At 45.9% G+C, this 70,851-nt stretch overlaps 2 protein-coding genes and 1 long non-coding RNA gene across 3 annotated transcripts; 1 reads left to right on the top strand and 2 right to left on the bottom strand.

The window, feature by feature from the left end:
* Positions 1 to 18,674: 18,674 nt before the first annotated feature.
* GPRC5A (G protein-coupled receptor class C group 5 member A) lies at positions 18,675 to 40,696 on the top strand. The gene is made up of 4 exons (XM_059186018.1): positions 18,675 to 19,132; positions 33,482 to 34,410; positions 36,662 to 36,720; positions 37,040 to 40,696. Exons 2-4 carry the CDS (start codon positions 33,489 to 33,491, stop codon positions 37,130 to 37,132), a joined length of 1,074 nt encoding a protein of 357 aa, XP_059042001.1. The 5' UTR covers positions 18,675 to 19,132; positions 33,482 to 33,488; the 3' UTR covers positions 37,133 to 40,696.
* Positions 40,697 to 45,535: 4,839 nt separating this feature from the next.
* Positions 45,536 to 47,713, bottom strand: LOC131839020 (uncharacterized). The gene is made up of 3 exons (XR_009356776.1): positions 47,625 to 47,713; positions 45,719 to 45,839; positions 45,536 to 45,625 (listed from the first exon to the last, which is right to left on the bottom strand). It is a non-coding gene; the product is annotated as an uncharacterized LOC131839020 (long non-coding RNA).
* An 8,362-nt stretch (positions 47,714 to 56,075) lies between these two features.
* Positions 56,076 to 64,208, bottom strand: GPRC5D (G protein-coupled receptor class C group 5 member D). The gene is made up of 3 exons (XM_059187515.1): positions 63,314 to 64,208; positions 57,317 to 57,384; positions 56,076 to 56,147 (listed from the first exon to the last, which is right to left on the bottom strand). The coding sequence occupies exons 1-3, from the start codon at positions 64,206 to 64,208 to the stop codon at positions 56,076 to 56,078; spliced, it is 1,035 nt and encodes a 344-aa protein (XP_059043498.1).
* Positions 64,209 to 70,851: the final 6,643 nt, after the last annotated feature.

Below are 70,851 nucleotides of genomic sequence, written 5' to 3'. Positions count from 1 at the left end.
AGGAAAAGATACGTCTGTGGGAACGCTCAGACGAAGATTTCCAGTTAGCCAACTGAAGAAAGGATGGGGAAGAAAAAGAAGGAGAGTGTGAATGGTCTTCCAGGCAGAGGGAACCCATGTATAAAGACATGGAGTTAAGAAGAGAGGTTGATAAGCATGGGACATTCAGATTCTTCCATTTACTTGACAAGTGACTTTGGATAATTATTTAACTTTTCTACATCTCGGTTTCCTCCTTTGTGAAATGGAGATAATCATAATTGTTATCTATTAGCTCTGAAATGGTTAAATCAGTAGTGCATGAGGGGTTCTTTAGAATAGTATCTGGCACATGGAAAGCATTCAGTAAGTGTTGGTTATTGTTAGTATTATACAGGGAAATACGGAAGTTAAATATGGCTGGAACAAAGGACTCCAGAGGATGGGGGCGGGGGGAGGTTTGAGTCTAGAATAATAAGCAGGGGCCTGAGCATGACTTTAAGTTGTACAGAGGTGTTTTCATTGTATCCAAAAGTAAATGAAGAGACATTGCAGATTTGGGGGAGGGGAGATTTGACCAGATTTAGTGTAGATATCTACACTAAAGGTCTCCAGGGTGGGAAATACTTGGAGGGTAACAGAGATGAGTTGGAAGCTGCTGTGGGGGACATAGTGGCCTGGCCTAAGGTTATGGCAATGGGGATGGAGAGAGGAGAACCTACTAAAGGTCACAGTGCTGGCTTGTGACAGAGCAGGGACTGGAGGTGCCGACTAATCACACAGGAATTTCCTACCAGGAAATTAGCCTTTTCCACTTGTTTACATAGGCACAAGTGTAATATGTGCTATTTGATGGAGCCAGATACGTAGCTACAAAAAACTGGGCAGGGATGGTCCAGGTGGGACAAATGGTTTCCAGTTTCATTGCTTATGCTTACAACTGCTAATAATAAATAAATGTGCTGCCCCACCGCCCAAATCACTGCATCCAAGGGAAACTGAGCAAAGAGAGAGATTTTCTTTGAAAGAAAGCTTTTTTCCCAATTCTGTTTGAAGGGTCACACCCCATTTTCCCATAACTGCCTCATTTGTCCTCCTTTGAGTCAGAATTGGAGTTTTGATTTGCTTTTTGTAGTTTATTTGGCACATGGAACACCAGTAAGTTCTGATTGGCTACTCTGTGGGGGCACTCTTGCCCTTTCAAGCTGTGTTTCTCAAACACCCTCTGTGGACACAGGTTGCTCATGGAGTCCATAGTTCTTAGAGGGACTGGGAACAGCTGAGAATAAGTAACCCTAGTGGCTGCTACTTGGAGGAGTGGGCTCCTGAGAAGAGACATCTGAGGCAAGGGTGGCTGCTGGGATCATGGGCAATGAATGAGCCTGGTGTGTTCATCCACTGACTTAGGGGACCCTGAAGGTCTAGATGATATTCTAAATGACCCCTGATGGGATTCACTCTAATCTCTTCTCTTGTCCACCAACGCTCCATTCTTGTTCGTGGGTCCATGTGGGACCTTCCTTGGTCGAGTCCTACATGGTCTTCAAGGCATAGCTCTGGTCCCACATCTGTGGGAGCCTCCTGTCACTCTTCCAGCCCTCCTGTCACTCCCAGACCCACCCCTGTCCCTGTTGGAAGAATAGGCACCCTACAACTCAGTGCTGACTCTCATATGCTGGGTATATTGTTCTCCCAGCTTTACAGGAAGCCGGCTGAGGGTTGATGGTTTTCTCCTTCTTGTCCCCAGAACCCCTGTCAGAGTTTTCAGGCAACCTCTATTGACTGACAGATCCAGAGGTTTGGAAGATGTGTTAGCCGTGACTTACAGATTGGGAAGCTGAAGAGGAAGGTGTTAAGTCACCTGCCAATGTTGTGAAGGTTGGCATTCACTCAGAAGCTAACCAGGAACACATTTTGCATGTATTTGTTGTTTAATCTTTTTAGCAACCCTAAGAGATAAGCCTTTTATCCACATTAGGCTGCTGAGGAGACTGAAGCTTATGGTTTTTAAATAACTTGAGAGCACTTCTGGCCTCTGGCCAAACCCACCCAGAACTAAAACCCAGATGGTCGCACTCCTCACTGTTTCGCATTTTCAGCACTCCCCACACTGCAGCCCCAGTTTACCTACCTGTCTCTGCAAATTAGACCATTACGTTTTCTAAGGGTAGGGGGTAGGCTGTTGTTTTTATTTTAATCTTGGTAACCCCAGGCCTAGCACAGAACCTGATGCCTAGCTCAGGATCTAGAAGTCACTGTTAAGGAAATGCTAAGTGAATAAAGAGCCAGTGATAAAGCTTATTTGCAGTTCAAGTCAGTGCAGTCTCCCTGAGAAGACTAGGGTTGCTGTGCTGCCTTTGAGAGTAGGATCTCATAGGAACCTCTGCTCGCCTCAAGGTGATATCAGAAACATGTGTGAGGAGAAATGTGGCTTTCTGATTTCTTTTGGAAGCCTGTGGGAGGAGGTTGGTGCTGTGCTGGACAAGCAGCTCCTCTGGGGAGTACAGGGAGCCTGAGGCCTGCTGGGCTGGGCCTCCCTTCAGATGCAGGGATTAGTCTCAATCCAGGCAAACCCTTGGAGATAGTTTTTATGGATGTGCATCAGCTTCAACGATGACGTGGTGATGAGAAGCTCGGTCTCCGGCCAGAGAGATTTGGGGTTCGTCCTGGCTCTTCCCCTAGCCAGGTTTGTGGCCTTGGGTCAGTTATTAACCTTATGAAGCTTCAATTTTCTTCCTGCAGAGTGGAACACAAGAACTGCCTCCCTCATGGGGTTGTTGTGAGGATTCAATAAGAAAATGTGTGTGTGGCCCTTGTCAAAGGGCACAGTGGATGGCGGCCATGGCTGTCTGCCAGTCACAGGCCTGGGGAGGAACGTGGCGGAGTGGCAGTACTAACAGCACCAGGCACTGTGAAAACCCTCAAAGGGTCGTCCCAAGGCAACACTGTCAAACACTGGGAATTTATTTTCCAGGCCTTTCCATCTCCCATCTGTGGCTTCCTGGTGCAGCACGTCCTCTGTTGGTATCTGTCGGTCAGGCTCTGTGAGGAGGTGCTCCCCGGGGGGAGACCAGTGGGACAGCCGGACAGGGTAGAGGAAGAAGCCATGTAGGGTGAAGCCTTGCAGGGGGCAGTCTCGGCCTGGCCTGCCGGAAGGTGGGGAGTTCGGTAAGGAGACCTGACCACACTGGAGCCAAGGGACTTGGAACTTTCACACCCTGCCTCCACACCTGCACCCATCAGGGCTCAGCCAGACCTTGGTTCAGTGCCACAGACAGGCATCAGTTCCTGGATGCCGCTGGCTTCTCACGGATACAGGCAAAGTGGACTCCGAAGCAAGAAGATGTCTAGCAACTGTTCAGAGAGGAGAACTGGATTATATTTACATACAAGGTATGAACCGTAATAGATTAATATACTAGCATTTCATGCCATATTTACATTTTGAAATAAGACTTATTAGTGCTCATGGCCCACCTTGGTGTGGAGGACAGAGTTCCGGCAAGAGATTTGGAGGGTTAGATGGGCTTTCCCCATAGAGCTCATGTCAAAGGTTGGCTTTCCCTTAGCCAGGTGGGGGAGTAGACTTGAACTTGTCTTATAAACCACTCACTCACAAACCTCTGCTCATAAAGCACCCTCCACCCCACCCAGGGTGTTTGCAATGCAAATTATCTTTTTCAGTCTGGAGAAAGGGGCAGGGGGCTTTGACTCTGGGTGCTTTGACTATGCATTAGTGCCATCATGGAAGGGAAGGCTGGGAAGTCAGAGCATAGCTGGTAGCTCACATTGGTGCTGGATTGGTGTTTGTTGAGTGAATGCTTGCAGGAATGAAAAGCAACCCCGTAGTGAGACACATGTTTTAAGCGTCTTCTTTGTTACGTCTCATCTTAACTTACTCTGATCAGCTCATTGCATCTTTCCTGCTTTCTTTATCCCTCCAATACAAATTGCTCTCTCTATTAAATTCCTGGTTTATTCACTTCTTTGTATTGCGCTCTCTGTATTGCGATCCTGTGCTTTTAGGTCTGTTTCTCTTATTAGATTATGAGGCCTTAAAGACAGGACTTACTTATGTCCTTCATCCCAGAGCCTGGTTCCAGGTGGGATAGTAAGTACTGATTGAATGCACACATGAATGAAGCCAATGGCTAACCCTGTTGTCTTAAGTTATAATATGAATGTGTATCTGTGTGTCCTTAAAATTCATTTAAGGCAAATCTAGCCAAGGAAACGAAAGAGTTGACTTATAAGCAGTAATAGCAAAGGAACACCAAGTGGACAAGGCTAACTAAGAGATGGGTTAGACCCCGAGCCTTCCAGTTCAACCAAGTGCCTTAAGTAAAGTCACCTAATCAATCCTTCTGTTCTAGTCCAGATTGATGCAGACTGAGCAGAGGATGGAGTGAAGGTGGGGACTGGGTCCTTCTGTTCCTTGGGGCCACGACACGCCTCCATGACAGATGGTAACAGAGAGAGGGGGCTTCACTTAGCTATGTGTGTCTGTATTAGTTCTGTTTTTATGTTCTTACTTTCTACAAAATATCTCAACGTCTGGGGGCTTACCTTATAACTTACCTCTGTATAGCAGTCGTCCTTACCTGCTAGGGTGTTGTAAACCCTTGAAACTCTCAAAAGGATACGAAAGTTCTCTCCTAAAAATTGTACAGAGACATTTATGAACTTTCGGTGGTGTTGGGAGTCCAGGAGCCTCCTTCGGGTAGAGAACTTTGGTGTTGCAGGATGAGCACAATACCCTCACATAGTAGGTACTTAGTATGTACATTGGGCGGAATCAAACTGAGTAATGATATTTGCCAAGTCTTGCAAAAGAGGAACAGGTGAAGGAACACCTGATAATATGATTCAAGGTCTTACAGGAAAGCGTTCCCAGCCTCCCAAACTAAACCAAACCGTTTCCTTCCTCACCTGGCTTACTAATACTTTCATATTTATAAAGACAGCCTCACGCTTTGGTGTAGATCCAGTTTCCACTAACGCGCCCCAGGGGTAACTTATTAAACCTTATCTGTTCTATATCCCTTGCCATGAATGTGTTTAACAGCTTCTTGGCATGGAAAATGATTGTGATAATGGATACAGAGCAAGTAATGCAGTGCCCGGAAGAAGAAGGTGCTCAGCCGACGTTAGCTGAAAACAGAAAAAGACAAAAGAGCAGATTAGAAGTGGGAAGGTGTTCAGAAAACAGAGGAGATATGGGGAAGGATATGGAATTAGCAGGAGTGGGGCAGTGGGGTGGGCAGGAGACCCCGGTCTTAGACCATGCCCTTCCCAGCCTGGTGTAGACTAGACTGGTCTTGTCCGCCAGGAACTCCTAACATGACAGGTGAGCTGGAGACCAAGGAATGAGGTGAAGTCCCTCACTGATACTAAATAAAGATACAGCCACCTCACGGGTCTGTGGTGCATCTTAGAATGCACGGAGATAAAATAATAGCAGCAAATATGAATCATGGAAAACAGGCTGCGAATGGAGACATTTGCTAAGAGGTGCCAGCCTGGCCCCAGTGAGGTCAATTTCCCCAGCTATTTTCACTGGGGAAGGAGAAACTAAGGGAGGAGCTGCAGTCCCTGCCAAACCTAACTGTCTACATGTCTAAAAAGCCAAGTGTTTAAGGCGGCTGGGGAACACCAGCTGCAAATGAGCTCAGCAGGGCGAGGCGGGCAGGGAGGCCAGGGCAGAGCTGGCTGGGGAGCACAGGGCAGAAAGCACACAGCCTCAGCGTCCCTGCAGTCAGTCATGTTCTGGGCCAAGGGGCCAAGGGCAGAGGGACTGGGAGGACAGCCTGCCTGCAGGGTGAGGGGCTGGGCTGTGTGGGCCTTGCTAGTTCTCTGAAGGCTGACCCACGTCAAGGCCGCTTACCTCTCCTGGCCTCAGTTTCTCATCTGTAAAATGAAGAAAATAGCATTTGCTTTGAACGGTTTCTGTAAACGTCCAGGATGAGACAAAGAAAGCCCAAGTGTGTGGACACTGAAAATTCTGGATGCCAGTTGTACTAACATGAAGAAGAAACGGAACGGCTTGTATTGGTCAGCCCAGGCTGCTGCAACAAAATATAGACTTGGGGGCGGGGTGTGTGTGGCTGGGGCAACAGAGTATATTTTCTCACAGATCTGGGGCCTCCAAGTCTGAGATCAAGGGGCTGGCAGGGTCGTTTCATTGGAGGCTTCTTCTCTTGGCTGGCAGGAGACTGCCATCTTGCTGTGTGCTCACATGACCTGTGTGTGTGGGGGGGATGTGTGTGTGTGTGTGTGTGTGTGTGTGTGTGTGTGTGTGCATTCGCTCATGCATGGGGGCGGGGGAGGTGGGTAGACATACATACAGCAAGCAAATTCTCTGGTCTCTCTCTTTTTTAAGATTTTATTTATTTGACACAGAGACACCGCGAGAGGGAACACAAGCAGGGGGAGTGGGAGAGGGAGAAGCAGGTTCCTGCTGAGCAGAGAGCTCCATGCGGGGCTGGATCCCAGGACCCTGGGACCATGACCTGAGCCGAAGGCAGACACTTAACGGCTGAGCCACCCAGGCGTCCCTCTGGTGTCTCTTCTTGTAAGAGCACTAATCCCATCATGAGCCCTGCGACTCTACCCTGCTCTTATGACCTCATCTAATCCTAATTACTTCCCAAAGGCCCCATCTCTAAATATTATCACATGTGAGAATTTGGATTTTCACATGTCAACTCTGTGGAAGACACAAACATCCAATCCATAATACCAGTTAAAAAGAAATTATTCCTTCGTATGAATATCCCCCCCAATGTATTTTATGTTTTTATTTTTTTAAGATTTTATTTATTCCTTTATTTATTTATTTAGAGAGCACAGGCCTGAGTCGGGGGAGGGGTAAAAGAAGGGGGAGGGAGACTCTACAGCAAACTGTGCTGAGCTTAGAGCCTGGCATGGGGCTCAATACTACCACCCTGAGATCACAACTTGAGCTGAAATTTAAGTCAGATTCTTAACTGACTGGTGCCCCTCCCTGATGTATTTTATTTTATTTATTTTTTAAAGATTTTATTTATTTATTTGAGAGCAAGTGAGCGAGCACAAGCATGAGGAAGGGTACAGGAAGAGGAACAAGCAGACTCCTCACTAAACAGAGAGCCTGAAGTGGGGCTTGATCCCAGTACCCTCAGATTATGACCTGAGCCGAAGGCAGATGCCCAGCTGACTTAGCCCCCCAGATGTCCCTTAGAGAGAGAGAGAGAGAAACCCTTGGTTTTTATAAAATACATTTCCAGTAAAATGTCAAAATAGGGAAATATTAATCCCCTGATCGTGGGTTTCTCAGCCAAACATTTGTTGGTATATCACTGCTGTACCTTTTAAGCCACTTGTAGGGATGTCCCTTTACAACTGAGAGCCAGGAAAAACCTGATCTGTGCTGGTAGGTACAGTGCCGGGGACATAGGTTAATAGTGGTTCTGCCTTTGATTGCTCCATGGATACCTTTGAGAGGGGTTCTCAGCTTGGAATCCCCCTTTGGATCCCTGGTGTGGCCCATGGATCCAGCTCAGTTTCTGAGTCTCTGCTCTGGAGAAAGCAGGGAGCGCTGGTAGTCCTTGAGAATATCAAGGAAGTTTCTTTCATGATTTGTGGGTAGGAGTAAGAATGCAGATTTTTTTTTTTTTAAAGATTTATTTATTTATTTATTTGACAGACAGAGATCACAAGTAGGCAGAGAAGCAGGCAGAGAGAGAGAGAGAGAGAGAGAGAGAGAGGAGGAAGCAGGCTCCCCGCTGAGCAGAGAGCCCGATGCGGGGCTCCATCCCAGGACACTGGAATCATGACCTGAGCTGAAAGCAGAGGCTTCAACCCACTGAGCCACCCAGGTGCCCCAAGAACGCAGATTTTTAAATTGCAGAATGTAAAAGAGTGTGCTGTCTGAGTTGTTATCCTTAAATAAAACTTGATGTGGGATTAGGGTGATAAACAGCTGGCTGCCTGGGAGTTCTAGCCCTGACTAGAACTGCCCGAGTTCTAGCCCTGACTAGAACTCCCCAGGCAACTAGAGGGGACGTGCTCCACATCCCTTTGTCTCTGAACTTCAATCTTGTCGTTGGTCAAGCTTGTTCTCACTACACCTGCTTTTATGGATGTGCATCGTGGACAAGACCTAGATGCCAAGTGCTACCCACACCCCCAAATATTATTAACTAATAGTTCAACATTGCAAAGCATGGATGTATAACACACACACACACTCACACACTCACATGCTGTTCTTTTGTGGGAAGAGAGCCATATTTCTTTACAATGGGAAAATAAGCTTTCCCTAGGTCTCCTTTCGGAAGTTCTTTCTCAGGTGATCTAGGACAAGCCTTGGTTCGGGGAACCTGAAAAGTCTTACCCAGAAATATCTGGGGCCTTCACCTTGAACAAGATGAAGGTGGCTACGTCTTCTCCCGCTTTCCATTAAAAATCATCTCCTTTTCTCAATACTCGCCTTTGTCCGTGCCTGTTTACACTGTTCCCTCCCCAGGTCACACCCATCCGTTTCTTGAGAAGGTGTTTCGAGCAGTCGTGGTTTGGAGTAGGACAAGAGAAATAAGGAAATGGCTGGCGGGCAAGCGGCAGCCCCAATGGCACCCTTGTTCTGGCTCCGCACCTTCCACCGCTGAGGGTGGGTTGGGAGCTGCCATGGCCACCTGTCCCTGCTGGCGGGCCCCAGGGTATTCCCTGAGTGCCAGGCCAGAATCTTTCCACAGAAGTTTCACTCTGGTTTGGGTCTGTGTTGTCTTTGGAATTCGTTAGTTCATTAGTCTCCTGGGTTCCTTGGAGCCATTGGCCCATCTCTGGGATGAGACCAGAATCAGACCCAGATGTGGCCTGGGGCTGGAAAGCAGACCGGGGGCCCCTCTCATCCCACCCCCAGGGGACACTAGTCCTTTTGGCCATGTTCCTTGGGGTCCCCCCATCAATGCACTGAATAAACTAATAGCAACGAAAGAACAAGCAACTCAAGGTAATAATCTGCTGATTTTCCAGCCCAAGAGAGGAGACTAAGGACATTTTGATGCCAAGGTGATTTATTGATTTGGATAAGGCTCTTTTACTCATTGATTCAGTTTCATCTGAAAAACTATACGTACCCGACACACAGTAGGCATATTGGACAAGTTTGCTGAGAGAATGTACGGAACCTTCTCTTTAGTGCTTTTGTGCTAGAAAGGGGGAACTGACACAAAGTGGGCCTTCAATCAGTATGTGGTTCTTAGCTTTTCTTCCCTCAGGTTTTCATTCTTCCCATGACTCAGGATATCATGATTGAGGCTGTATTAAAAAAAATATATATATATGTATGTATTTTATATATATATATATTTATATATATATATAAATATATATTTTTTTTTCAAAACTTCAGACTGGTCTGTATTGGAAAGCCAAATATTTCCCCCGCACTCAGAGGAGAATGGACTTTATTTACTGACTTTCTTATCTTGGTACGAATATTTTTCTCAGTGCCAGTGTCTCATTAACTAAGTTTTGAGCAAGTCCTTTTTCTTCTGTGGGTCTTAGCCAGGCCTACCAAATCAGGGACAGAGGGAGACTGGGGTCATTTGACAAGTTCGTTAGAAAACAGTTTTGGAAATAAAGGTCTTCTGCGTCTTCCTAAGTTGAAAGTCTGGAGCGCTCCAACCTCTGTGAGTAGAAATGTTTACATCCCTTTCGTCTTACTTTATTTGCTGAGCGATAAATGCTGTGATAAGGCAGAGGAAAGAATGTGTGGTTCTATGCTGGGACTAATGAATCATTGCTTGTAAACCCTTGAGAAGAAAACCCTTTGACTTTAAACTCGTGGAAGATGGCACCAGAGAGGATAAAAACAATACAGAAAAAGTTGTCATTTTGGCTCCTGTCATATTTTCCCCCTTTGACTAAATGATGACCGACTTATTCTAAATCGCTCTGGGGACTGACAAACTTCATGTGAGTTTCTAAATCTTAATATCTGATTGTGTCACCAAATCACTTCTCTACAAAATTATTCTAATTCACCCAGCTCAGCCACGACGGCACAAGGGCCTTGACCAAGAAATAATTCATAATACCATGATGCTTTTGAGAATCAATGAAAAAATCGCTTCTATAAATCTGTTGGGGAAAGTTGGTTTGTAACATTTTATGGGATCATCCCAGTTTCAAATATTCATCCCATGGCTGGTCCCATAGGCCTTTAAAAATGTCTTAGAAATTTCAATATTTAAGTCTTTATATTTTTGAAACTGCCTCTTGCACCTGTGTGCGACACAGCGCTGTTTGGTGGCCCACGCAATTTCATTTTTAATTTTAAAAATATGGTCTTTTAGTTTAGAGAATAATTATAACAAAAGCCCTAGTTGTTTCTTTTTAAAGATTTTATTCACTTATTTGACAGAGAGAGAAAGAGAGAGAGAGCAAGCACAGGTGGGGAGGGAAGGCTGAGGCAGAGGGAGAAGTAGGCTCTGCATCAAGCAGAGAGCCTGATATGGGGCTCGATCCCAGGACCCTGAGATCACGAGCTAAGATGAAGGCAGATGCTTAACTGACTGAGCAACCCAGGTGCCCCTCAAGTTGTTTCTTCATAACACGTATATAACAAAAGGATTTTCTTTTCGATTGCAGTTGACTCTCGAACAACACTGGTTTAACTGTGTGGGTCTACTTAAATGTGGCTTTTTCAGTAAGTCTATTTCAGTGCTGTAAATGAATTTTCTCTTTCTTTTGATCGTCTTGATAACAGCTTGCTTTATTATAAGAATACAGTGCATAACACAGGTAACATGCGAAATATGTGTTAATCGACTGTTTCTATTGTTACTAAGGCTTCTGGTCAACAGTTGGCTCTTAGCAGTTGAGTTTTGGGGGAGCCCAAAGTTATACTTGGATTTTCCACTGTGCAGGAAGTCAGCCCCCCAACCGAGCGTCAGCTATATATGCAAAACCTCAAACCTTAGACAAGTCCTTGACTCTTCTCTCCTTTCCTATCCCACATTCAATTAATTAAGTTCTGTTGGCTTTATCACCAGAATGTATTTGGAATCTGGCTACTTCCTACTGTCCCCACTGCTCCAGCTGCTCTCTGCAGTCTTCCTCCTTCTCTCTCCCTTGCACCTTCCTCCCCAGTCCCTGGGGCCTCCTTGCTGCTCTGTGAACACGCCAAGTTCAGGGCCTGCACTACTGTTCCTGGATATCCGCAAGGCTCACCCCATTACTCCGCCTTTACTCAGGTCTTTGCCCAAATGCAGCCTCCCCCTCAGGATCTCCCTGGCCCCCTAGGTAGCATCTGTTCCTCCACCTCCTCTGCCCAGCTCGGCTGATCAGAAGTGATTTATCTCATTGCTGCTTTCTTCCCTCCACTAACATGTAAGTTCCGTGAGGATAGACTTTGTCTTGTTCGCTGTGGACTCCCTACCTTCTGGAAGAGTGCCTGGCCTGTAGAGATACTCAGTATATATCTGTTGTAAGATGAAATATCACTCACACTGGGGAGTGCGGAACAAACAGGCAGGAGTGTGGGTCATCACAGAGCCCTAAACACTCATGTGTCCGAACACATTTCCAAAATACCTTCTCATGTCTGGAAAGGTTTTTGCTAGACCAAAGATTTTTGTTCTTCTGAAATGCCTTCCACAAACCTGGCTCTGTTATCCTCCATTTCCCTAGAATTCTCCTCTCAGTGATAAATTTTTTAGTGTTAGGCATCAACCTCTTTCGTGGGCCTTTTTTTTCCTTTTGTACTTATCCTTATGGACGGAGCACTTACATATAATAGAATGCATCATTTTTAAGGGCCGGTTTGTTGGTTTTGACGAACACACACAGCAGTTTAACAACCACCCCAGTGGAGACAATCGAACATATCCATGACCCCCCAAAATAGTCCCTCATGTCCCTCGGCAGGAGGTCCTCAGTCCTAAGCACTGGCTCTGAACAAGCACGGATCTGCTTCCCGTCATCACAGATAAATTCTGTCTGTTCTAGAATTGTGTATAACTGGAAGCATACAGTATGTACTCTTCATTTTCTTGCTCCTTAGAATGTTTCTTAGACTCATCCATGATAGTTTCCATATCAGTGGTTCGTCCTCTTTACTGCCGGGTGAAATTAGCAGACCATTCTATTAAATAGAAAACCCTCCCAGGGTGGGCAGTTGGCAATCGTGGGAGTCCCTTAACACTTTAGTCTGAAATGAATTTCTTTCTTTCTTTCTTTCTTTCTTTCTTTCTTTCTTTCTTTCTTTTTTCGTTGAGCAATATATGGAAAGTATAAGAACATTCGGGTAACTGGAAATGAGGAGGGAGGCCTGACAAAGGCAAGAGGCTGAAAGGCAATTTTGCCAGCATCACCAGTTTGCTTGTCTTTCGTGTACAGACTCTAGAAGCTGCCTTCCCGCCATCAGTGCATGAAATCCAAGAGTGAGTAAATGAGTCTTGCTGAACACTTGCTAGGTGCTGGGTGTAATTCTATTCGATGTGCTTGACAACACTGTGAATTACATGTCAGGTACTCCCTTCTTTCAGATGAGGAAACAGCCCTGGAGCCATTAGTGGGATTCCAGCCTGGTCTTCCTCACTCTGAAGTTCAATCATTCAAGCTCATTTTAAGTCCCTGGAGGAAGTGCAGCCCAGCTGGAGAGAGGGGGAGGGGAAGAAGAGGGAGAGAGGAAAAGAAAGCATGAAATGGGAGAGGAGAAGAGAGGTCAGGACAGATCCTCTGAATGAGAGCTCCTGGGAGGGGGAGGAGATTCAGGGAAGCTGCATTGGGTTTCCCCTCATGGAACCAGTCTGGGCACTTCATGGGATGCGATCCTCTAACCCAGGCTCAGGGTTACTGGCAATGGCTCTCTGGTTTCATTCAGCATGGTCGCCTCAGCGCAGAACTTCCCTCTGGAATTCAGACACTGAGTATAGGCGCAATCGTAAAGTCAGTTCCAAAGCCGGTGGGGAGGCCTGGGCTGGCCCAGGGCCTGCTTCCTAGCCCGCTCACCAGAGCCAGCGTGCTGACCGCAGGCACGGGCTCCCTGCACCCTGCATTCCCGGGCTTCAAGTGTCATCTCTCCCGAGCCACACGTGTTTACCCTTTGCACACTCCACTTCTCTCCCTTCCACCTGGTGGAGGTGGGAAGGCAAACCTGGGCCACTTCAACCTGAAGCCCTTGAGATGCCCGCTGTGCTAGGTCGGCTCCCTTTACCATTTCCCATCACCAGCTGCTGGTGGTGGGAGGGAGGGTGGGGGGGGGGGTGATGAAAGATTGCCCACATTTCAGAGGTGTATTAGTTTCCTAGGGCTGCTGTCACAATGTATCACAAACCAGGTAGCTAAAAACAACCCCAGTTTATTCTTTCATTTCTGGAGGCTAAAAGCCTGCAATCCAGGTGTTGGCAGGGTTGGTTCCTTCTGGAGCTCTGAGGGAGAATCTATCCTGCCCCTCCCTCCTAGCTGCTGCTGGTTGTTAACCTTGCTGTTGCTTGTGGCAGTGTGACTCCAGTCTCTGCCTGTGTCCCATGGCTTTCTTCTCCATCTCCTCTGTGTCTGGGTCTCTCTGTATCCTCTTCTTCTAGGGACACAAGTCACTGGATTTCGGGCCCCTGGAGTTGCTGTCCATCTTAACATGGCTTCCTCTTGGGCCCCTGCTTCCTGCTCCAAGGAATGAGCCCTGCATCCGGCCCCTGCTCTGCGGGAACCCTGCTTGCCAGAGGAGTCTGGGATTCCACACTCAATCTGGCCGCTGTCCACTTGTCCAGCTTTGCCCCCCACTGCCCACACTTTGCCCTCGGACTGGAATGTTCCCCGCCTTCCTCAGCCCTCTTCCCTCTCCAGGTGAAAAGCTCTTAGGCATCCTTGAAGCCTCTCCCCTGCGTGAGGGCCACCCTGAGTGCTGTGGGGAGTGTTGACTGTGGCCTTTGTCCCAGCTGTGGTCCTTGGGTGTTTCTCCCATGCAACACCCAACACAATGCATTGCTTTCCCTTCGTTATCGCCCACCTCCCCACCAAACTGAGCACCTTAAAGGCAGCTACCATTTCAAGCCCCCACAGTGACACAGAAGATGGTCCACAGCTGTTCAATGGCTGAATAAGCATGGACATTCCCTTCAGGGCATAGAGACCTAGGAGCATATTTCCCATACTTGTATTATATTCCCTACAATGCTTGGTGTGCAATTGGCTCTCCGAAGCTTCCTGTGTGGTTTAGCCATTGAATGGAAAAGCGACTGAAGTGAAGGGAAAGAAATGGGGGGAGCCCTAGGCCTGAGGTTCCTGAATTCTGAGGTAGTGCAGCTTAAGGGGCCAGAAGCAGGGGGCGCCTGGGTGGTTCAGCGGTTGGGCGTCTGCCTTAGGCTCAGGTCATGGTCCTGGGGTAGAGCCCAGCATCAGACTCCCTGCTCAGCGGGAACCCTGCTTCTCCCTCTGACACTCCCCCTGCTTGTGTTTTCTCTCTCTCTGTCAAATAAATGGATAAAATCTTAAAAAGAAAAAAAAGGGGGGGCAGAACCAGAACATTGGTTCCTGGTTTATTTCTGCAATCAAGAGTGGGGATCGGGGGGCGTCTGGGTGGCTCAGTGGGTTAAAGCCTCTGCCTTTGGCTCAGGTCATGATCCCAGGGTTCTGGGATGGAGCCCCACATCAGGCTTTCTGCTCAGCAGGGAGCCTGCTTCCTCCTCCTCTCTCTCTCTGCCTCCCTCTCTGCCTACTTGCAATCTCTACCTGTCAAATAAAATAAATAAAATCTTTAAAAAAAAAAAAGAGTGGGGATCAGGGGGTGCCTGGGTGGCTCAGTCCATTAAGTATCTGACTCTTGATCTCAGCTCAGGTCTTGATCTCAGGGCCATGACTTCAAGCCTTGCGTTGGGCTTCACACTGGGCATGGAACCTACTTAAAAAAAAAAAAAAAAAGAAGAAGAGAGTGGGGATCTAGGCAATGTTGGATGGTGGGGTGGGTAAGGGGGTGTCAGCGGGGACTGGGTTCTGGGACCCCCAGCCTGAGGCTGACCCAAGCCCATCCCCATGGAAAGTGACCCCTTGCTGGCCTTACAGCTGAATGAAGGTTCTTTCCAGCATCAGACCAGCCTCTTTTTTGGGGGAACAAGGCACCCTTATTGTGAGGCTCTCTCTACTCATCTCATTTCCAGTCATGTGAGCTTCTCTTCTGTGTTCCTTCACAATGCTACCTGTCACTGGAAGCCAGGTAACACTCAAAGGAGGCTGGTTCACTAGAGTTGGAGTCACACCTGGGTCTCCAGATTCCCTTTATACCATTTCTTCCACTGATTTCCAAGGGCCTTCAATCTTGTTCTCCAGACCATTTTAGTCTCGAATAAGAGACCTAGCAAACAAATTATTTCATTTAGTGGCCCCCTCCTTGTCCCCATCAGGGGTAACTCAAAATGACTCAGCTCTCCCATACTCCCAGGTCTCCACCCCAGCCACCCCCCCCACCCCACAACCAGACCCCACAGGGCTTTTGTGGGGCGGAGCAGGGACTAGTAGAGGCAGGCAAGGTACTCGAGGCTCACAAGTGAGTGCTTAAAGAAGCACTCACTCTCAGGGCTGCATAAGTACCTCCTTAAATTTTGTATTCTGGGGTGTCCTGGCTTGGTGCTGGGCTGGGGTGTTAATAAAGGGATGGGAGGAGAAAAAGAAATTGAAAGGAGGGTAGAAGATTGAGTGCTGAGAAAACAAGATGGGGAATCTGAAATCGTGGCAAAGTGAAGAATAATGGGTGTTTCCTTTAGGTAGATATCTACTAGTGCAATTACTGGATCTATTTTTAACTATTTGAGGAACCTCAATACTGTGGAATTTAAGAAACAAAACAGATGATCCTAGGGGAAAAAAAGAGAGAGGAAAACTGAGAAACAGACTCCTAACTATAGAGAACAGACTGATGGTCTCACCCAGGTGGGGGGTAGAAGGGGTTAATAGGTGATAGGGATTAAGGAGGGCACTTGCCATGATGAGGACCCGCTGTTGTAGGTACGTACATGTTGAATCACTAAATTGGACACCTGAAATGAATATTACCCTGTATGTTAACTGAATTTTATTTTAGTTTATTTTTTAAAGATTTTTAAAAAGATTATTTAAGCAATTTCTACACCCAGCATGGGGCTCGAATTCATGACCCCAAGATCAAGAGCTGCGGGCTCTACAGACTGAGCCAGCTATTGGCCCCCAATATCTGGAATTTAAACAAAAACTTAAAAAAAAAAGGCAAGAATAATGGGTTCATGTGGTCAGGGTAGCTTTTCCCACAAAACTCACATACATACAGTTTCAGATGTCCCAGATGTTACCCAGAGAAAAAGAAGCGGAAGAGAGAACAGAACACAGTCATCCCTTTCTCATTAGGTTTCCCTGAGTTTCTTGTCCCAGGGAAGTCAAAAATTGGAAAGAAATTTCCAAAGTCATGTCCTCTTTGTTTTCACTCCATCCTCAGATACTTGACATCTTTTCTGGACATCAGGGACCTCGCCCTGGGCTTGCTGAATCAGAGTCTTAAAATGCCTGAGCTGGAGAGCCCTTAGGGTCTCCTAGTCCTGGGAGACACTAGCCACACAGGGTTTCAGAGCACCTGCAGTGTGGCTCCTCCAAACTGACCAGTGCCGGGTGTAAAACAGACACGGAGGTTCTGAAGCCCTAGTTTGAAAAAAAAGAGTGTAAAATACCTCACTAATTATCTTTTAAAAGCGTGACTATACTGAAATGATAATGTTTGGGCTCTAATGGGTTAAATAAAATATAGTAAAATTAACTTATTTTAAGTGGCTGCTGGAAAAATATTTTTTAATTAAATATTTCTTAATTTTTAATTTTTATTAACATATAACATATTATTAGCCCCAGGGGTTCAGATCTATGAATCATCAGGTTTACACACTTCACAGCACTCACCATAGCACATACCTTCCCCAATGTCCATAACCACACCACCCTCTCCCTACCCCTCCAAACCTCAGTTTGCTTCCTGAGATTAAGAGTCTCTTGGGGCGCCTGGGTGGCTCAGTGGGTTAGGCTGCTGCCTTCGGCTCGGGTCATGATCTCAGGGTCCTGGGATCGAGTCCTGGGATCGAGTCCCGCATCGGGCTCTCTGCTCAGCAGGGAGCCTGCTTCCTCCTCTCTCTCTGTCTGCCTCTCTGCCTACTTGTGATCTCTCTCTGTCAAATAAATAAATAAAATCTTAAAAAAAAAAAAAAGAGTCTCTTATGGTTTGTCTCTCTCCTGATCCCATCTTGTTAATTTAAACATTTATAAAATATATTAATTTTTTTTTTACACGAATCCTTGTATGAGGGGCTAACTTTCAGTAGATCGTGTGAGGGAGTTGCTCTGCTACCTACAGATGCCTTGCCCAGAAGCAGGTGGTCTAGGAATGGGTTAGTGCCCAGTTCCCCATTCAAAGGGCTTCTGGCCATGCCCCGTTTCCCTGGAGAGGCATTCTCTGCACACTGGCTGCTAGAAAATGTAACATTACATATGTGGCTCCCATTTGTGGCTTGAATGGTAGATCTGTTGGACTCGGCCGGTCTTGTCCAACTTCCTCCTTGAGAAAACACGAAACAAGAAAACGGGGGCCAAAGACCTCACTTAGCAGATGGCACACACTAAAAAACACTGTCATTTTCACCAGGCTCTCAGTTGCCCCTACACACACACCCCACACACACCCGCATCCCCACCCCTGGGAGCCTGGGAGCCTGGGAGCCTGGGAGAGGAGCCGGCAGACCACAGAACCCTGGGCTGGAGGCCTCAAGCAAAATGTTCCAAGACACACGATGTTGGCTGTGGTTTCTTGGGAGTGAAAAGAAAACCGAATAAAATCACATTTTAAAAACCCAATAGACTCTGGAAGCTTGGGGTGTGGGAACAAAGCTGGGGAGACCTAGGCCTCCCCCTATGAATTCACAGGCACAATAACACAGATTAGTTTATCAGGTGTGACAATTGGCACCTTAAAAGCCCAGAACCCCCCAACCCCCCAACCCCATGACAGCTGGGGCGGAGCCTTTCCTGAGACCTGACACGGAGGGGCAGCTACTCAAGGATTGTTTGACAAGTAAACAAAGCCAAGTTTCACTAGGATTGGCATGATAAATGGAAGAGGAGTGGGCCGCGAGGGAGGGGGAACCAGACGCCAAAGGCAAATTCCTTTATTTCATAATTTTTATCTGGCGTCCGCATTCTCATCAACGTTCATTGTCAAGGCTTTCAGAGAGGCAGTTAGGAAAGCCCAGAGATAATGATGTCTGCGCCCTGGGACAGCGCTAATGGTGCTCATCTGACAGTTCCGACCAGTGGAGTTGCGGAGCGGACTCTGGACCGCGGAGGAATTTCCTTGGTTTCCACCTGGCTTCGCCTAGGAAGCCAGAGTGTGGTCACCTGTTTCCCGCGCCAGGCTTCCCATCCCGCACAGGTGGGTGAGAGTGATAGAAAGGCTAAGCCAGGGGAAGAGGTGAGAAAATCCGGCTGCTCCCGCAGCGGGGGAGGAAGGTCCACCTGAAGGTCAGCTCTCCTTCCTACAGACGCGCACAGGCACTCGCGCGCGCGAGCTGGGGAACTCGGGATAACACAGGCGCTACCACCCCGACCAGCCCTTGCCCTTGGCGGAGGGGAGTGCCCGGCGGGGGTTGTGCCCGGGGCGGGGGGGGGGGTGTCGCTCCCCGCAGCCCCCGCCCCGGACGTGACAGCTGGCGGCCCGATAAGGAGCGGTCCCCTTGTGTCGCCTTTCCTCCGGTCCTTGGGACCGGCCGGTGCGCGCGTCCCGCGGCCGTCGGATGCGCTGGGTGGGGCCGGGGTGGTTCCCCCTGCTCTCCCCCACCTCCCATTTCTAGGGTGACTGTGCCGCTGACGTCAGGCTGCTCTTGGTTCATTCCTTGGCACGGGGAGTTTATTTTCATGACAGCAAGCAGTGCCGCGGAACTGGAATAGGCGTGTCCTCTCCCCCTGACCCTCTCCCGCCCCTTGTCCCTCTGCTCACCCCCTCGCTTGCTCCCTCCCTCCGGCGACTGCTGCCTTTATAACCGCTCGGCGCCGCGAGGGCGGGATAGCGCCTGCCGGCTTCCCCAGCACCCCGGGGCTCCAGGGCCGCCTCCGACGCGCGGGAAGCGAGCAGCTCAAGTTCACGCGCCAAAGCGAGGGCTTAAGGGTAAGTGAGGTGCACGCCGCCGGGGCGCACTGGGCCTCCGGATTTAAATCTGGGGTGTGGGGGGTGGTGGGGTGCAGCGCTGGGTGGGGTACAAGAAAAGAGAGCTAGCTCCCTGGTGATGGACTACAACTGTCTATGAGGAAAAAAAAAATCCCAAGAAAGGAATTTCTCTAGTTTAACTCAACTCATTTTTCCCCCCGCTGAGCTTCCCAGGCTAAGACAGAGGCGGAGAGCCAAAAGATTGGATAATAGTTTGTGCTCAGATACCTTGTACAGACTTTTAACAGGTGGAATCCTAGCTGGGCAGGTGAGCAGTTTTGGGATCCTACTAGGGGAAGAAAAAAGAAGGAAGAAGATTTTATTTTTTATTTTATTAAAAAAAATTTATTTATTTATTTGACAGAGAAAGAGAGCACAAGCAAAGGGAGCAGCAGGCAGAGGGAGAGAGAGAAGCAGGCTCCCCACTGAGCAAGGGGGGCTCCATCCCAAGGGCCTGGGATCTTGACCCAAGTGGAAGGCAGACACTTTATCTTAACTGACTGAGCCACCTAGGTCGTGCTTCCCTGCCTCGGTGAAGATTTTAGAGGAAGGGATTGGGAGTGGAGAGGGTTGGGGATTGAGAGTAGGGGAGATGGTGACAATTACTACTTCTTGCCTGAAAAGTTTTGATTGATTTTGTCCTTCCACAACAAGCGTACCCTTCTGAGTTTTGGGAGGTAGACCGTGGAAGCCACAGCTTTCCTTCATGTGTCAGGCTGTGGGCTCCACCACATTCCCTCCCTGGCTGTCCTTTGAGCTGCTCAGGAACCTCGTTGCAGATGGAAGTTGAATATCCAGTAACAGCCTACCTTCTGGCAACAGCTAGATAGGACCCAGGTATGGCCTCAAGGCTGTCTGAAGTGCTCCCTTAAACTCCATGGGGAAGGAAGCATTAGTCATAGGGGAAGTCTGCTCTGAATCTAGAAATTTTGGAGGATTTTTGGTTCCTGACTTCTTTCCATTGCTGATTTTCTCCTCAGGCCACACCTGTTGAAGGGTTCAGTTGAATCAGCCACTGCTTAGGGCTCATTCCTGAAGGGAAATACCTGAACTGCTTCAGATAGGATGGGCTGGGGCCCATGGAAGGGGTGAGGATGGGGGTCAGAAGTCCAGCCTCCAGGTCTGTGTGCTGGCTCCTACTCAGAGAGGGAACGAAAGGCAGAAGGGAAGAGTCAGCAAAAGCATTACCTGGGAAACAGAGGGGCTCCTCTGAGGTATGGTGAGATGTGGGCTCCTAGGGCAGATAGAAAGGATCAGAACATTCCTGTGAAGTACTCTCGGTGTTGAGTCCGGAAGACTGATTTCTCATCTAGGCTCTACCTCGTGGTGTAGCTATGAGGCAGCCAGGACCTGGGCCTCGTGTTCCTCCTAAGGAGTCTCAGGAAGGCCCCCAGCTCCTTCCCATGGCTGAAATTCTAGCACCTCTGTGTCTGCACATGTCCCTTTGGGAGTCCACCTTGGAGTCTACTCCTTAGTGAAAACTGAAAACGGAGTTTATTTATTTATTTATTTTTAAAGATTTTATTTACTTGACAGAGAGAGCGCGCGCACAAGAGAGTGCAAGTAGGCAGAGTGGCAGACAGAAGGAGAGGGAGAAGCAGGCTCCCCACTGAGCAGGGAGCTCTATGCAGGGCTCAGTTCCAGGACCCTGGAATCATGACCTGAGCCAAAGGCAGCTGCTTAACCCACTGAGCCACCCAGGCACTCCTGAAAATGGACTCTAACTGTGATTTCATTCTGCTGATTTTGGAAGTTTGTCTTCAGGTCTGCTTCTAAGAATCCAGATGGAGCAGAGAAAATGGTCAGGAAGTGATGTGTTGATATATTAGGACCTTAAAAAACAATGAGTTCAGTAGTATTTTTACTCAAGGGGTCTCAGATTTTCTGAGTAGTTTGGTTTGTTTCTATATTTCTGTATTTATTGCCTTGTGGCCAGAATACACAGTCTGTATTTTAGGATTTCAGATTTTTTTGTGTATGTGGTCTAAAACATACTGTTGCGTTTTTTTCAAACTTTTTTTTTTTTTTTAAGATTTCATTCATTTACTTGACAGAGTGAGATCACAAGTAGGCGGAGAGGCAGGCAGAGAGAGAGGGAGAGAAAGAGAGGAAGAAGCAGGCTCCCGGCTGAGCAGAGAGCTCTATCCTAGGACCCTGGGATCATGACCTGAGCTGAAGGCAGAGGCTTTAACCCACTGAGCCACCCAGGCACCCCTAAAACATACTGTTTTTGTAAATGTTCCACTTCAGTAGAAGTGATCATATGGAGCAGAGGTTGATAAACTAGGTCCATGGCCGAACACATCTCACAGCCTCTTTTTGTAAATAATTTTGTTGGAACACAGCCATGCTCATATCTATGGCTGCTTTCAGCTACAAACATATGACCCGCACAGCCTAACCTACTTATTAGTTGGCCCTCTACAGAAAATGTTTGCTGATCACAGATATAGAGGATCTGAATTATACGATTAACAATGGGGATATGAACAGATGAACGATAGATGTGAACATAGAAAACATATGAACATAGAGAATATTTCAACTAAGGAATCCATAGAACATTTATAAAAATTTACCATATTATTATTCCTTTGTTTTTTTTTCATCTGCTGAAGACTGACAAAGAATATTGAAGTCTTCTAGAAGTATTAGGGTCTCCTATAACTAGTATTTCTTTTCATTTCTCCTTGTGTTTCTGGTAGTTTTTGTTTTACGTATTTGGTGCTATGTTATTCAGTGCATGAAAGTTTATAATAGTTGTATCTTAAATGTGGAGTACCCTAATTATTAAAAATCAAGTTTTTTGGTCCATATAATATCTTTTTGCTTTAACTACCTTTGTGTGATATTAATACCTTAACTTTTATTTCTTCATTTCTTTACCTTCAGCAAGCTATTTGTACTTGATATATATTTTTTCATTTAATATTTTATTTATTTATTCATGAGAGACAGAGAGGCAGAGAAGGAAGCAGGCTCTTCACAGAGCAGGAAGCCTTATGTGGGACTCGATCCCAGGACCCCAGGATCATGATCTAAGCCAAAGGCAGACACTCAACCGACTGAGCCACCCAGGCGTTCCTAGTCTTTTTTTCAGATGAAAACATTACCATTTACATTTATTGTAATAAGTGTTGCTTGTTATTGCCAAATAATTTTTGGCCACATGGTCTGCTCTCTCCATCTTTTCCCACATTAGGTAGCCTCTATCTACTTGGGTGCTTCAGTGGCTGGTTGTGTTATTCTGAGGGCTTAGAAACACAGCCTTGTAAGGAGGGATGGTAAGTTTAGCTTGGGACTTGTTGGATTGAACATGAATATGTTCCCTTTATATATTAAAATATTAAAGGGGTGTCTGGATCAGTTAGGCATCTGTCTTTGGCTCAGGTCATGATCTTGGAGTCCTGGGATCAAGCCCCACATCAGAATCCCTGCTTGGCGGGGAGTCTGGTTCTCTTTCTGCCTCTGACCCCGCTTGTGCTCTCTCTCTCTCTCTCAAATAAATAAAATCTTAAAACAAATATTTAGAAGAAGGTATGTTTGAGGATTGTGAGCTGGTATACTAGTAGAGGACTTTATCTATCTTATTCCTGGATATTTTATTTCTTAAACTCCTGGGCCTAATAGCTTTGGAAGTTTCGCTCAAAATCTTATTTTCTTTTGTGTTTTTAAAAAGATTTCCGGGGTGCCTGGTTGGCTCAGTGAGTTAAAGCCTCTGCCTTCGGCTCAGGTCGTGATCCCCTAGGGTCTTTGGATGGAGCCCCACATCGGGCTCTCTGATCAGTGGGGAGCCTGCTTCCTCCTCTCTCTCTCTCTCTCTCCCTGCCTCTCTGCCTACTTGTGATTTCTGTCTGTCAAATAAATAAACAAAATCTTTAAAAAATATATATAAAAAGATTTCCAGTATTTTATTTTATATTCCGGCATTTTATGTTACAATAATCTAAATTTCATGTGATTTGTTTAGAATGGAGGAAGATGGTATGTAATGATCCCAGGGAACTACCCGAAAGTGACAAGATGGCCATCAGCACTGTAGTTATACTTGTTTAGATCTGCCCAAGGAGGTTCGGTAATTTTTTTTTCTCCCAGTTAGTACGAAGAAACTCAATTCAGTGATGTTATTCAGATGTTATTCATAAGCTGTTGCCAAAATCATTTTTATGTCATCAGAATTAGGATGACTCCTCGGAACTGGGGATCCTGGAGATTTCCTTGCAGACACTTTCCATTTATAACTAATCCTTCATCAAGGGCAGAGAAATTCCTGTGGGACTCCACCCTCATTTTAGAACTCAGCCTAGATAAAAATACAAGGATAAGCATCGGTAGGTATTCATCTTCAGGCCTTCTTCTCCATTACTCACACTTGATAATAAATAACTTGCTTTGAGTAAATATTCAGTGGTCAGTCTTAGTCCAAGACATTGGCTCAGCAACCCTGGTGTAGAGCAGGGTGCCTCTTGAGGACGATATCTACAAATGGAAAATTGGCACTGTTATCTTAAGAAGCTTGTTAGCTGATGGTTGAGTCAACATTGATTTTAATGTTTAACATAAAGCATATATATGGAAAAACTTGAGAGCTAAGAAATAATGAAGAGATCCACAAATTCTGAATGAGATGGGCCTAATAATTACTTTTTTAAGATTTTATTTGTTTATTTGACAGAGAGACAGAGGTCACAAGTAGGTAGAGAGGCAGGCAGAGAGGGAGGGGGAAGCAGGCTCCCCGCCGAGCAGAGAGCCTGATGTGGGGCTCAATCTCAGAAGCCTGAGATCATGAACCTAGCCAAAGGCAGAGGCTTAAACCACTGAGCCACCCAGGCGCCCCGGGCCTAATAATTTTTTAAAAACCTCAAGGTAGAGATAAGTTTTGGGCTAAGTTTTGAAGTAGTATGGCACATGGCTTGTGACTAGGAGGGGAAGGGTCTTTCTGGCTGGGAGAAAAATGTACATGTGGGGGCAAAGAACACGACTTTATCACAAGGCCTTGGGCAAGCCCCCGTTCCCTTCTGGAGAGAAATAGCTCTTGGAAGAGTGGCTTGCCTTGTGTGGAGGTGGAGAAGGGGGAGTTAGGAAGGCAGGAGGAGAGGGGTGGGAGGACCCATGGAGAAAAGCCATGAAGCTCAAACTGGGCCTGAGTCTGATATAACAGATAAAAAGGGGCTAATATGTTCATCCAGAGATCCCTTCCTTTCTTTGTTCCTCTTGCTTACAGCATTTCACTGTAGCGACTGCTCTTTTATTTTTATTTATTTATGTTTTGAAATTGCTCCTTGGCTTCTGGGAAACGACTCTGACTTATCATCATCATCATCGACAACCCCTGATCATATTTTTAAGCTCTTTTCGCGGACTCCTGCATTGACGACGCGGTATTCCCCTGGTCCTGCCCTTGGCCCCCTTCTCCATACTTGCTCCCTGTGTGATCTGGTTCTCCTTTAAAAGCTTCAGATACCAACTCTAGACCCACCAACGTGTAAGGTGGAAGCCGCAGATACGCAGGTCCGAGGGCAGGGGCGGGGGTCAGCACAACCTGGGGTCCTGGAGCCTGGCTTCTAAGTGCTGTGAGATCTCAGGCAAGTTGTTTAATTTCTTTGTGCCTCAGCTGTGAAAAAGGGGCATAAGAAGAAGGGTTGTTGCGGGAATTGAATGAAACAGTGTGTAGCCCCGAGGAAGCTCTCAGGACTTCGTGCTCATCGTTTCTGGATGCCCCCCCCCCCCCGCCTCCCCCGACTCCTGTTGCATGTCCCATATTTATCTTATATTCTGCACAGCTCCATTTGGTCTCGGTCCTCACCGGCCTGGCCTGCGTTTCTATCCCATTCAATTGCGTAAGCCAGAAATCTGAGAACGAACCTGGGGTCCTTCATTCCCCAAGCCCTGTCACTTTTGCCTTCCTAAAAATCTCCCACTATTTGCTGGACATCTTTCATGCCTCACCTCCTTCGTCTCTATAACTTAAAACACAAAACAAAAAACAAACCAAAAAAAAAAAAAACCCATTAGGTGGAAGAACTCACTGTTTCCCCTGTGCCCTCAGCCTTCCTTGCGTACCCTGTGCCCCCTTGTTTGTATGTCGGTAGGACCCTACCAGTCCTCCCAGGGGCAGCAGCCACACTTTGGATCCGTGTGACTCCTACATTTAACCATAGTACCTGACACAAAATAGGCACTTAAATGTTTGTTGATCGAGTGTAGGCTCGCTCACTGTGGAGACTTCTCAGAGTCCGTTTAAGCGGAGAGAGGCTGGAGTCAGGGAGAAAAGCTTCAGAGATCCTAACAGTGATTTCGAGATGAAATGAAAAATTACATTATGCTTAAGACTGCTTGTGAAGGGAGAGTCTTAGCAGCTACTTGACACTGGACATGTAAATTCTTATTTATTTATTTATTTATTTAGGAGAGCAATCGCAAGTGAGGGGGAGAGGCAGAGGGAGACAGAGAGTCCTAAGCAGACTCAGAGCCCGATATGGGGCTTGGGCTTGATCCTACAACCCTGGGAGCATTGCTGGGCTCTATCCCATGACCCTGAGGTCACAACCCCAGCCAAAACCAAGGGTCCCATGCTCAACCCACTGTACCACCCAGGCACCCCTGGACATGTAACTCCTAAGGGTCAGGCTTCTCACCTGTAAAATGGGTTGAAGAAATAGTAAATGAGATAGATAACAGATGTAAAAACATGTAAATGAGAGAATACTTATAAACACGTGAGCAATCTGCATTTGTGCCTGGCTCTGGGGAGCTCAGTATGCGACACTAGTCCTTACTATTTTTACTCATTATTATGTAGTGACTACTACAATATATCAAATGGAACAATTCAGGAGGAGGGAGAAAACTAAAATGCTAAAAATTCACATATTTGCCTGGCTGGGGTACGTGAGGACTCAGTTTCAACAATCACAGTTTATTTGGTATTTATTCCCCAGGCATTGCTAACAGGTAGGTATTGTCCTCTGCATTTTCAGATGACAGAATGAGATATGTCTCATAGGAGGAAGATAAGATTGGCTTTGGCAAGGCCTTGGGCCCCAGGTTATTCATGCTCAGATACTCTGGGGTGAGGTGGGGCGAGGGGAGGGGCTCAGGGCCTCTTGCCAGCCTGAGCCCCCTTCCAGGTCTAGGTGGGCTTCAGCATCCCACCCCCCTGGGGAGGAGTGAGGAGCCTCGGGGGGAGCTGGAGGACTCATCAGTGCTGGCATCTGTGCTTGCCTAGCAGTCAGTGCCATAGGTCTGTGTCTGTGAAGATTGAGTCTAGGTCTAGGGTCAGCATTGCACTACCCGGTGGCTTTGTCCCACAGGTACACCTCTGCCTGGTGGCCCTCTCCTTGGCCTGCACTCAGACCCTGAGTCACCTCCAGCCCTGTTCGGGAGTTTGATCCGGAGTTGGCCGGACGTGTACTTTTCATGACGGGCGGTGGGGCAAGAAGAAGAATGAAGGGGAGGGGAAAAGATTTGGCAGTCGTCTAAAAGGAGCTTCCTAGAAGGGTGAACAGTGAGACTGGAGTGGGTTCTCACCCTCTCGTTCAGCAGCCCCCCCTCATTTTACAGGGGAGAGGAGGGACGTTCCAGGAGATTTGTGTCCACATCTGATGCAGTTGAAACCCCTTCTTTCTAAAGGGGTGGGGTCAAGACCGGGCTTGGAGTTGAGCCCAGCACGTGACTCCTCCTCCTCCTCCCTCCCTTTCCCCCCCTCCCTTTCTCCCTCCCCTCTCCCCTCCTCCTCTTGTGCTTCTTCCTTTCTGCCTTTTACTTCTCCTTTTTCTTTATAACTTTTCATGCCCTGACTCATTCCAGAAGGACTTAGGACAGTGCCGGTGACTTCAAGGCCTCCTTTGTAGGTGCTGGTGAGTTACTGGACGGTGGGTGGTTAGTTTAGTGAGCGGCTGCAATAGGGGAAGGGGGTCTCACTCTTATGACTAATGAAAGTCCTTTCCTCACGTCCCAGGTCAAAGGCTACATGCACTAAAACTGTACCACATTCCTCCAAAGTGCAGCATTTAGTCATCAGGGAGTTGGGTGGGAACAGAGGACCGGATACTGGTAAACCGCTCTCCGCTTACTGGGAAATCTCAGGATTCATGCTCTCCTGGGAGACCCCTGGAGTCATTTACACGGTTGCATTTACACGGGAGCATGGTTCCAGACCTGGCCCAGAGCCCCTAGCCTCGGACCCAAAGTGTGTTCTAGACAGCCTGCAGGGGGAAGGGGATAGGAGAAAGGGAGGTTAGGACTCAGGACCGCAAACAAGAGCTCGGGAGGGAACCAGGTCCACCCCACCCCATCTCAGGAGCAGCCCCACCCCGCCCACCAGACTCCTCTCCTATCCCTGTGCACACTCGTCCATCCTGGTTACTACGTGGCGGGGGCTAGTCCAGAGACTAGGGAGAAACATTGAACGTCTCTGTCTACTCAGAGCCTTTGAATCCAGAGGAAGATACAGACTTAGCAATAGGCATAGCAGGGCTGGGCGTGCTATAGGAAGCACAGGGCAGGATTATGGCTCTTCCTCAACTCCGGTCCCCCACCCTCGCACCTCCCTGCAAAGAGTGGCTTAGAGGGAACAAGGCCGGAGAAGCAGGTGGGTGTTTTGAAGTGGTGCAGGAGAGATGGACAGCCTTAGGGCGGGGAGACGTAGGATATTCACGAGATCCTGGAGAGAGGGAAACCAGAGGACATGCGTGTTGGGTCTGGTAATGTGGGACAAGGATTTCTCAGGCCATTTCCCAAATCAGAGGTAGATGTGAAGTTGGCATTTACCGCCTCTGCCCCAGTTCACAAATGGGGAGACCCCTGTGATATACCTCCTGGCCCGGTCTCACCTTCTCTCCCAAGACCTCCTTTCTTGCCCTGCCTCCTGCAGCCAGTCTGGGGGACAGTCACTGTTTTCCCATATAGGAATCCGAGACTATGCATAGTTGGAACAGCTGGGGCAGGTCCCAGGTAGTCATGCCCATTTCCGAGGGCAGGTCTTGCCTGGCTCTAAAGTTCTTTCCAGACCAAGCTCCTCAGTGTAACTTTGGGGTTAGAGTTCCGGTTTGAACCCCCACCCTGCCGTTTCCTTTCTGCATGACTGGGCTGAGTCAGCTGACGTGTGCCTCAGTTGCTGCAGGTGGAGGACAGGGGTCCTGATGGCTCGAGCTACAGCACGAGGTGCTTGTGATGGTTAGGAGAGGAGAGCCCTAAAGAGTAGGCGTGGTGTGGGCTAAGAGTGAGTTTGTGATGAGACTTTCTGTCCCCATTCAGAGCAGTCCAATAGTGCATTGCTTCTTTCAGCCCCCATGTGGTCTTTGTAGACGCTAGTCCTTTCTTGGCTGGAACCTGGATCTCTCTGTCCTTGCCTTTGGTTCCAGAGGATGCCCAAAGAACTCCGGGTTGCATTCCATTTTCTCTTTCTTGCTTCAGCCCTCACGTTCTGCTCCAAGGTGGTTTTGCTAGCTCCTGGCAGTTCCTATTCTCAAGTGCTGATTGTTTCCTCTTTCCCACAAACCTCGCTTTCTAGAAGTCCTTTTTAACTTCTCAGAACCCTGTCCTTTCCCTGAGCCACCTTTCCTGTCTCTTTTACTCATCTGGGCCACTCCCTGGGTGACACAAGGTCTTCTCTGTACGGAACGGCTTGTTAATAAGTCTGATGAGGTTTTCTTTCCTCTGACCAAATTCAAAGTACTTAGAACATTTCAGACCCATTGCACAATGCCTGTCATTGCTGGGGAAGGAGGTGGAGGAGGGCTAACAGAGGTGAAGTAAGGGTAATTCCAACAAAATTAGTCACTCAGATAAAATGTGTTTGCTAAGAAAAATTTTAAAAAGAGGTTTGTGAGAGAATTAGGAAATATGAACCTTAACTGGATATTTGATATTACAGGGCTATTAACTTTTGAAGTGTGGTTAAGTTACAAAGGAGTTTTATCTTTTCGAGATACACACTGAAGTGTTTGTGCATAAAATGATAGGATGTCTGGGGTTTGCTTAAAAATAATCTGGTGAGTGGGGGTGGTGACGGTGTTCGAGCAGAATCAGCCATCTATTGGTAATTTCTGAAACCAAGTGATGAGCCTGTGGGCTCTTCGAGTCTTCTTGAAAATGTCAACATTTCTTTAAAAACAGTGGGTTTTTAAAAAAAAATTATTAAGAGGGAGAGAGAAAGCCAGAGAGCAAGTAAGCACGGGAGGGGAGAGGCAGAGGAAGTAGATCCCCGCTGAACAGGGAGCCCCATGCGAGGCTTGATCCCAGGACCCTGAGGTCATGCATGACCAGAGCCAAAGGCCACTGCTCAACTGAGCCACCCAGGTGCCCCTAAGAACAGTGTTCCAAAGGCACTTCAGGGACTGTTTGCCCATCTCCCCATGTATGATTGGGGTGGGAGGTGGAGGTGAAATGCAGGGAAATTGCACACCCATGGCCCGTTGCTTTCATTGGATCCCGGTCTGCAGATGCCAAGAGGTCCTGCGCAGCTGCCACCAGAAGGGAGGGGCCCAGAGGTCTCAGTTGGCCGTCTCAGCTGGGGGCCTGAGGTTCGGCCTCACTGTTCCTCTGGCCAGCACCATGACCGACCGTCCTTCAGGCAAACACCTCATCTATCCCTGTCAAGATTTAGAGTCCTCAGGCCCAAAGTCCTTTGTGGTTAGGGGGCCATGCTGATGACTGCTCCTCAAGGGACATTTCTACCTTGAAAGCTGGGGAGGGATGAGCTGGCAGGGCTGACCGAGAGGGGGAACCACCTTTGAAGCGAGGCCCCAGCCATATGACAGATCTGAAAAGGGGTGAGGTGGAGAGGTGAAGGTGAGCGTGGAGGAAATGCGCCCAGCCTGGGTCTCTCCTTTCCCCAGTGTACACTGCGCTCACAGCCAGCCCTGGGCTGGGGGCTTCTCCCTCTCCCATGCTCCTGGCACGGCCCCCAGCCTGGCCGGTCTACTCCTCCCTTCCCGGTACCCCCCCTGCAGTGGGTGTGCACCTAGGCAAGGCAGAACAGACCCTGGGGACTTGGGTTTCAGGAGTGCCTGCCCTCTTCCTCCCATTTCTCATCCTGCGCTGCCCTGAAGAGGTAGAACAGGACCCTGTTCATTTCCTTGCTCTGTGCTCCCTGTGTGGTGGGCGTGACCCTGCGGTAGAGAGCAGGTGACACACCCTGGTGACAAAGGGCTATGGGAAGCCTGTCGCAGTAGTGGCACAGTCTGTCTGTCTGTCTGTCCCTTCTGCTCTGCTAGGGCACTTGTCTGTTTTCTCCTTAACCACTGACTCTCTAGCCTAGTGACGGGCACATGGTGGTGCTCAGGAAACATTTGTTGAGTGAATGGCTGATACAATACCAAGTTAAGTGTGGCAAGTTGAATTTCATAAAAAAGTTGGGAAGATAGGGATGCCTGGGTGGCTCAGTCGTTAAGCCTCTGCCTTCTGCTCTGCTTGGTCATGATCCCAGGGTCCTGGGATGGAGCCCTGCATTGTGCTCCCTGCTTGGTGGGAAGTCTGCTTTTCCCTCTCCCATTGCCCCTGCTGTGTTCCCTCTCTTGTTGTGTCTCTGTCAAATAAATAAATAAAATCTTTTTTAAAAGTTAGGAAGATAGATTGAAGCTATACATTATTTGTTATTTAATTCAGTTAAGTTATTTTAACACACCACACCTATAATATTCTAGCAGATGCATTATCATGTATGTGTACGTGTGTTTTAAATTGCATATATATACATATATAATTTTTCCCCTAATTGCCATGAGAATAAAACAATACTAGGGTGATGACTATCTCACCTAACTGAAATGCAGGTTTTAGATCTTTTTAAAAAAGATTTTATTTATTTATTTGACAGAGAGAGATATCACAAGTAGGCAGAGAGAGAGGGAAGCAGGCTCCCCGCTGAGCAGAAAGCCTGATGTCGGGCTCCATCATGACCTGAGCGGAAGACAGAGGCTTAACCCACTGAGCCACCCAGGTGCCCCATCCCTTTTTTTTTTTTTTTTTTTTTTTTAAGATTTATTGATTTATTGGAGGGTGGGAAGGAGCAGAAGGAGGGAATTTTTTAAGCAGACTCTGAGCTGAGCACAGAGCCCAGCCAACATATGAGGTTCTAGATCCCACGACCCTGAGATCAGGACCTGAGCTGAAACCAAAAGTCAGATACTTATCCGACTGGGCCACCTGGGCATCCCCGGATTTTATATCTTTAAGGGAAGCAGGTGTTTGAGTTCTGTCTGCATTGACGAAGATGCTCGCTTGTCCTGGGCAGTTAGTGAGCAATGGCTCCTTCCATTTCCCACTGTGCTGTTTCCCTGGCTTGAGGTTGGGTCTTGAAGATGTAAGATAGAAGAAAGAGACACAGGTGTTCTTTTTCCTTAGGGTGATCACAGCGTCCCACAGAGCTGTGAAGGGCTAGAGAAATCTTGTCTATAAGCATGTATGGGCATGTGGTGAAGATATTCTGGCTGTTTTACCTGCTATCAGTAAAGAGACAAGCTGGAGTGAATGTTTTGTACCTTTCCCTGCTTCCTGGTCCAGGGGTTTCCCTTCCTTCCAATTCCTTTCTGCACAGTGTGTCCCTCTTAGGTCTTAGAGGAGGCCAACATCTTTCACTGGTTATTTTCTGTGGAGGGGTTCTCAGTGAGCCTTCTCTTCCTCCAGCCTGGTCTGGTCCCCTACTCCCCGTCCTGACTGTATTTCTCCTCGAGTCAGTTCACAACTAACTTTTCATCAGTTCACAACTCACTTTTTGCTGTGGAGTGAGCAATCCTATCAAGGAAAAGAAAATCTACAGCCCCCTCCCCTGCCCCAAATCTGTTGCAAATAGCATTTAATAAAACAAAAGGAATTGTGTCCTAGAGAAACAGCCAGATAATATAGAAAAAAATGATAAACTTTCGAATTTCAACATCTTCCCTGACATTGACTTTGGACTTTGAGTACCATGTATTTTAAGGAAATGTACAAACTCCTTTTCTCTTCCAGTTTCCCAATGTATCTTCCTACCATGCCCTGAATTCTTAGGAATTTGATTTCGTGACGTTTGGGACATCAGCTAGGTTTAAAATTGACTTGAAGTTTGTGGGAGCAGAGAAGGAAGCAGATGTAGGAGATAAGGGGAAATATAAAGGAAGTATAGCCAATCAGTTTTTTTTTTTTTTTTAAGACTTTGTTTAATTACTTATTTGAGAGCAGGGATCCTAGAGCCAGATAACTTATGTTCAAATCCTGCTTCTGCCATTTTCCTCATGGTATGATGTTGGGAAAGTAACATCCCTTGTCTCTGCCTCAGTTTTCTCATCTGTAATACATGACTAATATTTTTTACCTCCTGGGGGTGCTGTGAAATTTAGCTAATAAATATGACAGGTGATTGGAAGAGTTTCTGATCCAGAGTAAAAATGAGCAGTAGCTATCGGTAATATCTTTCACTGGATTATCCACTGGTTTTTGGTGTCTCCTCCAGAACTTCCTTCCTTACAGATCGTTAATAAAGAACTCGTTGGGACAGAGAAGACTCTTTACATCACTTTTTGGAATGAGACTAGAGCCAGCTTTACAAACTTTAGGGAGGGGAAAAAAAAAAACCCTTCTAACATATGATGGCAGAGCTGATGAAGAGGTTTCAGCAGTGGTGAAGTGGATGTTTGTTCTTCCACAGAGAAATCTACAGTTCAGATTAACTCCTCGTATCCATGAAAGAATGGGATGCATACAGGGCACCTGGGTGGCTCAGTTGGTTGAGCATCTGCCTGCCGCTCAGGTCATGATCCCGGGGTCCTGGGATTGAGTCCCACATGGGGCTCCCAGCTCAGCGAGGTGTCTGCTTCTCCCTCTGCTTCTTCCCGCTCACGTGCTTGCATGCTCTCAATCTCTCTCTCTCTCTCAAATAAGTAAATAGAAATCTTAAAAAAAAAAAAAAAAAAAAAAAGAATGGGATGCTTACAAATGCCTGACACAGGCAAAGGTAGGGAAAAAACCCTCAAGACCGATAAATGATGATTAAAGTTTAAGCTTAGAGATTTCCGAGTTCGTGAATTCTGACATAGCACTAGCCCAATATCAGGAACCCTGGCAAGTTTTTTGAAAGGAGACCTCAGAACCCTTCACCAAAGCACCGAGTCGTCTGGTGTCAGGGTACCCATGAGTATAGCTTAAGTGTGGGGAGATTTCAGGTTTTCCTTCATCAGTCTTTAGAATTTGCCAGGAAAGCTGGAGACACGTTGCTTTATCTAAGGAGGCAAGTTCAGGGGCAACACCCTGGTCAATCTTTTTGGGTCCCCGTGCCTGAGTGTGTTAGGAGATTCACTTCTCCTTCCCCCCAACTTTGCTTCCACACAGGACCAGAATGGCCACCGCATCCCCTCATGGTTGCCGCTCCAGCCTGGCTGCCAGGTACCACAGACTTTGTGATATGACTGAAATCTGGGGAATTGTCCTAGAAGCAGTGGCTGCAGTTGGGGCCGTGACCTCGGTGGCCTTCATGTTGGCTCTCCTGATTCTCGTCTGCAAGGTGCAAGACTCCAACAGGCGAAAAGTGCTCCCGACCCAGTTCCTGTTCCTCCTGGGCGTTCTGGGGATCTTCGGCCTCACCTTCGCCTTCATTATCCAGCTTGACGGCAGCACCGGGCCCACCCGTTTCTTCCTCTTCGGGGTCCTCTTCTCCCTCTGCTTCTCCTGCCTCCTGGCTCACGCTTTCAACCTGACGAAGCTGGTGCACGGGAGGAGGCCCCTGTCCTTGCTGGTGATGCTGGCCCTGGCCGTGGGCCTCAGCCTCGTGCAAGACATCATTGCCGCGGAGTACCTCATCCTCACCATGAACAGGACCAACATCGCCATTTTCTCTGAGCTTTCAGCCTCTCGGCGCAATGAAGACTTTGTCATGTTGCTCATCTACGTCCTCTTCCTGATGGCGCTGACCTGCCTCATGTCCTGCTTCATCTTCTGTGGGGCCTTCAGCGGTTGGAAGAGACATGGGGTCCACATCTTCCTCACCATGCTTCTCTCCATCGCCATCTGGGTGGCGTGGATCACCCTGCTCCTGATTTCCACCTTTGGCCCCACGTGGGATGATACCATCCTCAGCTCGGCCTTGGTGGCCAATGGCTGGGTGTTCCTGTTGGCTTACGTTGCCCCCGAGTTTCGGCTGCTTACAAAGCAACGGAACCCCATGGATTACCCAGTTGAGGATACGTTTTGTAAACCTCAACTCATGAAGCAGAGCTATGGTGTGGAGAACAGAGCCTACTCTCAAGAGGAAATCACCCAAGGTACAGAGCATGGCTGGGCAAGGATCCCTTGTAGAGGATGAGGGGAGAACCGTAGGATATTGTAACTGTAAGGAACGCTCAAGACAGTCCAGGTCATACCCCTGACAGAATAGATAAGGTCCCCAAGGTTCAGATCCTGCTTAAAAACATCCAGCTAGTTAGAGTTCTAATAGAACTAGAAGCCGGCCTCTGGAGTCTTAATCTCGTACTTCCTACACAATACACTGTGGGTTTCTCTGAGTCAGAATAAGATGGAGCAAAGGAATCACTGAAGAAATCTCTAGAGACAGGCAGGTGAGATTGTGTTCTTTATAAAAGAGAAATAGGTATTCCTTCCAGAAATGTGGAGCCTTTATGGATTTGAATAGAGAAAGCTGCGCCATGATTTCTTGCTATGGTCACAGAGCACAGAGGCAGGAGAAAGCCCTTTTTTCATAAACCAGCAGGGATCTCCATAAAGCTACTGGGAATCCTGATTTATCCTGAAGAATCACATCTGGGGCCGTGGGAGGGAAGAAGTTTTGTCTGACATGAAAGAGTCTAGCGATTTGGCTCCTGCCTGAAGTTGTGAGAAACCAGGTGTTACATTGTTCTCACAACAAACAAGGGGCTAAACTCATAGCTAGTGACTGTCCTTGCCCCCAAGGACACACAACCAAGGAATCTATTCATTGGTTTCTGGGGCTTACATTGATTTCTGGGCCTAATCAAGGGAGGGGGATGGGTTTGGGACAGGAGAGAGGAATGGGAGCCAGCGAGATTCTTAGCTTCAGCTAACTATTTCCTCTGCCCTTGCAGCGGGGGCGGGGGTGTGTGTGTGCGTGTGCAAAGCTCCCTGGTGCTTCTCACAACAGCTGCGGTCCCTCTCCTGGGCACTGGAAAGCCTGAAGGGAAGCGGGGATGGCTGGAGGGGATATTTTAGCTCCCATCAGCTCCTGTCCTTTCTCCTGCCTTGGTTCTATCACCACACTCCTGAACTCCCTGTTATCAAACCTTAACTACGATTCCTCCCTTCCATCCCTCTTTGCATTCATTTTATGGACCACTGTCACCCTCCTCTCCCTAAAATACTTCTTGGACTACCACATTTTCCTGCTCACATACCTCACTGGCTCCCCAGTACCCACCATATTTGCTCAGGGAGGAGGCTTTTCACAGCCAGAACCCAAGACCCATGGAAGCCATGCTCGGTCCAAACTATTCTAGTCACCGCCTTTCCCTGTCTGTGCGTCCAGGCTCCAGGCATGTCCTTCTCCCTGTCCTTGTCCATTTCTAGTCACACATTCCCCCGTCTCATTATTCACTCCGCCCACAAGCTGTAGAACTTTGAAATGCTCTTATCAGAGTGTGTCCCATTCCATAGCTATTTGCGTGGCTGTCAGATAGTCTTCCAGCGTTAGCCTCGGGCCAGGAGTCATTCTGGTTAATCTTTAGATTTTTTTAAAAAAATATTTTATTTATTTATCTGAGAGAGAGACTGAGAGAGAATGACAGAGAGAGAGAGAGAACACAAGCGAGGAGGAGAGGGAGATGCAGGCTCCCCACTGAGCAGGGAGCCCAATGTGGGGCTTGGTCCCAGGACCCCAGGATCATGACCTGAGCCGAAGGCAGACATGTAACTGACTGAGCCACCCAGGCGCCCCTGGTCTTTAGATTTTCCACAGGATCTTATATAGAGAAAGCATCTGAGGTATGTGTGAAGTGTACTGAACAGGTATATTTTGGGGGGAAGTCAACGGATTGTTTTAATTGTATTCACGATGATTGTATGTGTTTTCTCTTCTGTTCCAGAGTTTAAATTTTCCCTAGAGACACAGAAAACAATTGCTCAAAAGTTCTGCCCCCTCTCAAAGAAAGTAAAAAGAAAAAAAAATTTTTTCTTTTTTTCTTGTGGACTGTTAAGGAAGTGGGTAAATCCTCAGTGAGATTCACTTCTGGCCAGATCTGTATCTGAAAAGACTGGTTTCAAATTGCTTTTGGGGTGATCTTGGGAGGAGGTGCCCTGGCAGGGAACTTTCTGGAAAGTTCCCTAGTGATCCTCTGTTGGTAGCTATTCATTTATTAGTGTGGTGCGTGCTTTGTGCCTTGCCCTGGGCCTGGGACAGTCTCTTCCTCCATGAATCTTAACGTTCTACTGGGGAGACAGGCAGATAGCAGGACATGACTGACTGACTGAATGGGGGTGAGCACAGGCCGGAGCAGGAAGCCGGTTGGGCCCGGAGCTTTAACCCCTCCCCTTCCTCTCTTCCAGGTCTTGAAGAGCTAGGGGATACACTCTACGCTCCTTATTCGACCCATTTTCAGCTGCAGGTAAATTGTTTCTCTTTTTTCATCAGGGGCATTAGCTCTCGGGCATGTTTGTCCTTCAGGAACACAGGCTGTAGCCATTCTGAGGGCTCCTAGATGGCCTCTTGGAAGGACAACGTGTCTCCTTTCCTCTGATCTGCCTCAGGGGTTAGCACTGGAGACTGGAGTATTTCTAGTGTTCTGGAGTATTCCCAGGGAGGGGCACTTCAGGGGGAGGGATGGGAGAAGGGGGAGAAAGTTAAGGTTCCTGCCCAGATCAGAGCTCTGTTGAAATTATCAGGGAATTGGAGTGGGCTTAACAATATGGCTGCTTCCTTTTCAGAATCGGACCTCCCAAAAGGATTTCTCCATCCCACGGGCCCAGACTCGGACTAGCCCTTACAATGACTATGAAGGAAGGAAAGATGGCAGTTAGCCGTCTGAAGAGTGGGACAGACAGCAAGTCAGCCAACCAATGGGGAGTTCCAAGGGCTATGGGCTTAATCCCGAGCCACCTGAGGAAACTGTACAAAACCTTTTGGGAAGAACTTGCCTTGCCTTGGCTTCTGGAGTTGCTGGGTGGCTAACAAGACTCCAAGGCCTAGCACTCTAGTATTTTCCTTTGTCCCAGGCACTTTTAAGTGGGAGGGAGCCTCCAGCAACTCAGGGTGTGCCCCGTACTGAGCCCAGTCATTTCACCAGTGACTAAAGCCACGGTCATCTGACGCTTCCTGGCTCAGTGAGCTTCAGGAGCCTGCTCTGGTCGCTCAAGGCTGGTTTTGGGAGGACTGCTCGGCCCAGAGCAGAACTGCAAATCTGAGCAAGAAGAGCCAAGGCTCTTCTCTGTCCCTGCTGAAATCTACACTGGAAGCCATCTGACTGGCACGCTCCCATCTTGCCTGGGTACGAGAGGCCACGGGTCACCCCAAATGGACCCATCTCTATGGCACTACCACGGGGTCCTGTGGGTCCCCAGCACCAATTCACTGGTCTTCATTTCCAAATTTTCTGTCCATCCCTGGACATTTGTCCCCTGTCTGCTTTCCCAGAATTTTCTCTTCTGTATCTTGTGGGCAGGGGACAAGCCCCAATTTCTCCTTGGCGGGAGAATTCATGCTCTGTTCTTGCTCTAAATTCCTGGCACAGATTCTTCTGTCGTCCCCTTGCCTCTCAGCTTCTGTAAATAGCTTCACACTGTGTTCACCACCTGTGTTCCGTAAGTGGGCATTGTCTACCAATGGGGAGTGTTCCTTGTAGAATAAGTTATTCCCTGCTCCTCACGTGGAGATGCAATAAAGATATGGTGACAGGTCCTTGATGGTGGCAGAGGGACAGTACGAGGGGTGTGCACTGGACCTGAAGGAGAGACGGCGGGCACTCATCTTCAGATGGAGCTGAGGTCCTGGAGCTGAAGTTTAAAGTTCAAGTCTACTGGGTGTGCACTTGACCCTTCTCTAAACATTTCTCCTTCTCCTCCTTTTGTCAAAGATGTGTGTGTTTTCCCTATTTGTTGAGGTGAGGGGCAAGGGTGACACGGGGAGCCAGGAAGGGTCACGGATCCTGAGGTTTTGCTGCAGAAAGGCAGAGGAGTCATGATCTTGGAATGGGGCTTGGCAGGCCAAGTCAGACAGGGACAAGATTTCAAAGGCAGCTTCATGGTCCCCAGGTTTAATTGTAGGAGGACATATATTCAGATCTCTATTTGACAAAATTGGTTCATAATATCCTTTGGAAAAGACACAGCACCTGACAGTTTTTATTTACTTTAGTCCAGAAACAGCTGCATGGGGCAGAGCCACAGGGAACAGTTTTTGACGAAGAAAAAAAAAAATCCCCAAGTACTGAAATTGGATGACATTTAAAAACCTTGTAGCTGAGTTAGGGGGTTACCTCCTAAAGAGCCCGACACTCTGCTTTTCATCAAAAGGAAAACCTGGTGTGGGAAGAGGGTTGAGGTGATGCTGGAGGTGAACCAACGACACTCTGAATTACGGATATGGACATGCCACAGAGATTTGGTTGATTGTTTCTCACAAGGCTTTGCACTAACATTAGCCTAGTTTTGCACTGAAAAGGGGGAATTACAAATCATGATTTGGATCCTTCTAGACCATTTTAGTCTTTTCTTAAGAGGCCATAACCTGGTGAGGTTGTTATGAGGGAAACACAATAGAATTCCAAGTCTATCTGTCACAGTGTAAGTACTCAGGAAATACACATCCCCCGACCCCCACCTCTTTTCTTTCTTCCTCTGGACTTTAGCCCATCAACCAAGCAAAGGGGGCTGAGTGAAAGGTAAAGCCACAGAGGACCTTGGATCTGCTTTCTTGTTAGGGAAGAGCATCTCCCAGACCTTTTAACTCTTCAACCTCTTCAAAAACGGGGGAAAACACGGGAATGGTACTCTCTTCTAAGAAATACAGCCTTGGGACAAGTAGACCATCCCCTCACAGAATTCTTTTCCTTGCCAGGAGGTAGATAAACTCTCCCCCCATTCAAACAGCCCTTGTCATCCCTGTGGCCGCTACTCTGTCTTCAGGTCTTACATGTTCAGGACATAATTAAACTCTTCTGTTAAAATAGGGACAATGCAGGGACTGAAAGTGTTGGCACTTGGCGATTGCTGTGATACCGGAGAAGAGGGTTTCAAAGACTTCCTGTTAGGTCTCCACCATCCCTGGGCTGAAATGGTATGTGCAGATTTAGCCCAGCCTGGTCCCTGAGTAATGCCCGTTGATTGACTGTTGGGAACCCAAATGGCCTCTCCTTTGAACTAGGTAATAAAAGGAACCTCAACAATCTTCCTCCCAGCTTTCACCGATAGGTGGGAAATAGACTGTCTCCCCTCTGGGCCTCTCACTTCAGGCTGGGGCCGCTCCGCAGCCGCCATACTCCAGGTATCCACTTGATGGCGGTAAAACCTCAGGGATGGCCTTCGGGGAGCCGAGCCTCCGCGAAGCAAACCTCTTGCAGCAGCTTTCCGGTGACGTTCAATGGGCTCTGGGCCAATGCGTCCCATTTTAAAAGGCTCCTGTGCCTGAGCTGTTCACGCGTTCCCTCCCACCATCGTTAGAGGACACCTCTCCTCTGACAGACTTTCGGGGCCCCGTGTCTTATTTTTATGAAACCCTCCAAGGTATTTGGAGTCCATTTGCATGCAACCTGGCATCTTTGCAGACAGCGGCCTCATATGCTGTTATTAATGTGGACAAGTATTTATGTGGTGAGAACATCGGCTTTCTGACAGGAAAAGTGTGCCCAAACAAAGAGCACTGCCTGGCTCTGGAAATGGACCCCCTCTCCCGCCCCCAGCCCCAGCCCCAGCCTGCATTCTGGGTTCCCTTCCTGCATTTCTACACTTGTCCTTACTGCTGAGACTGAACTTTTCCTTCCTGGCCTGCTTCCTTCTGTAGCTCTCAGAGTTTGCAGGGCTGCCTCCGTCCCAGCCCCATTCTGAAACGTGAAATTGTTTCAGAACTGGAGGTGGAGGCGTCAGAGAAATCTTTCTCCAGTGTCCTGGACTGCTGAGATCTGGGATCCGGGCCATCGGCCTCCAGGTTGTAGATGGGAGGCCTTTGCACATTCTGGGGGTTCAACCTGTGGTCATCTGGAATCCCTTCCACACAGGGCTGACAATGCTTTGCCCCTGCCTTGGCTTTAGGACAATCCAGGTATGCAGATGGCTCTGTGTGGCCGTGAATTAGGGCCTGACCCTCATTTCTGTAACCTCCAGATTGCTAGAAGATTCTTAACCCTTCAGAATGGAACACGCCAGTGCCTAAAACGTCGGTGTTTGAGAAGGTCACAGAACTTCTTTTGCTGGTGCCTTGTGGCGTTTATTGTACAGAGGAAAGAGCTCAGGCCTAATGGAGTTAAGACAACTGGGACCAAATTTCTGGTTTTGTCTACTGCCAACACTTGTGTGGTCAGTTTAGGCCTTTTCCCCACAAAGTGGATGTCTGAGTAAGGAATCAAATAAAATGACCATGGTCACTCTCTATTTTAAGTTTTCTTCTTATTTGCCTTTGCATCAACCCTCTCCTCCATTGCCTTTTCTTCCCCTGATCTCTTCTGTAGTCATCACCTTTCCCTCCTGCATGTAAGCTGCATGCAAAGATGGGCATATTCTGGTTAACCCCACGTCACACTCCCATGAGCCCCAAGCCAAATGAACATTTCCCTCTTGGGAAAGTAGACTGGCAAAGGAGGAATTGTAGGACAAGGCAGAAGTATAATAATAATAATAGTAATTTTAAAAGGGGCACCTGGGGAGTCCAGTTAAGGTTAAGCATCTGACTCTTGATTTCAGCTCAGGTCATGATCTCGGGGTTGTGGACTCAAGCCCAGTTTGGCGCCACACTGGGCATAGAGTTTGCTTGGGATTCTCCCTCTCTCCCTCTCCCTTTGCCCTTCCCTTGCTCGAGTGTTCTATCTCTCTCAAAAAAAAAAAAAAAAAAAAAAGTCAGAGCTCTTCTTTTCGCTGCCAGCATGAAAATCCTTCAACTTCCTTGACACCCATATTAAGTCAAAACCCATACAGGTCCCTCCTGCTCTCCTTTGCTGTGTGAAGCTAGTGCTTCCCTCTGGGGGCTTTGCTACAGCCAGGGGGGATGGGCGTCCTCGCTCCCCCTGCAGTTCCTGAGGGCAGATTTCCGAGGCAGTCCTTGAAAACCTTTGGGAGTAACCCTTCTATTGTCATGACCTGAGCCTCAGGTCTCAAGCACCAGATCCAAACAGGATCTTCTACAGAAAAGAAGGTGACCCTTGAATGGAATTTGGTTACCACAGGTACAACACCAAACCGTCCGGTCTCAGCTGCTTCTCTAGACTCCCTTCCGTATTCTGATCTATTAATCATGCTGGATTTTTATCAACTCAATTAAAAAAAAAAAAAAAAAGAATCTCTGGCAAGCCCATGTAGCTACGCCCTGAGCTCTGGGGCATGGTGGTGGGGGCCAGCACTGTACCCAGGGATTACGTAAAACTATTACCTCTCTCTAAGAAGGAATAATTCCAGATCAACTTTTTTTTTTTTACCCATAAGAAATTGAAACAGAAAAAGCATATATTGCGTTTGGCATGCTATCTTTATGAACAAGATGGGAAAAGGCAAGGGTAATGGTAATAAAATTAGGTGGAGTCCTAAGTCAAACATTCCAGAAGACCTGATCATTTAGAGATAGAGGTCTCAAGTGGTTTTCCACAGGGCTCTCTCTTTGGCTATGTGTGGGTAATACTTTAATCCACCACTCGAATAAAAATAAAACATATTTATCCAGTTTTGCACATGGCACAACATTAGGAAAGACTGAATAATAAAACGGAAGGCAACTGTATTGCAAAGGACTGGAAGCAAGATCCCACACCAAGAATTTACTTTAATAGATGTAAATGTATTCTTACACCCAAAATAAATCACATAAACATTGTTTGGAAAGGCTTGCTTTGACAGTAGTTTTCATGAAAAAGGGCTGGTAGTTTTAGGTGTCTACAAGACTGACAGCACCCAGTGATGTGGTTTAGAAGGGCGAAGAGCCAATGACATCGTAGGCAAGCATTGGTGAAATTGTGAAGTCTGGGTCAGGGCGGGTGCTGTTTCCATCTAATCAGGGGGCACGGTCTACCACAACGGAATATTAAATCCACTTCTGTGCATCTCACTGTGATGGAGGAGCTTTTAAGATGGGAGCTCTTTCTAGAATGACATGATACACAACAGGGCTGATGGAATGGAGATGTTTGACCTCGAGAGGGCGAGACTTTGCAGGGCACGTTCGCATGGCGAGGAATACTTACCATGTTCCTTCTCTGTGCCAGCTTCCTTTTGAAGGGCTCTGTTTGTGCAATATCATTTGCTACTTATAGAAACCTTATGAGTTATTATGATTATGATCTTGCTTTTGCATCATACCTGCAGAAACGGAAGCGCAAAGGTGGCACAGCTACCAAATGATAGGGCTGGAGGGCCAAAGCGGGATCTCTTACACATAACCCCATGCTGCTGCTCAGGTGTCTTTAATGAGAACAGCCTAAGAGGTGGTTCAACGGTAAGAAATTTCAGGAAGGCAGATCCCAGAAAAGCTTCCTGCCAAGTGGTGGGTCATCTTCCGCTGGAGGTGTTCGATCTCGATGACACTCCACTGAGGATGATGGGGGAGTTCTGTGTTAGAAGTCGGCCGGAGTAGATAAGCTCCAGGGAGTGCTGGAACTCTCAGGGTTCTGGACTTTGCAATTGCTGTGTTGCTCCTGGTATTGGAGTCTAAAAACCATGGAGGGGTTATCAGTGTTACTGTAGTTTTCTTCTCCCACACCTGCAACCCCAACCCCCCTCAGCCCCCCTCCCTGCACCCCCAGCCTTCAGATGAGAAGGAAAATGCTCTTCATTGTTGGGACACACCCTTACCTGTTTGTGTGTCAGTGTTGGTTGTCACAATCTATCCCCCGGCTGGTAGTTTTATTTTACAAAACAATTCTTCACAGCCTTGCTTAGGACTGGAAGGTGCCATGTGAAGACCTCGAGTGCTATAGTTAACAACACTCTGTTGGCAAATGGTGATTATGTAGACTCCTCTGCAAAGGCACTTGAACTGAACAGAAACTGGTGTGCCATGTCTGCCTGAGGTCCATGCAGCTAGTGCCTGAAATATCACCCGCTTGAGTTCTTTACGCAAAAGCTACCATTTTTTTTAAGTACCAAAAAAACCGGTCCCTGTTGTCCTTTGAGGCTGATTCATTGCATAAGAAATAAATCATGGTTTGTATTGCTCAGCAAAATCAAAAAGGTCTGTGGGTTATGCTTGCATAACCTGAGCTTAGAGTCTGAGTCATAAACCCATGAGCCCTGTGAACACTTGGGAAGCAGGCAGCGGGTCAGAGTAAGCATGGCTGTATTGAAGTAGCAGTGAGAGAGGGAGGAGGACCAGGCTGAGTTGGGAAGAAAATGTGGGGGTGGGCTGAAGCCGGAGGGAGAGAGGGCGGGTAGGTGGGAGGGCGGGTTCGAGAATCAGGGGCTGGCCAAATAATGAAGAGACAAGCATCATGAGGTGAAACGGAAATTAAGGCCTTAAGAATCAGAAATTCAGGAAAACACGAAGTTCCCATTCCCAGAGTGTCATAAACTGTCTGTGCGATTAGGCAACCTCAACGCAGAACCTCTTAGTAAGAGAGGCTGTTTTTGCCTCTGAGTTCCCAGAAGGTCATTTGTGATGGAAGAAGGGGATGGTGTGAGGGGAAGCAGCCTCCAAAAGGCACAGACCCTGGCGTGTGCAGGTGGTTCTTTTAATGACATTGACCAATCCCCACCCCCACCACCTCCTTTCAAAGGCACTGGCTGGGTCCTCTGTCCCTTCCTTTTCCTGACACACCTGGTAGCTGGGACATACCACATGGGAACCTGAATTTTTTGTTTAGGTGGCTGGTGTGTGTGTGTGTGTGTGTGTGTTTGTGCACATGCACATGTGTGTTGCAAATTAAGAGGAAATGAGAAGAAGAAATATAATGCTTTATCAGTTCTGCATAGAGGGAAAGTGGAAAAGTTTTTAGGCTCTCCAAATATTTTTTCCAGCAGTCTGTGAGAGTCTCTGAGATCCCTAGTCTATGTGTGGGGTGTCCGCTGGTAAACACACCTGAATGTTCTCACACACACACCCCCCCCAGCACATCTATACATGTTTACATAGATCAGATGTTGACCATCAGGTACACAGCCCTTTCCACAGTGAGATGAGATCATATCCTTAAGCTGACTAACTGTAGGTATATACGCATACAGATTACGGTGCCAATAAAAAATAATTTCCATTCACATCAGTTAACAAAACAGAAGATTGTTGGTGGTGAAGCAGAGAAGGAGGCATGCCACCAGCTGCCCCTTCCCTAGGGCTCACAACCTGCCCCCGTGACCTAGCTTTCCACAACTTTCCCCATGTAGCCTTAGGGTGGTGTCACAATCAAATAGCATTACCTCACATTCTACAGCTTTCCAGATCCCTGTTCTTCTCAGCATGTGTCTTCGGCCAGACATGCGTTCCAGTGTGAAAGAGCTTCCTATAGATAGTGAAGAAACTTGAGGAGGTACCCTATACACATAGTTGTGGTTAGTCCCAGGTAGGTAATTACGAAGCTATTGGGGTGGGCCTAAACCCTGAAGCAGGGCCTCTCAAACATTTTCACCTATTGGGACACTTAGAAAGTGACACAGATATTTTAAATGGATGGGGTTGAATGGGGAGGGGGGGGTGAATGGATGCTGCCACTCATTGCCAGACATAGCCAGTCTGGGGCGCTGGTCACCTCAAACCCTGCCTGGCTGCCCCCGCATCTTGGGAATCAAGGTTCCGCCATCTTGTAATGGACTCACTGTCTGGTTTGCCAGCCCTTCTTGGGTCTGAATCTGCAAGTTAGGGTTCTGGATGGTTTCAATCATTCCCTTAGAGACAAATTTTCCCTTAAGTCCCTCCTTTGAGGGGCCAATTCTACATGCCTCCCACTTGGGTCTGACTCCAGCTCTTCCTAAAGTTCTCCAAAATCTTCTTCACGGTGTTTACACCTCAGTCCAATATGGCCTCCTTTGTGAGCCCTCATCCATCACGGTAATGCTGGGGTCTCCCAGTAACTGGTCTTCAGTGGATCAGTCTGTTTTCTTTTGAGCACTTACAATTTGATATTGTATTTATGTGCTGTTTCACCTGTGTGTGTGTGTGTGTGTGTGTGTTTTCTTATCTCTCTGTATGCTTCAGGAAGACAGCAACTTGTTTTCTATTCCCAGAGCCCAGCATAGTGTCTGCACACATAGGAGCCTTTGTTGCATGAATGAATTTAATTTTGGGGAGACGTATTCCTTTGCTCATCACAGGCTGATTACCTCATTCAGAGAACACCACGGTCAGATTCCGTCTTGTCTGTTCAGGGGTCTTCAGTGCCACTTCTCCTGAAATAATTTTGATGAATATCTGCTGATTAACCATGAGTTAATTTTTTTCATATATAAACACTTAAATCCACTGTGTGAAGAGCTACTTACAAGCCTGAGGCTTGGAGACAAGAAAGGAGCTTCTCCAGTTGTTGGGCTGCGTGCGTTTCATCACATCCAAGTTTTATTTCCCCAAGGCTTTTCTTTGTCAAGCTTGGAAAAGTGCTGTTTCCTAGGAGAACAGCTGCACAAGAACAAGCTGCAAATATAAAAGAGGAAAACATCCCCCAAAGCAAAACTTGGAGAAGTGTTTTAGATTGATTCCCCCCAAAGATCAATTGCAATCTTTTCTTTCTTTCAAGGGCACTATTTTTCTAAACAGATTCGAACCAAATGCATGAACATGGACATTTCAGTCTGTATAAAACTAACTGGAAATAGATGAACATGCCAGCAGATAGGTTCAGGAAAGGATTTATCTTCCTAAATTTCAAGGCAGCAAGCTGGTTTTGGTAACGTTTTCTCTTAGGAGAACTGGGTGAGTGTGTCCAGGGTTGAACATCATACTGGGCAAGGGGAGGAAAAGAAGCCCTAAATGGGAAACCGAATGTTTCCAGTGACAGGACCAACTCATAAAATCTTTCCACTGATTCTGCCATATCGAGCCAATCACTTTCTGCCATCCTGGGCCAAACTAGAAAAGCCCCAGACAATCTTTGCTACAAACCAGGGCAAAGAGGGAGAATTTTCTTGTCCACAGAGCAGCGCTTCCCAAACTCACTCTCTCTCTCTCTCTTTTTTTTTTTTTTTTAAGATTTTATTTGTTTATTTGACAGACAGAGATCATAAGTAGTCAGGCAAGGCAGAGAGAGAGGAGGAAGCAGGCTCCCACGGAGCAGAGAGCCTGATGCAGGGCTCAATCCCAGGACCCTGGGATCATGACCTGAGTCGAAGGCAGAGGCTTTAACCCACTAAACCACCCAGGCACCCCCAAACTCACACTCTCTTAAGAGTCACCTGGGAACCTGTTAAAAATGCAGAGTCCCAGGGCCCTCTCCTAGAGGTTCTCAGTGAGCAGCTCTGGGTCTGAGTATGAACATTCCTATTTGGAAGAGGTGTCCTAGCTGATTCTTCTGATTCAGCAGGCTTGAGGAAAGACAGTGGATAATTAGTTGTGTTTCTTCTTTGGTGGATCAACCAAGGATTTTGCAGGCACGCCCTGGTCACTTCCTCCCTAGCATTTGAATTCTGAGCCAAAGGAAGAATCCCAGTATGTTTTTCCAGTGCTATGATGTGGTTCTACAAACAGTACTCAGGTCACCTTTCTGGAGGGATCTTGGTGCACTTGCTGCCGTGGTTAAGATGGAACTGGGCGTCGGGAGAGAATCCCTTTAGGGATGGAATGGTCTTTTTCAGTAGGGGGTCCCCACCTCGGGCCCCCTCCTTGTGTTCTGGGTACAATCGCACCTCCTCTCAACTTCTACCTTTGCCTCTACGCTCCTTCCCGAGTCTCTGTCTCTACTGGAAGGTCCATAGCCCTATGGTCATCTATGCATTTCCACTTCAGTACCAGCTAGTACCAGACAGGTAGAGCTCATTTGCTCTCCTCTCCACCCCCAGATCTGTTCTCTCTGGAACCCTCCTTCTTCTGAGTTAGCTCCCCTACAAAATAGAATCATCATCCACTTGCTTACCCAGGCCAGGGTCCTGACTTTTCCGTCTTCCTCATTCCTTACATCTAATCCCACATATCTGTTTAAGGCAGTGGTTTGCAACCCTGGCTTCAAAACAGAACCATGTGGAAAGATTTTAAAATGCACCCATGCCTGGGCTCCGGTCCCAGAAGTTCAGATTTAATTGGTTTGTGGTGAGGTCAAGCCATGGAGAGCTTTTAAAAAGTCCCAGTTGATTCTGTTGTGCGGCCCAGGTTCCAGCTCTGTTCCCAGTCCCACCCTTCCATGCAAGGCAAATCTGATCAGCGGGGCTGGGGCTGGTGGGGAGAGAGTAAGGCACTTACCTGGGGCACAAAATTCAACGGAGCACCCAAACCACCAGTGACAATATGTCAAAAAACCGAAATCCAGTGCCCCAAAGTCCATGATAAACAACACATCACCATTTTATAAAAACAGGCTGCTGTGGTTTGTCTTTGCCCTGCCTGATTTCACAACAGGGGCAATGGTTTCCCATGGGGCTGCTATTCCCAGGCTTGTGTGGCTGTCATGTCCCTCCCTGGGTTTATGAGGATTGACAAAGTCATGTAAACAGATTGGGCAATGGGCTTAGATTTGTTTCAATGGAGAGTTTCCAATTGGATAAGTATAAACAGGAGTGCTCTTTTTGCCTTCTGCCTAGGAGTCCAGCAGGGCTCCCCACCATGCAAGCTCCTCACTCACACCCTGGCTCCATTCCTGTCTTTGGGATATTAAGTTCCCTGTGAGCTGACCCAGCCCAGCTCCACAGCTGTTGCTGCCCACTACAGTGCACATGTGCTCTAGTAATAACGCACGCTTTACAGGTCTTTGGACGGGTCTTGATTTTGCTTGCAGCTATGCCTTTCCCCAGGCATTTTTTCCCTGCCTTGCAGATCTGGATCATTGCAGTCAGCTGAGCAGTTTTTTTGGTGGCAGTGTTTTGGTTTTTGGTTTTTGTACCGCCCAGAAACACTTGGCTGAGATCGTGAGTGGAGCTGGAAAGCAGCCTTGCTTCACTTAACAAACTCTGTGTCCTGGCACAAGTCTGCATCCCTGGGGTTGGGGGAGAGGGGGCACATTTTTATAGTTTGCACAAAGACCCTGCTGGTGGCTGCTCTTTCATTCCCTCCGTCATCTGCCCTAAGAATTCCTTCCTACCATTTAAGACAGAGCTCAGGCTTTTGACCTCTCACTGGCAAGTAAGTCTTCCTTGCCCTCAGTGGCTCAGCCAGAGTGAATCTGTGTTTTTAAGTTACCACTTCACTTCACTCTTCTACATGCTTTTAGGATGGCAGCTATTGCAGTAATTTGTAATTGTGGGAACAACGGTGGATCGAACAACGATGACTGGCAGATCATTCTGGCATCTATCAGTCAAGAACAGGGTTGTTCTCCTATAATCTAAGGATGTCTTTGAAGAGCATGAGAATGATCAGTGGTAAAATAAAATATTCAGACAAGTAACTCCTCCTTTTACTTCAGGATACCAAACAACCGGCTCATGGCCAAGTTAGTGAGAATGGGCTGGGCTGGCCATGGTAACCGCTCAGACTCAAGGTGATTTAATAACAGAGTCTTATTTTTATGTCCTACCACATCTTCATCTTGGAATCCAGATGGATAGAGCAGCCACTGCTTGCCACCATGGTAGAAAGAATTCAATTTCCTGAGGGTCTTGGACTGACAATTAATTGCTTCTTCCTGGCATAGACCTTGGAACTGACATCATTTTTGCTTAATGTATTGACCAGAATTAATGTCATGGTCCCACCCAACCTCAAAAGTGCAATCCTGCCATGTGCCTGGAGGCAGGAGAGTTTGAAAACATTTGGCAAAGAGCACTTATGACTACCAGAGTTAACACTTCATATAAAATTGACTTTATTTCCTAAATAGACACATTCTGCTGCTTGTTTTGGTGTTTAGAAAAAAGAGTTATCAATAGCAGGACATGGTGGTAACAACTGTAGCTAAAAACCAAAAGCACAGTCTTTTTTGGAAATCTTTCAGTGACATCTCTGCCCATAAATAAGGATTCTCATGGGATATGTGACTATTTCATTTTACAGATGCAATTTAAATTATACTGTTAAAAAATAGCAGAGTGGCTGTGGCCCAAACACAATTTTAGATGAGGTTCTTAGTATCTTAGAATGATATATATGTGTAAATATATATATGTGTGTCTGTATATATAAAAATACATATATGTAATATATAATACTGTATAAATATATAAAATTAAATATGTAACTATTGTATTAATATACATAAACATTAAATAAATATGTAAACTATAAATATATACATACACACACACATTGAAATAAACTGCCTAATTCGTCCAATAGATGAAATGAGATAGTGGATGTGAAAACCATTTGTAAATTGTAAACTGTCACCTATAAAGTGGTATTTAAAAGTAAATTGCCATTAGCCTAAGGGACCAGTCATCCCAAATATCCAGATGTTAAGATTTTACCCTGCTATGGGCGTTTCCTTGTTTATTTCCCCTAGGTTTTCATTTGCTTTTAAAACAAATCTCTAATAATATCAGAGATATAGCAAACATTTTTTAAAAATGTGAATCAGATGTAAATTCAAATCAAAAATAAAAAAGCTCAGTTTTTCCAAACAGAATTGCCCTGGGAATAATGACATTGAATTCAATATTTAGGAATTTAAAAATGAATTGCAGATGACTTCTCCCCAAGGTTCTTCTACATACAAATAAAGTCCGGGTGGGATTTACAACAAAACGCTCCCTTTGTAGAATATATTTCAAAAAAATCCAGCTCTGTTTGTATATTCAAGTGGGTCCTGTTTTACAAAGATGTCCCATTTGTAGACTCTAAAAAGGAGAATAACTAAGAGAATAACTTAAAAAGGAATTTTAGGGCACCTGGGTGGCTCAGTGGGTTAAAGCCTCTGCCTTCGGCTCAGGTCATGATCCCAGAGTCCTGGGATCAAGCCCCACATCGGGCTCTCTGCTCAGCAGGGAGCCTGCTTCCCCCTCTCTCTCTGCCTGCCTCTCTGCCTACTTGTGATCTCTCTCTCTCTCTCTGTGTCAAATAAATAAATAAAATCTTAAAAAAAAAAAGGAATTTTAAAAGCAGGCTCCCTTGGTGTGTTTATATCACATAAAAGAATATGTGAGTGAGTTAAAAATGTCAGTTCCATAGATTAAAATATATATGCAATACCACAATTTGTATATTTTCTTTACCTGTGTTTTACACCTTTTTTATGGATCGCTTCCTCTGTATCTGCTTACAGCATGTACTCCATTATGCTACAGTAATTGGACAATAACAGATACTGTAAAGTTTTTCCAGCGAGATAAACACAACACCAGGCAAAGTGGGTGCAAGGCAAGATTTATTAAAAACACTCTCCGGTGAAGTTTCAGGGCTCAGGAGAAGGGGAGCCAGGAAAGTTGTGCCCGGTGGAGGTGGGTACCCTCGGGCGAGGTTCTGCAACTCTGGAAAGCAGAGTGGCGGAAGTCGCGCCCAAGGCAGGGAGAAGGGGGCTTTTAAGGGGCCTGGAGGGGAGTTCAGGAGTCTTTGGGCAAGTTTCCCTTATTTGGATATTTCACCCACTCGTAGGGGTCCCATTGGTCCACTGGAGCCCGGGGCGGGGGTCTCAGATTCCAGCTTGTCAGGATCCCATTGGTCCACGGGAGCCTGGGGTCAGAGGGTTTTCAGATTCCTGCTTGGGTCTTTGTTCTCCTGTCTGAGCTCAGGTTTTGTGGCAGGGACTTTCACCATCTTAAGTATCCCTTTCTTTCTGCCAGCCCAACAGATACAAGTGAAATCCCTACCAGTGTAGTTTACCTTGCCCTGTGATGATGCCATTATCTCAAGAGCTTGGGACTATAATCATGTGGGAGTCCTGTTGAAATGAAACATTATGTCTGACCCCAAATGAAAGAATTTATGTGTAAAATAAAGTGTAAATACATCTCCTGTCAAATGACAAACTTTTACATGTGAATAGTTTTCTCTAAGAACATATAAAAGTCAATAAAATCTTCTTACTTTTTACATTAAAAAAAAAAAGTCTGCTTGGAGGATTCAACTTGTTGGTGATCTGGTGTAACTTTTCCAAACCCAGACTTGATTTAACCACTTACTGAATGTGGTTTAAACTCTAATAGTTCCACCATCTTTAGAAAAATCCAGAAAGATGTCCAATGGCATTTCCAAAGTGCACTTGGTTGTTCTTTGAGTGATGGGTGAGATCAATATTAGAAATACAGCATTCAACTCAGCTCTCAGTTCTGATAGAGACCATCACCGTAATCCAATCCCAGTGATTTTCTTGAGGATTTCTTGAAGGCAGTTCCAGGGAAGGCGTTCTAATAATGTTGTGAGTGATGGATGCATCCTTGTGCTTCCTGAGTCTTCCACATTGAAGTCCTTTGAATAAGTAAGTTCTGCTACATGTAAAAACGTAAACCTAATTCTAACTCATTGATCTGTGAAGAGCAGCAAATATGATCTCTCACAAGAGACCAACAGCTTAGAAGTGGCCTAAGCCATGAAGATATTTTCAGTGACTCCAAGGAGAAGTCTTTATGGAGACGTCAAGCATGTCTTCTCAGAAGTCACAATAGCCCCTGTTGAATGTTAATTGAGAAGCACCTTCTTTACATGAAAAATACAGAGGCTTTTGTATCAAAGGAAGCACAAATAGATTTTCTAGTTTATTCCTCATAAATTAAATGTGATTTTAAAATAGATGATTAGGCTTAATCTGAGGAAAAGGCTATAGAAGTATCCTCTTTACCATCTGAGCTTGAGGGGAAAAAAGAGAACCTCATTCTGCTATAACTTAAGGGCTTGGTGTATGACAATCCTGGGTCCTTATGTCATCAACTCTACCTTTTCCCAGAAGCTTTCTGGGAAAAGGTAGAATTGGAACTGATTGTGGAAAGAGGAAAAGAAGGGTAATAAGGCATGAATCTGGCCAGTCTGAAGTAGACATAATCTTAGGAAAAGGGATCTTTTATTTAAAAGAAGAGAGAAGACATAATAATAGAGTGAGAAAATTTTAGCCTAACCAGACCACAGCTTGAGATAAGGCATGATATCTGGAAGGCCTTTAAAGCTTATGGGGAGATCGTGAAATTTAATGTGGAGGGAAACAAATCTTTGGTGGTCTTTAGGATCAGGAAAAAATCATCAAGATGAAGGATATGTTAGCTTTACAGGTATTTCATTAGCATCATGCTCTAACTGAGCTAACCAGCTGCATTACACCAGGGAGATACTTCATTTTTTTTAAAGATTTTTTTCCTTATTGGGTAGGGAGGGAGAGGGAGAAAGAAAGAAAGAGAGGATGAGCAGGAGGAGGAACCGAGGGAGAATAAGATTCCCTGCTGAGCAGGGAGCTTGACCTGTGTCCTGATCCCAGGACCCTGAGATTGTGACCTGAGCTGAAGGCAGACAGCCGACTGAGCCACCCAGGTGCCCCACAAGGAAGAGATTTTGTAATAACGGTTTTCACCGATATACTTCCTTTTGAATAAATAAATAAAAATCAGGAGAGGATTATCTAAAATACTTAAGAGAATTAACACTTTCCAATTATACAACCCAGGACATATAAGTAAATGAGTTTGTTTTTATTTTTTTTAAAGATTTTATTTCTTTATTTTATATATATAGAGAGAGCACAAGTAGGCAGAGGGAGAGGGAGAAGCAGGCTCTCCACTGAGCAGGGAGCCTGATTCAGGACTCGATCCCAGGACCCTGTGATCATGACCTGAGCCGAAGGCAGCAGCTTAACAGACTGAGCCACCCAGATGCCCCAGTAAATGAGTTTAAATCTTCAAATAATACTCGTTGAATTGAGTAATTGAGTACAACATGCCCATCACAAATAGTTTTACCTATTTATTAAGTGGTTTTTCATGGCTCTTGACTTAGAGGATATTGGGGTTTTTAGCTTTATGGAAATTGCTGCATAAACTTCAAATTTTAATTTTCATTAAAATATTCTTTAACTTCACAAAATCACATTTTTCTGGACCAAACTCTCCTGTGTTGGCCACTCACGGTGCATGCTATGCCATGCTGGGTGGAGGATAATTTCCTGCCCACAGCTTCCCACTGAGGGAGCAGATATATGTGACCAAGTCTGTACCGCATGACCAACCCAGGCATAGCTGAATGGACCAAAGGTGGGGACGGGAACCACAGACACTTGGTCCACAGGCTGATTGTAAATTAAGAGGGCCACTTCCAGAGAGCTTCCAGTCAGAAGCAATGATGGTCAGCTGGACCATTCAGGCTCCCTCTCAGGAATCTGAATACGACACATGGGGAGAGAACCAGTCAGCCAGTAGAGGGTGGGTACGTGAAAATACCTCAAAAGGAAATTGAGACAGTGAGGAAAGTGTCAAAATGGTTGAGGGGGATTGCAGGGCTGGGGTGAGGACAACATGCTCCTACCAACACTTGACGGTATTCCATGGCCATGAGGCTGGCTGAGTGGCTGTTCTGGTTCGCAGAGAAGAGTTTTGTCTCCCCGCTGCCACAACTCCATTCTGGAAACAGCCTGACCGAGGCACTTGTCACCTTACAATCCCCCCAAATCTAACTAATACGTAGTCCAAATTTTGGCACACAAAGGTTCAATTTTACTTTTACTAATACTAAGAAAAACATTTTGGGAAACAAAATGGGCCATCATCTATGGTTTTAATGGGTTTATTAAAATGTGACAGCCAACTCAACAGAAACATTTCCTGCCTGCAACACACCATACCACTCCACACCACAACAGAATTATGTTGAAGGTGTCATTGTCACCATTTTTAGGATTAAAAACTAGGAGCATCAGTGATGATGATTTTCGTCCAGAGCTGATCTAAGTTTCCATGGGTTGTTTTCCCTCTCAGGTTGGGTTCTTTATGTGGTTTGTTAAATAGTGTGCCACCTAATAGACAGGTCAGAGTCTTAATGTTTAAACCTTCTCCCTCAATTTGGTATTACCAATAAGGGCAGAAAGTCAAACTCGTTGCGCATTTACCTACATACTGGTTTGTTCTGAGAACATTGCTCAGGACGCAGATTTTAACAAGGAGTTGCTATCTGAGGGTAGCAGAAAGTCACATGAAGTGTGGGAACATTGTGTAGAGGGTGAGGGAGCCTTTGAACAGTAGCTCGAGATCTGGATTCTAGCTGATTCTGCCACTAGCAAGCCATATTATTCGGGCCAAATCTCTTTCCTCATCTGGAAAAGGAGGGAGCTGGGTTCCTGAAATTCTCTGCATTGTGTTATCTCCCCCAGGAAAAACACAGGCTCTACCAGAGCAGCATTGTCTGCCTTATCTGATTAGGGCTCAAACCAAGAACAGCTCCTGGTACCTCACAGGTGCTCAGGAAATGCTTGGTGGCATTGAACAATTCAGGCTGTATATTTCTCACAAAAAAAGGCTGTTTTTTTCCCCCATGTGTGGAGTCTCAGCTATTTTTCAGATTGCTTTCACATAGGAGGCACTCAACACTCACTGTTCTGAACTATCACATTTGGTTCTCAGCGGATCCACACTGTACTTGTCAATACAGAAATACAGGCATGGAGAAGCCTTATTGAAAGGGAAGAGGAGTGGCCTATGAGTTGGAAGACCTGGGCTACCACTAATACTGTGTGAGGCTCTCGGCAAGTCATTTCATCGCTCTAGAGTTCTGTTTTCTTATCTGGAAGGTGAGAGGGTTAAATCAGACCCTAAGAAGCCCTCTGGTGGCACACTTCTAACTCTGGTCCTGTTGCACCTGTTATGGACAGCACGTGGGTTGTGAGAACAGATGGGTCCGTTGGGAAGGATGTGGGACTGCAGGAGGAACGAAGGCAGAGTAATTAGTGCAGAGGCCTCAGCTCACTGGAAACATCAAGACAGGAAGAGTGCTTTTTATATGCACCACCTAAAATCATTTATGAGCATCAACTAGGGTGGCTCTTTCTTTGCTGTTGTTGGTTCATCAAAGCAGGTTACTGACCTCTGCCACGTCTGCTGGCATGGGGTGCTAAAACCATGGGAGAAGCCCTGCCAGAATCCAAGCCTTGAAGTCTGTGTTATTTAAAACGTCCAATTGAGGGGTGCCTGGGGGGCTCAGTCCATTAAGGGTCTGCCTTCAGCTCTGGTCATGATCTCAGGGTCCTGGGATTGAGTCCTGCATCAGGCTCTTTGCTCAGCGGGGTGCTGCTGCTGCTCCCCCTGCGTGTGCTCTTTCCCTCTCTTTCAAATAAATAAATAAATAAATAAAATCTTTAAAAAAATAAAATAAAATGCCCAATCATGGGGATCCTGAGGATTTTGCTATAACTTTTATCACAAATTCTGGTTCAATCATATTTATAAAGGGGCCCTTTATAAAAAATGACTATAGAAGTAATGCAGGAGTAAGTTGCTACTAACCTCTATATTTTTTCAAAGTAACATGACCCTAATTTTTTCAGGCCAAGGTCTTTGGCCCCATTAGTAAGAGGTGCCAATTTGTTCTTGCACTGCTAAGGAAAGAAGTCCTTCAGTTTCAGGAAAGAAGAAAGAGACACATAGTCAACGTAGGGTGGTCAGCAAGATTGTAATTATGCTTGAGATAGTAGTCTTCTGATGAAGGGTCCGGATGGATGGAAAGGGCTGGGAAGCGGGGAAGGAAGGATGAGCCGGTACTTGGCTGGAACATGACTCTGGGCTCCCCAGTGACCCATCAGGGCTACATTAGGATGGTCTTCTGAGTTTCCACTATGCATGTTTCCTGTGGACTTTATATTTCTGCATCTTGCTGGGGGCTTGGTTTAGTTGGTGGGATGAAGCACTCCTGTGTGGGATCAACAGTCTGGAAAAGAAGAAAGGCCATTGTCAATTTTCCAAATCAATGCAAGGGGTGATACTTTCCAGAGCTATGTTTGAAATATCATTTCAGCATCACTTAATCCTTTGTTAAGGGGGGAAAAAAAAAAAAACCAGCCATGGAGGCTATGCACATAAAAACTTTTTTTTAAAAAACCCTCTTCCCTTTTAACCAGTAACAAAGATATTTCTGCAAGATTCTTGAACAGCTGATCACTGGAAATTGAAGTAATCCAAGAAATTCTTGGAGAGGATGATAAATATTTTCTCATCCTATTAATGCCCTCTAGAGGGTTAATTACAGCAAATGCTCTCTCTGTGTCCTGGTCTGTGTGCCCTTCTTCCAGGAAAAGGCCAAGCCTCAGGTAACAGACCCGAGGCATTAGCTAGTTAGAGCAGCCTCGTACAGTTCCTCGAACAACCATTGTGAGCATGACTTCCACCCTCAGATTTTAGTTATGGGGACCAGAATATAAGAACTGTGTCACAGCATGGTATTTTTGGCTGCCTGCCTCTGTACGCCCTCAAGTCATCTGACACAAACACAAGTCACCTGACACAAACACAAGTCACCTCCAGTTCTACTCAGGCATGCTCCTTCTGCTTTTGCCTGAAAGGATTAAAATGGGTTACGCCCATCTGGTGATGAGGGAGGGTGACAGCACTAACCCAGTTCTCGGGGGCAGCTTGGGCTGTAGGAGCTACACAGTGACACAGAGAGTCGGCTAGCAGGGCACAGGGGATCCATTTAGACCACCGACAGACAGTAAAAACAGATCTGACCTCATACATATTCACAATTCCCTGCGGTCCCCAAGGCGAGAAGCAGTGAGCCTCTTCCTCCTCACACTCTCACCAACCTTTTGAGCTGCTTTTCCTTGCCAGCGGCATTCGCCTATAGCCTAGTACCTTGTTGATGCGAGGCGGTGGGGATCAGGAGGGGCTTGGGCAGAGGCGATGGCTTCCCTCGCCTTTATTGCCCTGCCCCAGGACAGGTTTTATCTGGATAGCTCAAGCTCCGCGTGCTTGTGGAGACGAGCCTACCCTACCTCTCCTCTCTCAGGTCGGTACAGACATTGGAAATGAAGCCTGACAACTCTCCTAAGGAAGGAGTCCTTGCTCTGTCCCTCGGGGACAGTAGATGAGCACATTTACCTGCGGCTGAATGAGGGTACCATATGAAGTTAATGCTACATCCTCCTCAGCTCCATCACTGTCTCGGGCTGAAAGCCAAAGATGGGAAGGGCTAGGTTAGTGTCAGATTCACCTGGAAACAGCACACGAGGACTATGAGAAGACCTGGCGGCTTGCGAAGAGGCTCTTGACCCTTTGAGAAGGAATTCTCAGTTGAGGCTGTTTTTTGTTGTCTTTGGTTTTGGTTTTGGTTTGTTTTTTAAATCTATGATTTTTAAAAAGAGTGTTTTTAAAGCTTATGAGGAAGGTTGGCTATGGGTAGTATCTGCGTATTCATCTGTGTTTCGTGACTGAAGATACCGAACGTTGATCATCACCTAGAGAAAGAGCGCTGCTCGCGGTGGGTCAAGGTCTTTGCTCCCGTAGTATTACCTGTGTGACCTTGTGTACCTCACTGTCCTCCACAGGAAAATACAAGGCCTTACCTAGATCATCTCTAACGTCCCTTCAGGCTTGATACTCTGCAAGCTTTGGTTCAGCTTTATAAAAAACCAGATGTAATAAAACAAGATCCCTAGAGATCATTTTCTCCTGTCATAGAATAACCACACGCATGGTTATTTGTTTAATGTCAGGCTCCTCGACAAGACTGTAGGCTCTGTGAGGACAGGGGCCGTGTCTGCCCTAACACCAGGGCCTCGCTCCGTACATACTCGTTGTTTGACGGTCACAGGCGTGGCCTCACCCTGAATGTTCACGCTTGTCAGCTCTCTCACTCGCTAGCTGTGGGCTAACCTAGGGCCCCATTCTTTAACCTTTGGTTGCCTCTGTTTCCTGATGGGAATAATAGGGGGACAATGATGATCATAACAGTAAATCTACTTCACAGGCTTGTCTTGAAAATTAAGCTCATCAATACATATAAAGCCCTTCAAATAGGGCATGACGTATGGAAAACACATGCTGCTGGGACACCTGGGTGGCTCAGTCCTTGAGTGTCTGCTTTCGGCTCAGGTCGTGATCCCAGGATCCTGGGATTGAGCCCCACATTGGGCTCCCTGCTCAGCGGGAAGCCTGCTCTCCCTCTCCCACTCCCCCTGCTTGTGTCCCCTTTCTTTCTGGGTCTCTGTCTATCAATCAATCAATAAAATCTTAAAAGAAAAGAAAAAGAAAACACAATACTGCTGTGCTTTGAGAGTTAGTATCCAGTGGTGTGGTCATAACTGGTGCTCTGACATCATCATCCTACTGATATTTTTTAGAGGGTTGGATCCTGTGAAATTTGGAATGCCCTTCATTCCTTGGGGGCAGAGTAAACTGAATTCTTGGTTTAACTTTGCTCCTTGAGGCATAATTCCTTGAGTTCCTTGAGACTTTCTGACACTCAGCTCCTTGGTGATCAACATTCATCCAACATTCTCATCAGACTAGATCATTAATTGGAGAAGCTGCTTTCTCCCGAAGTTTCCAGCGCTAGTTGTCGCTCATAAATTTACCAAAAGGCTGAGTGTTTCTCTCTATTAAACCTGCAACCATTCCGTGGTATGAAATCTGAGTTGAGTAAGGAAGACCTTCTGTTTACATGGGGAAGAGGTGGGGACACTATAACCATCATTTAAAGACTAGGATCCTGAACTCTTAGAGGTTGAGGCGCTTGGTTTTGCCTCAAAGTTGGCAGGAAGCAGAGCTGAGCCTCAATGCCAGGGCACCCAGATTCTGCATTCTTTCTCCTGCTCCACACTGCCCAATTTTCTCACGCTCCCTGCCTCTTCAGGAATGTCGAATGCTTGCCGTATCTGTCCTCAGACCAAACAAGTCCTGCCCAGACTCACTGTCTTCTTCCCTACTTTATGCCACTTGTCTCTCTGTCACTTGTAGCTCCTGAGGGTGAGAAAACAGTTTTGTGATTTGTTCCTGCAAAAAACCAAAAATTGCACTGCTTGGGACCGTTGAAATTGGGTTTGTTCTAGGAAGGAGTGGGGGGATGTCTTGAAGGAAAAAAACAAAACAAAACGCTGAAAATTGCCCAAAAGGGTTGTCCAGAGAAAGCTGATATTTGCAGGGCACCTGGGAGGCTCAGTCAGTTAAGCATCTGCCCTTGGCTCGGGTCATGATCTCAGGGTTCTGGGACTGAGTTCCTTGTTGGGTTCCCTGCTCAGCGGGGAGTCTGCTTCTCCCTCTGTCCCTCCCCTTGCTCATGGTCTATCTCTCTTTCAAATAAATAAATTTTTTAAATCCCTTATATTAAGGATTTTATATATATGTGTGTGTGTGTATAATTTCCTTATAGCAAATACCAGCTTCATATGTATATGTATGTACATATATGTGTATATATATATATATGTATATACATATATGTGTATATATATATATATATATATATGTATATGTATATGAAGCTGGTATTTGCTATAAGGAAAACAACCTGATGGACTTAAGTTTGCAAGAACATTCTCTTGTTTCACATCATTTTATAGTTATTGACCCCCTTTTACACTGCATAGACTCATTATTTTTGTCTTAATACCTTAAAAAAGAATCATACTGGGGTTTGTCTGTATACCTTCAAGCAATGAACAGAAAAAAAAATGCCCATAGCAATGTGATCATTTAAAATATTCATGGGTCTTGCTTCTAGCAAACTTGACATAACAATATCTTAAGTATGCTAAAGCAGATAAAGTAGTGATAATCTTAACAGGAGTTTTCCCTCCAAAAACAAAAGAGAGAGAGAGAGAGAGAATCGTGGCTGATAGTCAATATTTAAGATCTCCACAAATTATACAGCATTTAAAATTCTCAGTTAAAAGGGCAACTGATTTTTTTTTTTAAAGTGCAATCAATATACAGCTTTCTAGGAACGCATTTATAATAGAGGGCAAAAAATATTTCTGCCCATTTGTTTGGGGGTCTGTAGTAACATTCCTGAATGCATTTTCGTTCTCTAACCAGATGTTTTTCGATCTTGGAATTAAGTCCATAACCATTTCAGGAACATAAAGCCTAATCTTCTTTTGAAAGACTCTCTCAGGTAAATGGAGTCTTAATCCCCTTTACCAATCTATTTCAGTGTTTACCAACTCTTATTTTCACTTTTAATCTAAATCCTTCATGTTTGGTTTGAGTTCATTTCTACACCTTGTCTTTTGTTGGAGACAAAGCAGCAGGACAGCAGCTTCTTCAAGAGAGATCTTCATAGTTGTGAAATTCCCCGCTTATCTCCTCTGGTCTTCCTCTTCTTTCTGATAAATAACTCTGGTCCCACAACCCAGTGGTAAATAAAATAGTTATGTGACCAGAGTCACAGCAACAAGCAGTAGTCATCAGAAGAATCACATGACAAAGGCATGTCTCAAGGACTTGAACAAAACGTCATGTTTCGGTACAGAATTTAGAGAGAGAATTTGAATAGTCTATGATGAAGGCACACTGGGAACATGTTTCATTGTCTTAACCTTTCCACTTTGGTCGCATGTTATAACCCTTTAATTATCTTTGTGGTTCTCCCTTAGCCTCCCAAGTTCCCCCATATTTCTCATTGGTGGACCCCAGAACTGGTATGGGTATTCTCCTTGGAGACTGACCAGTGCCAAGTACAATAGCCTGATTGTTCTGGCTGACCACACGTCTGTTGATACGGTACCGTGACTGTTTTTTGAGCCAGTGAAAACAAAGACAGTGGTAAGCTGCTTTCCTCTCACCAGTTGTGACCTACAGGGCACACTTAGGGTTTTTCAAGTTCCTGTTATCAGACTCAACTTGTCTAGTTCTTATCTATCTTGTGTTGTATGTTTTTCCCAGCTTGGTGTAATCCTGTATTTTGTACTAAGTTTTAATCATTCTTCTAATTTTTGATATTTGTATTTTTCCCAGCTGACCTAAAATCTGATTCTGTTGTCCAACTTTAAGTTTCTGGTTATTCTGCCCAATTTTGAGAGCAATCTGTATATTCTTTACTACATTATTAATTTTTTTTATAAAAAAATAAAACATTGGGCGCCTGGGTGGCTCAGTTGGTTAAGCAACTGCCTTCGGCTCAGGTCACGGTCCCAGAGTCCTGGGATCGAGTCCCGCATCAGGCTCCCAACTCCATGGGGAGTCTGCTTCTCTCTCTGACCTTCTCGCCTCTCATGCTCTCTCTCACTATCTCTCTCTCAAATAAATAAATAAAATCTTAAAAAAAAAATGCATTTTAAAAAAATTAAAAAAAAAAAAAAAACATCAAGGGGTGCCTGGGTGGCTCAGTAGGTTAAAGCCTCTGCCTTCGGCTCAGGTCATGATCCCAGGGTCCTGGGATCAAGCCCCGAGTCGAGTCAGGCTCTCTGTTCAGCAGGGAACCTGCTTCCCTTCCTCTCTCTCTGTCTCTCTGCCTGCCTCTCTGCCTACTTGCGATCTCTGTCAAATTTAAAAAAAAAAACAACGATATCAAACTACATTGATAATGACTGTCTCTGGCACGCCATTTCCTGCTCAGAAACGAATTTTCTAACCATGCATGAGTAATGAGGATATTACCGGGAAACGTGTTTTTTGCACGCCCTTGTTCTGCCACCAAGACATCCCGAGAACACTTGAAACATCTGTGTTTTGGGGTATAGAATATTGGTTGTTATAAATCCAGGTATGTTTGGGGTATTATAAAACTCTGAGAACTCCTCTCTCTTTCTCTCTGACTTTTGTTTCCTGGAAAAATACGACAACAATAAAACAGACACAGAAGTTTTATGCTATCTGCTGATGAGGACTTTGAGAAGTAGTTTTGGGGATTGACTCTGCAATTCTGCCACAAACCTTAGTGATCTGATGATGCACCATCAACAAGGAAAGAAAAACTCTTATAGGAAGGATGTATAGTGTCAATTTCCGACTCTGTCAACTGCACTGAAAAGAATTAATGGATGCATCTATCTGAGCAGCATTTAATTTGAATGTGTAATTAGCCATAGATTATAGCTTTAAAAACGTGTATGCACTTAAAGGGAAGGCTTCTATTAATTTTTTTGAGCCTGGTGAACATTATGTGTGCTCTACAATATAGAAAATAATGTAATTTTTGCACATTAGAAATAAATTGTAAGGAATCAGATGCCTATTAAGACATAAAAATTGATGTAAAACTATGATATTGGGTTATGAATAATAGGCCAGATGTTTCAGAAAGGAACGAATGTGTTTTGACATATTTCTAGATAACCAGAATTAGCCACTATTTCCCCCAGGTTGTTAGGGTCTGAGCATTTTTGTTGTCAAAGTTAATCTACTTTATTCATTAGCAAAAAGTATAGTCAGGTGGCTTGGTCTTCGAGAACGATAAAAATCTGACCAGAAATTTTTATGAAAATGTCACATAAGCAAGTTGCTTTTTTTCTATTAGTGATGACACATCTGAGCCTTTATTAGAATTCTGATTCAGTGGCTCTTCCTGTCACTTTTTGCAAACCTTGAAGGCTCTCATGCAGTGATTGGTATGAAAAGTAGAAATCCAGGAGTTATTGGGCTTTGTGCTATTAATGAGGTGATGAGTCCTATGAATCAGTTTATTATGATGTTTGGGCAAACTAACTTCAAGACTTAAATTAAAAAAAAAAAAAAATCAATCCCTGTTGCTGGGATTGACTTGTGCCCTTGATAGCCAAAACATCTGGACTTAGCATCATACATCATGCAATTGCTTGGTCCAAGCCTAATTTGGGGCTGGTTAACTCACTTTATAGGGGGTGCCTTTCTTTACCCAGCGTGAGCACTTAGAGCCACACCCTCTTTATTTAGGGCCTTTGATTCATTTCTGTCTTGGCCTCTTCCCCATAAATCTCGGTATTTTGGAAGCACCGATTTCTCATAAAAGTTTAACATCAATTCTGGGTGTTTCTATCTCCATGCAGGAACTCTGAAGTCACCCACCTAAATTGTGGCCATTTCCTTATTGTTCCCTCTTGGTTCACCCGGTTTCTCAGTTTCTCTCCTGTTTCTCCCTCGGGAAAGCCTCCCTGCTCCCCAAATCCCCTGGGAAAGTACCTCTTGAGAGCTCCTGGTTCTCCACTCTGAAGCTGCATTGATAGGCTGGGGCAGGGCAGGTGTTGCCCGGTAAAGGGCAGTTCTGCTTGGTGGATCTGTAGAGAATGCAGAGCTCCGGTATGATGTACAGCAGCAGGAAAACCCATGCATTGGTGACCAGGGCAATACAGATGACGGGGTCATCCCACTGGGGCTGCCGCTGGAGCTGTGGGTTGCCTCTCAGGAGCATGGAGATCCACACCACCCAGATAATGATAGAGATGAGCACAGTGACAAAGATGAGCCTTCCGTGCTGCTTCCAGTTCTCACATGGGCCACAGAAAGTGGCTTTGGAGACGAAGAAGGTGAGGGCCATCAGGAAGAGGACATAGACCAGGAGGACCACAAAGTCCATGTTGAGCTCACAAGGGGTCATATGCATGAACATCATGCCCCTGGTCATCATGAGAGTCACGTACTCAATGGCAATGATCACCTGCAACAAGCTGACACCAATAGCAATGCACAGAATTGTTGTCCAACAGAGGGAGACTCTACCTCGGACCAGCTTCACCAGGTTGGAGGCATGAGCCAAGAGGCATGAGAAACAGATAGCAAAGAGAACCCCAAAAAGAAAGTAGCGCACAGGGGCAGTTTGCTGATTGAACTGAGCGATGAAGGCAAAGGCAAGGCTGAAGAGTCCCAGCACACCCAGGAGGAAGAGGATCTGAGTGGGGAGGGTATTCCACAGGCAGCAGTCTTGAACCCTTCGCAGGAGGAAGAGAAACGCCAAGAGTAGTATAATTGTGACCACTATGCCGATTATTGCCAAGGACTCAAGCACAATGCCCCACGCGCCCTCGTTTTCACAGACAAAATAATAGTCCTCAGTGGACTTGACGCAGTCCTCATACATGGTGACTTGTGGGTGGACCTCACGAGAACGGACTTCTGTCTCCCTGCAAAAGAAAGAGGGGCAGACTTAGGACCACATCCTCACGCAGAAGCACTTGTCAGCTAGTCCTGTTTGGGCACTGTAACGTCTCTCCTTCCCAAATATGCAAGAGCCCCAAACCATCAGACCCTTAAAACTCTCCTAGCTCTGTCTTGCCGGGAAAAACAGAATACTCTTCACTCGGAGGTTCCAGATACGTCATCCATTTTCATGTCGAAGTCTGTACCAAGGCTTTTTGAAATTCGAGGCAGAACCCTTTTCATAAAATAGGGTGTGTGACAACGTTTGCCTGATGGGCGAGATTACAGTTATATCAGGCTCCAGAACAAAGGTTGTCAACATCAGTGGATCACTGGATCATTCAAGATACTGCTTCACTGCCTGAAAGAGACAGGCAGATCATTTTTCTTCGTAGTTCTAGTGGCTGTTCCTTCTTTTAATCTAAGCCATTCCAACGCAACATGTTACTGCTAAAAATCTGTTCTTTCTTCATCAAAGAATTACACAGAATGGTCCCTGCCATCAGATAGCTCTTTCAACAGTTGAGCACCAAAATCTATGTCTTTCCTGGAGTTGCCTAGGAAAAAAAAATTCACCTATTCATGAGGAAAAATAGTACCTTGCAATTGAATACTTCTAGCTCTCAATTCCTCTTCAGTTATTGCCAAGCCAGACGGCTGCAGCCATCAGGGTTTATAGCTACGGGCATGGCCCCTTCATCCCAACCTACCTTCTCTGTGTCCACGCTGGAAGTTGAGGCTCTACTGGCTGCAAGGTTGTAACTGCCAATGAGTAAGAAGGAGACAATCTCAGCTTCTTTAATCTCTCCCCAAATGGGCGGAAGGAGTAGAGGCCCTCACTCAGGTTCCTGCACGGCCTATAAAAAGAACCGGAAGGTCAGAAAGACACGCCTATTCCAGTTTCCCAGCAACTTTTCTACAGAAGTTTCTTTGGTGAGAACAATTATTTTCTATTCTATTGCTAACCAGAGGCACCTTGGCCATAGGGGGTGCTGGAGGTGACTTTAGGGAAGACTTCTTCCTCTCCGTAGACTGCACTGTGTTTAGGAAGCCCCAGTGGCCCTCGGTTGGCAGTACATCAGGACACTTCATTTGTCTTCTTACCTGCTCTCTAAAAAGCCCTTTCTGAAGTCCTCCTTACAACTCGAGTTTTGATTGTGAGAGCCAAAAGAGCATCCGTTCAACAAAGGAATACGAGTTTTACTGGGCCATAAAGAGGGGCGGGCCATGGGCATTAGAAGGGCCAGTAGTTGGCAAAATTGTGAATTAGGGGACATTTGTATTCTCTCCTACTCCCCTTTCCTCTCCATTGGAAGTCTTTTCTCAGGCTTTGGCTGTCCATCAAGTGCGGGCCCCTACCTGGATCAGCTCTTCCTGGTAATACTGAAGGCTTTGGTATAATTTCCCTTTATCATTCCTCTCCTCATCCCCATCAGAACACACTTGTTCTGGGTTTCATTCCATTGGGGCATCCCTCCCATGGCCTAGGACAGAACTCAGTTGAATCTACCAGCTGCTATTGGTATAAAAATTCTGTTCCTCCTGCTACAACATACAGTGGAGCACATAGCAGTGTTCAGCCTATACTGACTGCACCCCCACACTCCCCACTGCAACTGACTCCTTGTTTCTTTTCCTTGGATATTTGCATTTTGACCGAAGACTTCCAGATTCTCCAAATCAGTACCTGCTGGTCTGGTTTCAAGTCACCCCTGTGATCTGACCTTATCTTTCTCATCCAACGTATTTTTTTCAGGTCTTCTGGCCCTATGTTTTCCCCAGGTCAGTTTCCCCACTGCATCATAAAGAAACAAAGCTCCCATCTGCTTGCCTTCTCTTGGATGTTGTCTGTGGTCTGAGTTGCCTTTTGTTTTATTCCCACCGATTCCGTTTCCTAAACAAGTACTTCCCCTACCTCTAAGATATAGCTCTTATCTCCTCGGAGAACTCTCCTGCCTTCCCTAATCTCTGGAGCCCTCACCACTTACCTCCTACCAGCAACTCCTACCTCCTACCACCAATTCCACAGCCTGTTGAGGCTGTGCTGTTCATGATTATGAAAACCATATTTTCTGCCCATTTTATCTGCATCAATTAATTTTAATAAATAAAACAATAAATTAAAAATAGTAGTAGGTAATAGTAGGTAATAGTTTATTAATTTATTTTATTTGTACTAGCCTCATCCCCTTGATTCGATTTATAGCTGCTTGGGGGGGTCAAGTTCCACATTTTACACCCTCATAGCACCTGGCCCCGAGGCGAATACCTCCCAGGTGATGGGTAGACTGTTCAGCTGAAGGACGGAGTCTAACGACAGAATTCCAGGCCTTGTGAAGGTATGTTTTAACAGTGTGGTTTTCCAACAGAAGCTTTTTTTAAATTTTTAAATTTTTAAATTTTTTTTATTTTTTATAAACATATATTTTTATCCCAGGGGTACAGGTCTGTGTCAACAGAAGCTTTTTAATGGAAACCACCTGCAAATAAGTCAGGACCTTAACAAACTCCAGACAAATTCATTCTGAAGTGGCATTCTATCTTTAGGGACTCCTCAACTTTAAAGAGCCATTTTTTCCCCCTTTGAGAGAAGAATATTTTATGGAGGAGAGTCCTCTTCTTTATTTTAGGCACAATTGTTGTCTGTCAGAATCTGTAAAAGTAAATCTAAAGTTTACATTAGGGTAAAGAGATTCTCCTGATAGATGAGGAGATGAAACATCCATGAGAATTCACTCAAAGAGCTTGGTGAGTGGTTGAACTACTCTCTTTAGCATAGAGAACTATGCTGGTGTCCCCTTCCCCTCCCCCTCCTTCCATCTAGTTACTCATGGCCACTCCTCACTGGTGACTGTTTCCATTTCTGGCCTGCTTGTCTTCTAAGGAGATTCTTCCTGACCTGATGGCTTGAGGCTGGTGAGTTAATGGGTTAATAACCACAAAGCCCTTTGAGCACCTTAGATAAAAGAGCTCCTCTCAGGTACTAATTACTGCTATTCTAAAACCTGGGGTCACGGAATTAACCCATATGCTGCTAGGCCTTCAGGAAAAGAGGTCTCCCTTTGCCTACACAAATCCACATCACTCACGTTTCCTTTCTTTTGACTTTTATGCCGCAACAACATCACACCAGACAGCTCAGGTACGGCTTTGATGAATCCAAGTATATTGATTACAACAAGTCCAATAAAGACTAAGACAAAACAGTCAAGAGGTCAAATTCCTTTTGCCAAACACCCATTTGTGTTGTCTCTCTCTTCCAGAAGCAGAGCTGGAAGGTAACCTGGTCTAACCCTTCCACTGATAATTAACACTAAGGAAACCAAAATTATGGCACGAGGAATTTCATAATACAGAGGCAGAGGCCCAGAGGGAGGAAGCGAGGTACCCAAGGTAGGGAATGTGAGAGGGGCCAGCCAGGGTTGTCTGGCTGCTGGCACGTTCTTGCTGCCATCCTCGGCTGCCTTCCTGACGCTTCCCATCTCAGGAGGACAAGCCTTGAAAGAGACAAGCACTTAGACATGACATGTGGGTCAGACCAGGAGGAATGAAAAAGCCTAGGCTATGAGAGAGCATCAGATGTTCTGCCTCCTGTGAGAAACACTATCGCGGTCGTGACTGGCTGTGTGATGGCGGGAGTTGCTGGCCAAGGAGGGGTTATTTGCTCATTTTACTCTCTGTCAGCTCCTGGGCTGGCTTCATAGGTGTTCAACCAGTAGGGTTGTTCAGGAACTCCCACTCAGAAGGAGCCCATGTTGGAAACTTAAGGCTTTGTGGTCGCTATCTTGAACTCCTAATTTTGTCTTTGTGAATTTGTGTTTTCAACGTGAAGTCAGATGCGACAATGGAGCATGCACTGGGGACTTGGAGCCGGGGCTCGGGAATGATTCTGCCTCCCTTTCCTTTCCTGCTTTCCTCTCCCTATTGCCCCTTGGTGCCCTGGGTCACTTGGCTTCTCCATTTCTGCCCCTGTCCCGTGATTGCTGCCACACTCCACCTGTGTGGTCACCTGTCCTCACGGTTGAGGTGGTGAGTTCTTGGAAAGTGGGAATTGACCCACCTACATTGAGGGAGGTGCCATGTTTTCATTCTGCACTGGGTCCTGCAAATTATGTAGCTTCTTTGGGGATCTCATTAAACTTTCTGGTATAAGATGGTTAATTTAATGAACATTATATTGGGATGTTAACAGGGTAATAGAAAGCATAGAAAGCATAGTTAGTTGTGAAGAAATGCAATGTTTTATCTGACTGAGCAAATTGTCAAGACTCAACTGAATGTCATTTATGAATGCGCAGGGTGTGTTTTGGAAAATAAATGATCTGACAGTTTTTTCCACTTCGTAACTATTATAACATTTTAATTGAACTAGTATACATTGCTCTCATATTGGGATGTTTTATCAGCATTAGAAGAAAGCAGATGATGTGAGAAATATAGAGGCATGTCAAGTTTAACTGCTGGATGAGAATGTAAACACACCAAGATTGAGAACAATGCTGACTAATAAAAACTTTGATTTTATTTGAGTTGCGTTATAAAAAGGAAAAAGTAGATGGAGGACCTTAAATATGAAGATGATTTAAATGGGGTTTAATTAACCAGGAAAGGTGAACAAAAATGATGGCGTCCACATATCATTTATAATGAAATATTTACAAATGAAAACCTACAATCCTCAAAATTAAAAACACACCTGGAACACAGCAGGACATCCTGTCAATAAGACCCTCACATGTTTCCAAAGAAAAATTCATACACTGATCAATAGTTTCTAGGTTGTCAACTATTATTCATGAAGGAGCCTTCTAGTCATCTATTCAGTAATATATTAGGTGGCAAAAAAGAAAATAGGCCCACAAAGTTATAATTTTTGAAAATAAAATGATAAATCAGCTGACAAATTAAAAATTATACCCTTTAGTACAACAGCCTCCTGACTTACCATGGTTTAACTTCTAATTTTTGACTGACTATGATGACATGAAAGAGACACCCATTCAGTAGCAACCGAACTTCGAATTTGAATTTGATCCTTTCCCAGGCTAACGATGGGCTGAATGAACATCTCTCATGATGTTGGGCAGTGGCAGCCCCAGCCCCCGGCCAGTCACATGCTCACAAGGGTCCACAACCTGTACACTTACAACCAGCCTGTACCCATACAGCCATTCTGTTTTTCATTTACAGTAGAGTGTTCAGTAAGTTAACTGAGATATTCAACACTTTATTATAAAATAGGCTTTGCGTTAGATTGTTAGAGGATTTTTACCCCCCTTTATGCTAATGTAAGTGTTCTGAGCACATTTAAGATAAGCAAGTCTAAGCTAGGATGCTGGGTAGGTTAGGTGTATTTTTTTTTTGAATTTTATTTATTTATTTGAGAGACAGAGTGAGCGAGCAAGCGAAAGAGAGGGGCAGAGAGAGAGGGACAGGTAGACTCTCCACCCGGCAGGGAGCGTGATCATGACCTCAGTCAAAGGCAGACGCTTAGCCCACTGAGCCAGGCATCCCAGGTTAGGTGTAGTAAATGCATTTTCAACTTACCAGATGTTCAGCTTGCGGTGGGTTTATTGGGATGTGACTCAATGGTAAATTGAGGAAGATCTTTGTACTATAATGTCTCATCAAATCTGTACTATTGCAGAACATAGAGAAGCTATGTTTTATCATAATTATAGTCTCAGATAAATTCTGTGAATTGATTTGATAAAAGTACTGATGTAAGTTGTCAACACTTCCAGTTAGATCAGGTCTGAATGACAAGACAATTTTGGTCGAGGACTTTTTTGTGTTATATAGATTTAATTTTACTTACAACTGGATAAGCTATAATGTCTGAGTTGAAAAAATATGTCATTGATTCAGTATTGTTTAGACTGGAGAAATTGTAAAGGGATTATAGGCTTGGACAACAAATATGACCAGGAACTATGTCAGAATTATTAAAAACTCATTAACAACCATGGTTCATTCATCATGAATCTTTGACGCCTAGAGAAATTTCTCTTGAACCTCATGGATTTATTGAAATCAAATGAGATGACATTTAAAAAAAACTTAAATATTTTGTTCAGATGTTGGAGCTGACCATATCTACTTATTAGAAATGATAGAATTCCTGGTTGCTGTAAGATAAAATATTTAGGAAAGCGTGATACATAAACTCAGAAATAAGATTTAGACTTTTTTTTTTAAAAGAAGGTGAATTCATTTTATTTTTTAATTTATTTTTTAATTTTTTTGAATTCATTTAAAAAATATTTTATTTATTTATTTGTCAGAGAGAGAAAAAGAGAGAGAGCACAGGCAGAGGGAGAAGCAGGCTCTCCACTGAGCAGGGAGCCCAATGCGGGACTCGATCCCAGGACCCTGGGATCATGACCTGAGCCAAAGGCAGATGCCTGATGACTGAGCACCCAGGTGTCCCAAGATTTAGATTTCTTGAATTGGGAAAATATCTCATTTGGCAAATACCAGGGGACTTGATACTTGGATAGTAAAAGTGCATATTTGGCTGATTTCGGAACATTCTTCACTACAATTTTGGAAGAAAACTATATTTTAACATGTCAAGTGCATTC

This window comes from Mustela lutreola, chromosome 8, assembly GCF_030435805.1.
Source record: "Mustela lutreola isolate mMusLut2 chromosome 8, mMusLut2.pri, whole genome shotgun sequence".
In the NCBI taxonomy this organism is placed as follows: domain Eukaryota; kingdom Metazoa; phylum Chordata; class Mammalia; order Carnivora; family Mustelidae; genus Mustela; species Mustela lutreola.
The sequence above is the reverse complement of the archived record's forward strand: the minus strand, read 5'-3'. Positions and strand labels throughout refer to the sequence as shown.

Coding starts and splice junctions, on each gene's coding strand:
- GPRC5A (XM_059186018.1), top strand. CDS start 33,489: ATGGCCACCGCATCCCCTCATGGTTGCCGCTCCAGCCTGGCTGCCAGG. Junction 34,411..36,661: donor TCAAGAGGAAATCACCCAAG/GTACAGAGCATG, acceptor CCTCTCTTCCAG/GTCTTGAAGAGCTAGGGGAT. Junction 36,721..37,039: donor CGACCCATTTTCAGCTGCAG/GTAAATTGTTTC, acceptor CTTCCTTTTCAG/AATCGGACCTCCCAAAAGGA.
- GPRC5D (XM_059187515.1), bottom strand. CDS start 64,208: ATGTATGAGGACTGCGTCAAGTCCACTGAGGACTATTATTTTGTCTGT. Junction 57,385..63,313: donor GAACCAGGAGCTCTCAAGAG/GTACTTTCCCAG, acceptor TTTGGCTTTCAG/CCCGAGACAGTGATGGAGCT. Junction 56,148..57,316: donor GTACCCTCATTCAGCCGCAG/GTAAATGTGCTC, acceptor CTTCTTTTCCAG/ACTGTTGATCCCACACAGGA.